Source organism: Spermophilus citellus, assembly GCF_964194105.1.
Source record: "Spermophilus citellus genome assembly, chromosome: 3".
Lineage (NCBI taxonomy): Eukaryota > Metazoa > Chordata > Mammalia > Rodentia > Sciuridae > Spermophilus > Spermophilus citellus.
In genome coordinates, this window is record NC_138184.1 from 72,759,740 (window position 1) to 72,830,705 (window position 70,966).

Below are 70,966 nucleotides of genomic sequence, written 5' to 3' on the forward strand. Positions count from 1 at the left end.
TATACTGCCCTCAACCTCTGTCTTTTCCTACAGGCTATGCCTACTTTGCAAAATAACCTGGGCCTTGGACCCCACATCCCTGGGGCAAACCCCAGCTGGGCAATACAGAGAGGTATTTCAGCAGGGCTTTTATGGGGTTTGGCTCAAGATGTTGCCACATACAACCTCTAGATGGCACCATGAGTCCATTTCTACCTTATCAGCAGACTGCTCAGTGTTCAATGAGGTCCTACTGACCCTTCTAAAATCACAAGGGAGTCCTATCACACAGGGGGCTGTAGTTTAAATGGAATGTCTATTGTTGAGTCTCTAGAATGAATGTCTATGCACATACCTCAGTTCTCAAAATATACATCAGACCATTAATTTTTTTAAATGCTGGTCTATTTCCTGTGGGGATGTATGAAACAGGACCCTTTAAGATCATTGCCTCCCTCATGCAATACCAAAACAGCGGTTTCTTCCATTATCCTCTGAACCCTCATGATCACTATCCAACTACAGTTAAAGGTTTCTGTGACTTCCTGACCACCGGATATCTCAAGGTTTGTTGTTCAATCTAATATCATTACAAACTCAGGGAGATCTAGGACCTCAACCTGATCATGTTGTATTTTGTTGGTTTATTTGAGACGCTGGAGATAGAACCCAGGATTCTTGACTAACTTCTTGGCAAACAACCACATGAGTGATCTGGACTCATCCTGAGGATGACCTCTTTCAAAGATGATCCTTGTCTATCATCCATGCAGCAACTAGGCTCATCCCAGGTGGAATCACACATGATTCTATATCCCACATACCTTTGTCAAAGATTTCCCCATACCTCTGCTCTCCCCACTTGTCCATCTCCTCCTCATGCTCCATGTTGGATTAATCTCTGTGTATTCATTTACTTGTTTTGGATTTCTCTCTTTCTCTTGCCCTTTCCCCACCAATCTTTCTCCCGGCTCCCCAGATCTCTACTCTCCTAATCCCAGCCTTGGCACACCACTGCCTCCTCAGGAGACTTCACCAATCATTTGCATGTAAACCTTTTTGAAGGAACAGATTGTATTTTACAACAAACTAATTGTTGCATGTTCCTTGCCTGTATATAAAATAGCCAATCCAACAAATTCAAATGAAACCTCAAGATAGCTCAACTTGATCCATCTATTTTGTTGGCCACATCTCCAAACCACCTTCCTAGTGGCTTCAAACCCTTAGTTGATTTAAACTCAAAATAGGCAAACAGAAAAAAATCATAAACCACACATTCTCCCATCTCTCACACAACAGAGACAAGAGCTTTATAAACCAACAGTCCATTTAAAGAGATCACCAAGTGGTTAGGACAGGAAACCAAAAGAACCCAGCCCCAGAAATCAAACAAGTACTCAAAAAGAATACAAAACAAATTCTCACTGTGCTACCCATGAACAAGAATCAAGAGCACAAGGCCAGGAGTGGCACCCACTTAGGGTCCCTGAGTTTCCAGGCCAAAGTGGCACCCAGAGGTCTCCCAGAGTCGTCAAGTCCTGGATGAAGTAAATGGGGGATTGGAAAGTAAGTCCAATCCAGATCACATCAGGGCCCTGAAACTGCAGGGAAATGTACAAGACACATAAGGAGATGACTTTATTCAGGGTGAATCTTGGAAGAGATGTGGGGCACAGTGGTCCTTCAGGGTTCACCCTTTCTCATAATGTCAAAGAATGGGGGTTTCTCAACCATAGATATTATCAGTCTGCCTCAGTGCTTCAGTGTTTGGAGGATTGTTTGTAAGTTTCCACTGTGTGTGTGTCTGTCTCCATGTATCTGTGTCTTTTGTAGTGTGTGTATATATTAGGTATATTATGTATGTGTGTCTGTCCATCTGTCTGTCTTGATGTTTCTGTAGATATGACACAGTGTGATATGCTGCACAGTGGGTATCTATCTCCTATCTATCTACTTATTTCGTTGGGTCCATGGTTTCAGTGCATCGTGTTGCATGTGTTACTCTTTGGTACTGTGTGTGTGTGTGTGTCTCTCTCTCTCTTTGTATTTCTGTGGGACAGGTAGTGTCTATATGTGTTACAAGATGCATATGCTTCAATGTATTGGTGGTGATGGTGGTAGTGGTGGTGGTAGTGGTGGTGATGGTGGTGTGTGTGTGAGTCCAGTGAAGGCTGTTTATTGTTGTAAAGTGGGAGCCTCTTGGTGTCTCTGTGTCAGATGTGGTGGTGGTGTGGTATGTGTGTGTGTACGTGTTTTACAGATGTTCTTCTGTGAGTGTGGTGGAGTACAGTATGTGTGTGGATGCTTTGTCTGGTAATGTGCCCATACGTTGCAGAGAGTGTGTTTGGTGACTGTGTTGTGATGTGCTTTTTCATATTTCTATGTCTGGTGGAGGATGTGTGTTTGCAAGTTGAGTATTTGCCTCTTTTTTCTGTGTGTCATGGATTGTGTGTATGTCTGTGTGCATTTTTCAGAGAATGTCTCTGTGTCCCAGTGTATCAGATTATGAATGTATCTGTCATACATATCTGCTTCTGATTTTCTTTGTGTCTGGTGAAAGTGTGTGTGTATGTGAGTGTGTGTGTGTGTGTGTGTGTGTGTGTGTGTGTGTGACAGTATCTGTCTCTGTGTTCCTATGTCTGATGGATGTTTTTGTACCACAGTGTGTGTATTTTTTCTATTTCAGTGAGTTGTATATGTGTTTTGCAGGCTGACAGTTCTCTGTATTACTGTAGGTGGACTGGACATGTTGCATTGTGTCTCTCTGGATGCGTGTGTACAGTGTTGAAATGCTTCTATGAGTTGTGAATTGTGCATCTCTGTTAGAGAGTGGGTGTCCATTTCTGTCTAGTGGAGAATTGTGTGTCTAGGTACTTCTGTGTGTCAGGGAGTGTTGTGCACTGGCAAGTGCTTGTCTCTATTTTGGGGGGGTCCAATTGTGTGGGGGGTACTTGTTGCCTAGTGTATCTGTCCCTGTTTCTGGGTTCTGGTGCCTTGTGTAGCATGTGTGTGACTTTCAGGTTGAGTGCTTGAGTTGATATTTCTGTGTGTCCAGTTGTAAATGTGCATTTTTCAGGACAAGCAGCTGCTGGTTTGGCTGTGTGCATGTGCACAGCCTGGACCCTTTGTGTAACATGTGCCGTGTCCCTGCTGGAAACCAGACTGGGCCTAGGCCCTTTTCCAGTCCCCACATTCCTTTGTGCTCTGTGCTACAAAAAAATATTTGCATTTTCCACGACTCATAATTTTTCTTCCTCAATCGCTACCAGATGTGGGTCCTGTGGTCCCCATCCCCATGGCAACAGAGGTTCCAGCAGCCACGGTTCTCTTTTGTGGCGCCTGCCCTGGGAGCTGGCACTCCTGCAAGCCCCAAGGGGGTGGGGAGGAGCCTATTGCAGTGAGGGCTGAAGACAGTTGAGGGGAACTTCCTGGGGGGCAAGGAGCAGGGGCTGCCCACTGGAAGGGGAGAGGTCCCTGCTCTGTGAGGTGCCTACAGAAGGGCTCCTGTATATTGGTCCTCAGATGCTTGGAGGCTCCTAGGGCAAGCAGAAGAGAGAGACCCCAGAGAAGTCTAATCACTGAGACACCCTGGTTTCCCCAGATCATGCTAGTTCAGGCTAGAGGGGAGGGAGAGCTTGAGATAGGGGTTGGGAGGTCAGGGAGCAGCAGGGTGCTCAGCATTATGGTGTTGGTTGAGGGCACAGCATAGGCAAGAGTGTGACCTAAACTACTGCCCTGCCCTCCTCTCACCGTCACTGTCCTGTCCTTGCTGGGCCCCACTGGGCATTTGTCCTCTCTGGTCAACTTTGAGCCTGTGTTTTCAACCCCAGCAGCCAGCATGACCTGGTGCCTGAATGGGTCAGAGGCCAGCTAGCTTCAGGCCACAGCTGGGCTGGTGTCCTGCTGGACTAAAGGAAGCATTGTGGCCCAGAGACAGGGAGCCTGCATTCCACATGCGGCCTGACCAGGTCAGACACAAGAACGGTGTGCCCATCAGCTGCTCTGGATACATGCTGGTGGCAGGAGGCCATCTCTGTTCAGGTGGCTGAGCCCCTATATGGGTGACCAGAGTTGACTTCAATGTGGTATCTGGCCAAAGGGCAAGAGTACTGCCAGAGAAAGATCCCTGCCAGCGTTGGATGAAGCCTCCTGTGGGCTGCAGGGTGGGTTCAGGGAGTTGGTTGGAGGACCTTGGCAGAATAAGAAGCCTCTGAGCTGGGCATCAAAAAATGGGGGAGAACAGGAAGAGGCCTGCTAGACAGAGGCAGGGAGATGAGAGGAATCTAGAGAGACATAACTTTTGAAACTTAGGGAACACAGTAGGAATTATGGAAAAGTCAGGGTCTATGGCTCAGGAAGGCCACCTAGAAGGCTTGCGTGGAGCAGTGAAGGTGTTGGGGGGACAAATTGTTCCAGATGGAAGGCCAGGCCAGCAGGCAGAGTTCAGGAGCTCTGGGCCAGACAGCCGCCCCTCCAGCTCCCCACCACCTCTACGGGTGGGTGGGGCAAGCGGGTGAGTTGTTTCCGGCTGAGGACAAGGAGCCCATTGAGGCGGACAGCAGGGCTCTATACAGCAGCAGACTGTCGTTTGTGCCAGAGGAGGCCCTACTGGAGGCTGCATTAGCAGCCCACTAGCCCCTTGGCCCCAGCCTCTGGAGCACCCCAAACATCTCTGACCTTCAAGTTTAATAGTGTAGGCCCGTAGAAAAGGCACAGATCAGAGGCAAGCCCTGTGATCTGACCAGTCAAGACACATACCCCATCTGTCTCTGAAGACGCACACCTTGGCTCCAAGGCTTAGCTTAGGTGGAGGGGATCCTGCCAGTGTGAGTGCAGGCTAAAAGGGGTCACATTCAATTTCTTTAGGGAAATATCTCTTTTGCTCTCGGGGATTGAACCCAGAGGCGCTTTACCACTTAGCTACATCCCTTTCTTTTTATTTTTTAAGACAGGGCCTCACTAAGCCTCGAACTTGCAATCCTCCTGCCTCAGCCTCCAGAGCCGCTAGGATTAAAGGCCTGGGCCACCGTGTCAACCAGAGAGAGAACTTTGTCAAAGATCCGCAGACAGGAAGTAAAGCACAGGAGATGGTGGGGAAAGGCACTTTATTAAGAAAGCTTTGGCCAAGCCCCTGCCAGAAGGAACCCATCCTGGGGTTCCCAGGGCAGGGTGGGAGTAGCCCTGCCGGGGGCCTATAAATACATCTCCTCGGGCCATTGGAATCACCCCTGGGGTTCCCACAGCATGTAGGGTAGTGGGAGGCCATCGAAACCAGCTCGACAGCTCAGGGGCCAGGGTTGGGAGGCAGGAGCTGGGGGTGAACAGGGGAGCCCAACACCCTGAGGAGCAGACTAGCCCTCCCTGAAAAGCTTGGGTCAACCAGATACCCAGCAGGGGGTCGTGGAAGTGCCCTCAAGCTACCCACAAGGAAGGGAACCTTCAGCCAAAGGCTCCAGGCCCTGGCCAATGAGAAGCAGCGGAGGCAGAAGTTAATTCTGTCTTCAGCCATTTAGAAGGTATCCCCAGTTAAGTGCACTCTTGGCCAGTAAGAGGAAGTCTCCAGGCGGAATCCTCCTGGCTTTGGCCAATGAGACGCAGGTAGGTCGGAGAGCTCAATAACCGGCCAATGACGAAGGAATTGTCTTCTATGGGCTTGTCGGGTCTCCACCAATAGAATGGGGAACTTCGTGCCTGAGCTCTCTTCGATGGATGGGCAGCTTCTGGAGCCTGAACCAATCAGGCATAGCCTCCTGCTGTGAGGCTAGGGGGCGTGGCCAATGGGAGGCCTCCGTGCACAAGCTGGGCCGAAGAAACGGAGGGTTGGGCGGGGGACGCGGAAGGCTGGGTGGCAAGCTATGCGGCTAAACCCGGGAAGCTGCGGGTGTTGTGGGGCCGCTCCTACTACAGGGTGGGAGCTCCCACCCTGCTCAGCTCGCCCGCCGCCTCCCGGCTCTTCTTGCGTGGCGGTTTTTGGATAGGGGTCTTCTTCCGAGGGGTCTCGGGCGCCAGCGCTCCGGCCACCGCCTTTTCTGGCCCAGTTACCTCTGGCACAAGGGATCCTCGGGCCGGCGAGGCGGGCAGCACAGAGCGCTTGGCCTTCTGCGGCGGCGCCGGCTTCTCCCGAGGACTCTGTGCGCCTAGGGCCCCCTCGACGCGGCCCAAGCTGCGAGTCTTGCCACGCAGCTCTGCCGCCAGCATAGATGCGGCCTCGGGCGCGCTGCGTGGGGGACCAACGGTGTCCGTAGGCTCCAAGAGGCCGGGGCCGCGGCCCCGCGCTCGGGCCTGGGGCGGCGAGGGAGTGACTAGGGCTGAAGCCTCCTCGGCCAGCCCCGGGGGCCTGGGCGTCTGGTCGCGGGCCCGTGGGCTGCCGGGCTCTTCAGGCCGCGCCGACGTGTCGCTGGGTGTCCGTTTTCTTTTGCTGGGGCTGGGCGCAGTCTCGGGGCTCTGAGGTGGCGGCGAGGGCGCTCGGGCCGCGGCAGCTGCGCCATGCTTGCGGTGGATCCAGGACACCTTAGGCTTGGTGGCGGGGTCAGGTGGCGGCGGCTTTCTGCGCTCGGGCGATGGCGACAGGGACAAGCCCCCAGCCTCGGCCTGGGCCCGGGCCGGCCGGGCCTCGCGCCGGGCTACGCGAGCGTATAGCGCCCCGCCCGGCCCTTCCACGCTGGAAGCTGACCGCTCGCTGTCGGAAGATGCAGGGAGGGGAGTTGCTTCCTCTGCTGATGCGGGAGTGCTCAAGGGTGCAGGAGAAGGTGCCAGAGCCTCGGCAGGAGCAATGGGGGCCTCTGAGTCTCGGCTGTCAGCTGCAACCTCTGACAAGAGAAGAGCAGGCCTGTCACACCTCCAGAAGTAGCTCCAGCTGGTCAATATCCAGGGCATAAATCTTTCCCTTCACTTTGCCTGGGACCCTGCCTACACCCGGCTGTAGTGGTGTTGCCCTGGCATCCAGGTGTGCCCTGCACATTCATAGCACCAACCACAAACAGTTCAGAACCCCAGGATGTGTGGCTGACTACTGGAGAGTGAAGGGCATGTTTGGGGGGATTTACTCCAACTCTGGTTGGTTGTTGCCCCCCTTCCTCACCATACCCCCCACACTGGGAGCCACCATCATCAAATCTGACCCCCCAATATCTCTAAGGGATTCCATTATCCTTCTTGAAGAAGTAAGGCTTCTGAGGCTCAGAGGTTAGTCACCCACCCAAAGTCACCCAGGGGAATGGTCAAGGCAGAAGGGAGGCCAGCATCCCAACCATTCAGGCTCCTTCCTGCTGTCTGGGAGCCCTAGGCCCATATCCTATGAATCCTCTCTTCGGTCTCCTCTGCCTCTCCCAACCCAGGTCCAGAAATTTCCTCTGCCTGGTCCATCCTCCTCCAACCCTGGGAGGTGAACTTGCCCCACAACTTATAATAGGAGAGCCCACTGTCTCCACACCCCTTCAGCCAGCACTGAATGGCAGAGTCCACCTTTTCAGTTTCAGCTTTGTCACCAACTCCCAGTTAAATAGTGTCACTATGCATTTGCTCCCTATACTGCATGCCCCACACCCCCATTTCACTGGGCTGGAGGGACGCCCAGGCAAGACCATACTTACCCTCATGGGGTACACAATACACAGGGCCTTCATCTGTGGTATCAAAGGAGGAGAAGGAGGCCCTGGAAGACCATGATGGTGAGGGCTGCTCCAGTCCTGAGGGAGGTTCCAGGAAGCTGCAGTTGAGGGTGTTGTCCAGGTCGTGATGGGCCACTGGGGAAGGAGTGAGGCAGAGCTGCCAGGGGCTCTCCTTTCGCCCAGCCTCATTAGCCAAATGTGAAAGGAGTGATCAAAACCAGCCCTACCCTAAGACTGTGGGTGGGACAAGATTCAACAGGTAGAATGAAACTGGACCAGCATAGCAGCGAACCCAGCAAAGACAGACAAGAAGGAACACTATGTAAGAGATGCAAAGCAAGTGTGTATAGCCAGGGAGCTGAAAAGTTTGCCATGAAGTGTTGGGCAAGGTCAGAAAGAGATAGCTAGAGAGACCACTTTGCTGGACAGGCCACCAGGACTTCCAAGCCATGCTTTGAACCCTACCTCATGGGACCCAGGTAGCCTTGGAGTGCTTTTGAGACCAGTGGCAAGACCACCTTTTGGCTCAGCCCATCTCAGCAACCTGTACCCCACCAGGCCTGGCCTCCAGGGATACAAGACCCTACAATGGGGAATCCCAGAGACTGGCTGGCTGGTATCCATTCCACACCTGAGTCCCCTGATACTATGCTGCTGCATGGACCAAAGGGTTTTCTCATATGTCTCCTTTTATCTATCAAGAATCTGATCCTCTCCCACCAATTTTTAGAAAAGAGAGTTGTGTCAGCACAGGCAGATGAGCAGCAGCATGACGCGAAACCTCCAGAGCCCTTGGGGCATTGAGGAGAGGGACCAGCCTTCTCTTTCCAGGAAGAGTGAAGGGCATTGCTGAGGATCCAAGCAGGAAGGTGGATCTTCTCCTTGGGGCAGAACATTCCCACGCCCACAGGCCCATATGTCCCCCTGCAGTTCCAAGTAGGGACATAGTAATAGTCCAACAGACTGAGGGGCCCGATGGGCTGAGATGTCATCCATATAACCCTGATGCAATTACTCACAGATCCCAAGCCTTCCACACGCGCCCCCACATCTACTCCTGCCTTCCTCACCCAAAGCAATATCCTCTTTCCTTCCCTCTGGTCGCACCTCCCTCCTCACCTCCACGCACATCAAAACTCAAAAAAAGTTTTGCACTGAGCCCTGAATGCCTTCGACCAATTTCCCCGTAGTTTCCTTTGCGAGAAAGTGTTTCTCCCAGCGACCTTGCGCCTTTATTCTTACCTACGACTTTGGGCAGTTTCTGCCTGCGGAGTGGGATCCGGGGCAGCTTCATGCTAATACGGCTGAAGCGCCCACACAGGCGTTGAGGCGCCTTCTTCCTTCCAAGCGAGAGCTCCCTGCGGGAGAGGGGCCTGAGCGAAGGGATCTGGAGGGGAGGGTAGATCTCCGCAGAAGCCGAAAGGCTGACTGGGCGTGGTGGCGTGGTGACGATCCCGGGGCGGGACTGGGCTGGGGAAGAGCTCGGGTCTAGGCCCAGGTGATCGCAACAGCGCTACAGAGGGTACGCCGGAAACACCGGGAGAGCGGGAGGGAACTCTGACCTTACCTGCGGGAGGGTTCCTTGCCGCGGCATGCGCAGCAGCAGCCTAGCAGAGAGAGCAGCAGGCCGAGGAGAAGGGCGAGCAGCGCTCCTGCGCCCATTACACCCTTGCGCTGGTTGGTCTCTATGGGGGACACTGGGTCAACGCGAATGCCCTCAGCTCCCCACGTTCTCTAACCAGACGTTCATCACCTACTCACCCAGGCGGCAGGCACCGGTAACCGGGTCACACGAGTCCTCGTGGCAGCTGCAGGCTTGGGCGCAGTCCACTCCGTGGAGCCCAGGCGGGCACGTCACATTACAGCTGCGGGGTCGTGGGATCAGGGCAGGCCACAGCAACCCTCCCTGATGCCTCTCCCTCCCTCTTCCAGGCCACCAAGATCAGAATCCAGTCCCACAGCCAGGATGTCTAGCTCAATTCTCTACAGTTTGAAGCCTACCTCACCTGTGGATAGGCACACATTGGGTGATCAATATTTTGGAACTGAACGTGGGCACCATCTGCTGAGGGGGTCTGGAGGATTCTTGCTCACTGGACCTTTTCCTGGGGCTGACTTTTGTGTGTGGGTAGGAGGAGGAGCTCCCTCCAGTAACAGACCCGTGACTGTAAATGGAGGTCCCTACACTGGCTAGGGTCACCTTGGGAACCCACTGACCACAGATTTAATTGGTTGCCAGATCCTGGTCCGAGCGCAAGCTCCACACCTGGGTACAATTCTCCTCAAAGAAGCTGTTACCACTCCCTAGCTGGAGTGAGGGGCCAAGACTGAGGTGATAGCCCAGTCTAGAGCTGAAAGACCAGCCCGGATCTCAAGTCTTCCACCCCTGTTAGGTCTGGCTGGAGGGCCCCATGTTGGCTACATAACCCTTTAACCCTCTCCAGGGCCCAGGGCACTCACTGGGGCCCGTGGACACCAGGACTGCAAAGGCAGCGCCCCGACTGAAAGTCACAGTGACCGCTTCCGCAATCGGCACACACGAAAGCACAATCCTCGCCATAAGTGCCATTGCTGCACTTGGTCTCACACCTTGGAAAGAGGGCAGGAGGCAACAGTGGAAATGGAGTCAAATCTACACATAGCTTACAGAACACTCTGCAGAGATCCTTGAAGTGGGGGGAGTTAGGACGGAGCGCTACGTGTCTGGGCCCACGCAGGCACTGGCTGCTCACCGGTCGCCTATCCAGCCCGCGTTGCAGCGCGTACACTTGCCGGTGACATGGTTGCAGGCATGGCCGTCGCGGCAGGGAGGGCAGCGATGGCCGCAGCCCTCGCCATAGAAGCCCGTGGCACACGGCTGGTCGCATTTGGTTCCATTCCAGCCGGGCTCGCACGTCAGGCAGCGGCCCTCGGCGACGGTGCATGGCTGCTGGCCCTTGCATTGGCCGCACCTAGGGAAGGGTCAGGAAACCAGGCGGGGCCAGGACCCGCCTAACCCCCACCTCCATTAAGTGGCCCTCTCCCTTCCCCTGCTGTGGCCCCGCGCTTACCGGCGGCGACAGCCCAGGCCATAGAAGCCGGCGGGGCACGGCTCGCGACAGTACTTGCCGCGGTAGCCCGGGTCGCAGGCGCACGTGCCGTCCACAGGGTGGCAGCGGCCGCGGAAGCACTGGCAATAACGATCGCAACGCGCGCCGAACGTGCGTTCGCGGCACTGGCAGCGGCCGCTCTGCTGCTCACAGGGCGACGAGTTACAGGCGCACTGATTGTTGCAGCTGCGGCCCCACCAGCCTGCATGGCACAGGCAGGCTCCTGTCTGTGGGTCGCAGCGCGATGTGGCACTGCAGTAGCACGCACTAGCGCACTGAGAGCCCCACCAGCCGGGTTCACACCGGCACGCGCCGCTCCGCGGGTGGCACGTGCCATGCTGGCACTGACACGCATGCTCGCAGCGCGCACCCCAGCGCCGCGCGTGACACGTACACTGGCCGGTCACGTCTTCACACTGCCCATGCGGGTGGCAGCTACATCGCTCCTTGCAGTCTGGGCCCCAGAACTGGCGCGGGCACTCTGCAGGAACGAGGGGGTAGGAGGCTCGAGTGTCTGGGTGCCCACCCCCAATCCCTGCCTTAGGCGACCCATCCCGTAGACTGATTCAATCTAGGATCAGACCTGGCTCCACCCCCAACTCTATTCCTGGCTTATCCCCGCCGCCCCCCCCCCAGCTCTCCAGCTTCATCTCCTGTACCCAACCCTGCCCGCGCTCACTAGTGTCACAGTTGGCACCGAAGTAGCCATGGCGGCAGCGGCACTCGCCCGGTCGCACGCACACCTCGTTTTCTGAGCACGTGGAATTGCCTTCACAAACAGCTGCGGACAAGAGGGGCTGAGCTGCCACGACTGTTCTCTCCACTTCCGTCCCCCCACCCCCCTACCCAGACCACTGGGATGTCCCACTCACCTATCCCACATTCATCCCCCTGCTGCCTCCAGCCAGCGCAGCACGTGGGCACCTGAGAGCTGAGAGTAGAAGGAAGACTACTGAACCTGAGGCTCCTTCCTCTGCATCCCTTCCCTAATCTCCACCCCTACAAGGATTCCCCAGCAGCCTCCCCTGCTTCCCTGGGTCCTGCCCTAGGGAAGTGGTTATTTGTTGGAAGTATGGGAGATGGCAGTGGATAAGACACAAATTCCAGCCTTTGGTAGGAAGCAAAGGGTACACCACCAAACAGCTAACCTCTAAGAACTTCCCAGCCCTCCCACCCACAAGGACTCCCCAATCCCTCCCATCCCACCCTCCAATGCCCTCCTCACCAGCCACTAAGTCTGAGAAAAAAGGCCCTATGAGGTGGGGGCTAGAGCAAACCTTGGGCTTCCAGGACCCCTGCCAAGACAGGGGTCTAGGACATCTCAGGATGGAGGGCCTGGCTGGATCAGTGACAGGATCCAGATGTGATATGACTGGGCCAGCACCAAGATCAGCTGGACCAGTTGGTCACACCTGAATGCCCAGTTAGGGATAAGCACCAAGGTTGGATGCGCAGTCTCTGGGTGAAGTGGGTTGTGGACACAGGAGTCCACTTGGCAGGACTCCTAGAGGAAGGCAGGGTGGGGCCTGCCTCTCTACTAGGAGTGGAGCAGAGCACAAAGGGGGTTCTCCATGTTCATAAGAAAAGTAAAACTTCAGAGCTCTCGGATGCTGGCAAGACATGGAATGGAGGAAGAAAACATCAGTGCATCTACTTATACTTACTGTTTTGCTCATGTTTAATTTTATTTGGATTTACAAAAGTGATTTTTTAAAACTTGGACAGTACCAGAGTTCAAATACAGGGCCTTGCACAGCTAGTGCTCCAGAACTGAGCTACACCCCAAATCCCTAGAAGGTGATTTCTAACTGTAGCATTTCAGGGTGGTACCTAAACCTTGGAGTGGATGGGGTGTGTGAGGACAAAGGTGTGGAGGCCCTGCCCAGGTAAAGCCATGATGACTGGAAAGGATGCTCATGACAGCTGGAGAAAATGCCTAGGGGTGCCCACAGCTGGGGGTCAGAGGAGGCCTAAAAGGAACACCCACTGAGGCTGCTGTTTCCTAGAGTCTCAGCAAACCCAGAATTTTTTTCTCAATTCTATAGCAGAAGATGCCCCCAACCATCCCCAGTTTAAGATAACTGCAACACCATGGATAGGGCTCCAAAGTCCCAAGGGAGTCCCCTTTCACTGAAAGACTGGTTGGGACCTGAGGAACAAGACTCATAAAATCCTGAATGAGGGGAACAGGCCCAGCATATTTTACACACACACACACACACACACACACACACACACACACACAAATGGAAACTACAAACAGGAATGCAAAACAGGCCTGGATTTTCCTGTCCCCATTTTCTGCCCTTGGATTTTCCTCCATCATCCAGTTCTGACCCAAGGGCTCCAAGGAACCCATCTACAGGGAGACCCAAGTACACCAGCCATCCTCCTCCAATTTCTGCTTAGTTCTAAACCCTGGTCTCTAGATGGAGATTCTCTCCTGCAAGTAGCCTTATTAGAAAGCCTGCTGGGATGTCTCCAGAAACACTGACCACACCTCTGTCTAGGACAGTCTGGCATTCTGGTGGCTCTGTGGCTAGGAGCCTGGTTTTAGAGCCACACTCAACAGGAATTGATGCTGGGTCTGCCACTTGCTGTGTGACCTCAGGCAAGGAGCTTCACATCTCTGAGCAGCAGGCTTCTTAGCTATAGTATGAAGCCCTTGGGTTTGGCAGGAGGATTAAGTGGGCCAAGATGTGTGCAATACTTAGCAAATACTAAGAGCTTTGCCTTAGGCTGTGGTTTATGATCCTGCTCTCTGGGAGTAGGTTCCAGAAAGCCTCTGAGTCTAGTTGGTCATCTCCAGCACAGTAGGCACCAGGGACACATTGCAGCAAAGCCAATACCCACTGGCAGAACAAAGTCCATTTGGATTCATGGAGAACAAGAGTCCTTCCTTCTTGGAAGGGCTAGCAGAGAGGGGCAGGCTGGTGTGGCAAGGCCACATGCTTAAGATTTTAGAAAGATGAGGTGGAGAGAGACAGTTGGTACAAGGAACAGTTCCTATGATCGCTCTACAGGTGGGCAAGACCTTGGGGAGCCAGGCCCCAGCAGCAAGCATGACAAGCTGCAGGCTGCCCCAATTAGACATCATTATTTCTGCTGTGGTACCAACTCACTGTGATTTTGCCCATCTTAAAGCCCACGCATGTACCTGTGCCTGACCCTGTTCTTCCCCAAATCCAGCCAGAGAAGATTTTCTACCTGCCATGGCACTACCTAGGATCTCCTTCCCTCAAGACACCTCTCCTCTGTTTTCTGTCCCTATCCTCAGGTCTTTCCTCTCCTCTGTTCTGTCACACTAGCTCCTTCAGGTTACTAACAATGCCTTGGCCTCCTCCCTCTTAATGCCAGACTTGTAAATCCAACTGCTCACTGGAAAATATCACCACAGGGAGAACTCTTATCCAAAACTGAACTCCTGATGTCCTCGGGTCACCCTGTCCTTCCAGGTGGAGAGACTTGAGACCTGATAGGCATCCCTGACTCCTCTCTAGTGGAAAATTAGGCCTGCTTTCTCTTCCAAACTACATCTAAATTGGGATCAATTTCCATTGCGCTGTCCCAGCCTCTAGAAAGCCATCTTGATTTCTGTAGTGTCTCCTGACTTCCTAGATGATCCCAGCTTTGGCCTTGCTACCTCCCAATATATCTGCCACCTGGCAGCCAAATCATCAGATTCCAATCCTTCCCTGTGCAAAGTTCCCTGGGTTCCCACTGCCCTCAGGGAAGTCCAAGTCCTCAGAACAGTAGCAAACCCCTTGTGGCCTGCCCAGTTCCATTCTCGGTATCTCCTTCACCGTCACCATCCTGGGCTCTGCACAACCCAAAGTCTCCTTACTGTGTTTCCAACTTAACCTCTGGGTTCTGGGTCTTACCCCAGATAGCTGCCTCACTACTACCTTCTCAGAAGGTCTCCACAGATCTGTCTAAAGGAAACTACCCCTAATTCAACCCCTCCTCCCCAGCACCTGCTAGATGTCTAGACCCACTTGCTTTCTAACTATGTCTCCACTATGGGCACAGAGGTGGCACAAGAATACTGGCGTCAGCTGTGTCCCTGGACCATCATCAGATAGGTGAGATCTTATTGGCTGAACACATACTCCCTCTCCTGGTCCTCTTTGGAGTGTAACAAAAGAGATGGCCCCAGACCCCAGGAGGGCAGTGTTTAGAGTGACTGCCTTCCTATGAATCCTCCACACACATGATCACAGCAAGTCCCCCAAAAAACAAAACAAAACAAAACATGAGGTGGGTCCCATCATCAACCCCATTTTACAGAGGTAGAGACAGGCCTAGAAAGGTTACAGATTTGCTGTCTGCACAACTGGGGATGGCTGTCACCAGGATCTACACTCAAACCTAGGCTTTTAGTTACAGAACCAGTCAGCCTCCTGGGAAGGTCTCTGGACAAGGAGAGTGGGAGCCAAGCGCCTTCCTGAAGCAGCTCCACAAGACCATCCTGCCACCGGATCCCTATCCCTGGACCGGGCCCCGTGAAGGGAAGAGGACTGGGGCAGTTAGACAGAGCCAGGCGGCGACCGTGCCCTCCCCCTTTCCACGCACCGTCCCGCCTGCCGCCGCCGCCTCTGCATTCCTGGGGTCGGGGAGGCCCGGGAGGCGGCAGCGGCAGCGTCGATGCGAAGCAGATGGCGGGCCAGGCCGGTCCCCGCCCCCAAGGCGGGCCTCGCAGCTGGGAGGGGTCTGCGCGCCTTCTGATTGTAGTTCGGAAACCCCGCGCAGCCCCCTACAGCCCCTTGTCTTTAGCGACCCCTGAGCCCCAGGACTCGGCCTTCACCGGACCTGAGGCTCAGGGTGTCCCCAGGAGAACCCAACCCGGAACCCCATGGCTGCTTCCCCAGCTGCCCACCAGTGCGGCAGCCCCCAATGCCAGCCCAAGCGCCCCCACACGCCCGTTCCTCGCCCCTTTGCAGAGATGCCCTGGACCTCGCGTGGCCTTACACAAGCCATCCAGGTACCTGGACTCCTGCGCCGTTCCTAGTGTCCTGTCCTCCTCTCTTCACCTTCCGCGAAAATTTTCAGGACCACCGGCGGGGCCTGTCCCTTACCTGTCCCACAGGGGCCAGCTCCTGTTGATGCCCCAACTCTGCGCTGCCCCTCCGCGCACCACTATCGCTACCTGGGAGTCTCCAAGAGTTCCCACATCCTTTAGTCCCCCGCGCCCGTTATTGTCCTTTGTACTGCCTTATCTAGCCACTCTGAAGTCAGCTTTTCGGTGCTCACCTCCATCACCGTCCTTCCACAGCGCCCGCTCTAAGACAAATCTGTCCTTTAAAGTTTTGCCTGCCTCAAGACACCCCTGGCTGGAGCATAGCTACTTTTTCTTTCTGCGACCCTCCTCCCCACCCCAGGTTCAAACCACTTGTGCTCGGGGCCTTTGCACATGCAGTTCCTTCTGCCTGGAATGCCATTCCTCGGCTTCTCCCTTAGGAGAAGGGTCTCTTCTTCGGAACTTTTCTTAAATCTCAGACACCGTGTGTCACTCCTCTGGGCACCCAAAACACTCTGTTATACCCTCAGATGACTCCTGGTATGGGGTATCCTGGGATGCCCAATCGTGGCCCGGGAGGCAAGATCGGCCTGGAACGAAGCTGGCTTCAGCGAAAGCTGCCAAAGGGGCCCGCTCATTTGGCGTAGGGAGGTTCGGGGAGGGGGGGGCTCCTCTAATGCTGGGCGCCCCAGCTCCAAGCCCCCATCGGCCCCCTAGATCCCCTCCCCCAGCCAGGCCGGGCTCCTACCCCGGCGCGCGGCACACGTTGCGACCGCGCGGGTTCAGCTCCTGGGGCGTCGCGGTACCGGGCAGCAGCCAGAGCAGCAGTAGCAGCAGCGGAGGCAGAGGCAACAGATTCCCGGATTCCCGGCGCCGCACCGGCCAGGCCCCCCGGGACCCTGCGCCCTCCATGCGGCGCGGGGCAGGCGCGGGTGGGCGCGGGTGCGGCAGAAACGAGAGCGGCCGGAAGCGGAGTGCGAGACCGGGCGGGGGGCGGCAGGAGGGGCGCCGGGCCGGGCAGGAAATTCCACATCGGCTCCCTGATCCCGGGCCAGCCGCGGGCCGGCCAGGCGGCAGCGCCCGCCCAGTGCGCCAGACCCCACCCTCCCGCCGCGCCGCCGCCCCTCTGCGCGGCCCCCGCCCCCACCTGGCCACTCACAAACTTGGGGGACTAAGTTGAAGGAGGCCCGCCGAGCATTAGGGGAGGGAAGGGCCGCGGGGCCAGCCAGAGGAGTCCTCCGTTCCCCTGCCTTTCCCTCCCCTCGTCAGACATCCACGGGAGCAGCTGCCCCTGCGTGCTCACTGCACAGCCAGGCCCAGGGCGGGAAGTGGGGTGAGGGATGTACAGCGCACCGCTCCAAATCATCCCCTACTCTAGCTCCTTGGTACCGGCCAATGGAAGGGGATCGAGAGACAGCCCTGGGCCACAAGCCGGCATCACGGTTTGGGGAACTGGAAGCCCTTGTGCTAGTGTGCTGTCAGCACCTCCCTCACACTCCCAGCAATCCAAGAGCGCAAGAAACGGACTAAGCAGGATGCTCGAGGCCTGTGGGTAGCCTGCGTCTGGACGAGAGGCCTGGGTAAAGGGAGCTTTGCTGGGACAGACAGGAGAGAGGGTAAAATGGTCCAGACGTGGGCTGTAATAGAATGTGGAAGTAAAGACAGAGGGAGGCAGCATGGACATGGGAGCTGAAATCCTGCAGCCCTTATCAAGGGGTGGAAAGGAACTGGGGGAGCCTAGAAGATGGATTCTGCTTGAGAAGGCTGTTAGATCCCAGAGGAAAAAGTCTAGGAGTCGGGCCTGGAGAGTGGAAACCACATCAGGCCAGTGAAACCACTGACTCCCTCACTTCTCTCCTCTTCTAAATTAACTTCTCTCCTTTACTATGCTTCCTCTGTATCTGACTCCCTAAATAAATGACTACTAAAGTCAGCTTTATCAGGAAAAGGAGAACAAGAAAATATCAATTATAAGACCCCCTTAACCAGTAGTCTTTCTTTAGATTTATAGGAACCAAGAATGTCTGGTGACCTTAAGATAGCAAGATAACATCAAGATGCTCCTCCGAAGAGCTGGTTGATGCAAAATTAATGACCACCCCTGGTGCTCCCTTGACTATGGTTAAAAATATACTTCCTAAAAATCCCTATATAAGCTTAGGACCTGAGACTCCAAAGCAACATGGGACTTTAGGGTGAGAGCCCTCAATCCTCCAACTTGCTGATTTGCTGCCAATAAAGCTCTTTTCTCTCCCACCACTGTGTTATCCTGTCATTGGCCTCACTGGGCAGCAAAGAAACCAAACCTTTCAATGTTTTGAGAGCACACAGCAAAGGGACAGTGCAGGAGGGGAGCAGAATGGAGCCACAGGGAGCTATGGAAAAAGCAGGAAAACTGGGTCTGAGGAGTACAGGGACAGACCTTACTCCAGGCCCAAGGAGCAGGGAGTGTTGGCAGGAAGCACAGTTATTCCTGATGGTCAACTAGAAAGTGTTTATCTTTTGAGGACTTAAAGTGGGAGGGCCTGAGCAATGAGAGGGCACCTGCTTTCTCTTGGTGGCAGGCACAGCAGCAGGCCAGAAGCTCCCTGGGGAAGGAGGGAACACAGGCAGTGTGGTGGGTGGAGCTGGAGGACTGGACTCAGAAACAGTCACTGACAGGCCCAAGGCCAGAGGCATCAACAGGCTGGCAGGCAGGTGGTGGAGGTTAGGATGAGGAGGAGGAGAGTGGGGAATATGGGAAGTGGGGCCTCTCAGCCCTCAGCTTTGCTGGTGCAGGAGAGAAGTAGGATGGGTTCAAGGGGAAGTGCATTTAATGTGGTCACAAATGCAAACACTTCTGGGGACAAGCAAACATGCCAACCACTTCTGGGCGGATCAGCCTAGGCACTGCCCTGACCTCAGCAATGCCCTCCCAATGCTGAATGCCTGTCCCTTAGAGGTTCCCTATTGCTGCTGCCAATAGAGGATAGTAGAGTTCCCTGCCCTTCAGTGTTTGTCCCCAGCTAACTCCTGGCTTTATAAGCAGTGACCTCCTGGGATGGAGAGGATACTCACCTCAGCTGGGCCAAATTCATGAATAGGTTTCTCCAACTCCATCAACTTCTTTCCTCTTCCCCACATCTGTAAAGGGAAAATGCCTCCACCCCACACCCATTATCAGGACCTCCTAAATGTCTCAAATCTCTACCAGCCCTGTATATGTGCCACCCAGACAGATGAGTGTGATCTTACATTGGTTTGGGGATGACAGCTTTGGGATGACTGTTCCCCACTGCCCTCAGGACAAGGACTATCCTTAGCCTTGTCTCAGCTCCCTAGCTTCCTCCATTGCAGATACCATGCAGTGGGTAGTGACTTTGGTGTTGCAAGCAGGTCCTTCATCTGTCCCAGCCACCATGGCACCCATCCCCTCAGCAGGAGACAAAGAAATATGGTTGAAATATGATCATCTTATTGCCAGGTCTGGTGCCAGGTGAACCCCAGGATAAAGATGACATAGGTTCACAGGATCCCACAGATACGGGCCAACCAAGAAGCCCTGTTCTGGCCATCTAGCTCTGGCCAGGGTGACCTTCTGAAGGAGGTGGACCTTGAGGGAGGGTTTTTCATGAGAGCAAGTTCTAAAGAGTATGGCCACAGGAGGGCCCAGCTAGACTGCCCAAGCCCACAGGCAGGACTGCTTAGATTCACAGGCAGGAGAATGTGGTGCCCATGTATGCCAAGTGGACCTTTGAGGACTGACAACTGTAGACTGGGCTACCACCCAGTCCTGCCAGAGTACACTCTACCCTCTTTATACTACCCAGAACTCAGCAGGCTCTTCTTGTCCTTCTGCAGATCAGATACCTACTGCAAGCTTGTAGCCATGATTAGCTCGGGTGAGGACAGTGCTAGCAGGCTGGAGACGTTGCAGAGAGTGGCTAAGCATTTCTGGCACTCTTCCTTTTCAGAAACCTCTGGGGTCCTACAGGAACTGCTGCCCTGGCATGCTAAATGGTGGCAGAGATGTAGGAAGCAGGGTCCGAGATGGACAGAGTAAGTTCCTACACTGAGCCCATGTTCTTGCATCTCACCCTCAGGAGCAGGGGAGATGACACCAGAAATGGCCATCCTGCCCTATTGGAAGTGACCCACTTGAGGTCAACACTGGGTATGCCACACTGAGGTGTCTAGGGTAATGTCCTGTCCTCAGAGGTATCCAGGTCCCAAGATGAAGGTCACACAGGCAGCCATGAGAGTAAATGTCAACTCCAAGGGCCCACAGTCCTCAGGGGATCCCAAAAGGAGAATACAGAGCAACCCATCATCTGTACCTCTGCCGCAATCCTCCCATCAAGTAAAATGTATTGTTTCTCCATTCTTTCCTCTTCCATGACAGGGTACTAGTCAGATGACCTGGTCATTCCCATGCTCTGCCCAGTTGCCTGCCCAACCCATTTGCACAACAATTTCCTTCAGGGAGGCCTGCAGTATGAACTTGAAAGTGTAGAGTGAAACGTGTTCAAGTAGAAGAAAGCTTTGTGTATCCTGGAAGCTGGGCAGAGTGGCAAGGTTTGTGCCAGATCACCAGCTGATCTGTTGGGGGCACAGGATGTGTCTGATAACTCCTAGATGGGAGGAGAGGCACTAGTGAAAATAGCCCAGGGTAGGTCTCATCTGTTGTACCAGCATGGTCGTTGAAACAAGATATCTGAGGGCCATCTAGAGAATGCCTGAGAAATGCAGTCAGGAAGTGGGGAGGAGCTAGGCATAGGTGCCTCCAATCAGGACAGTGTCTCGTGGTTCTTCCCCTGATGCCACTTCCCTCCCCAAGTGCTGAGGCCAGAACTTTATCTGCCTGCCCCCCACTGTTTGTTTATTTTTGCAGTGCTAGGGATCAAACTCCCAGGACCTTACACATGCTAGGCAAGTGCTATACCACTGAACTGCATCCCCTATCCTAAGAGATTTCTAGTTGGAGCTGGACTAAAGTTCAACAGGCCTTGGATGGTAGACTTCACTAGAGAGGTTGTTCAAGCAGGTGAAACAGTCATCTGCCACAAGAGCAGGGCAGGCTCCCGGTTCCCTGATGACCACCCTGTCAGCTTGGAGAGTTTACTATGCCTCTCTGAGGGAGGACCATGATCTCCAGGTGTTGGATGGGGCCTCATCTCTTCCATGCCACAGCCTATCCTGCAAGGTAGCTCTGACCTTGCAAATCTATGCCTCCCTGGGATGCCACTGGGACACACTGGAAAGGAATTGAGTCTGGACACAGGAAAATAGTTAACACCTTTAGTATAATGCTTTATTTCATTTATCAACAACATGGGATCAGAAAAACAGCAGTAGGGGATCTTTTCATGGCTAGAACCAGTCCCAGGCAACTTTGTATCTGCTCCTTCTCTGTCCCCTGGGAGTTCCCAACTGCTCAAGGCCCTGGTTGCTACTAGGCAGCACTCAGGACTGCTCATCAAGCCCCAACCTGTTCATGGAAAGGGCACCATGTGCCTCAGCCCCTCTCACCTGGGTTGTTAATCCTCAGGTCCTTTTGGATAAGGGATCTTCTTAGCCCAACAGGGACCAGATCCAGGGAAAGTGGGGGAAGGCCAAGACAGCTGGTGATGCCAGTACTCACTGAGGAGGACTGGGCCTGGTCACTCCCTCAGAGGACCACAGCTTTTTGGGAGCATTTCCCATGATAACATAAACCATAGCCACAGAGTCTGCACCAGCCCCCCAAATGCTGTATAAGTCTGTCAAGGGGCTGGAGTGAAGAAGGGCATCAGAAGCCAGTGAGCCACAGGTGCCAGGAGGATGGTCCTCCACCCTGGAGCCAGGCCCTGGCTCAGGCCCTGTGAGTCTTACTACCCTTACAGTCCCTGCCACCCCACCCTCTGATGCTGGGAACTGGAGCCCTAGTCCTCACTAGAGTTGTCAAACTCCTCCCAATCTGACACACTCATCACCTCAGAGGCGAAGTCCGGGTCGGCCTGACTGCGGTCAGGGGTCCCACGGGGTGGCTCAAGGAGCAGGGAGCGGGGCAGAGTGAGCACGCAGGCCGCCAGGCCAGAGATGGAGTTGTCCAGCTGGGGCCCCTCCTCCCAGCAGTCCTTCTCCACATCGTAGATGTGCACATAGCCTGTGCGGCTGCCACGGTTGTGAGAGCGGCCACCCAGCACATAAATCCTGCTGTCCAGCACGGCAATGCCAGGCTCGCCATGTCCAGCTGGGAGTGGGCAGACAGAAGACCATTGCCCAGATGTGCAGCTGTAGCAGGCCACCTGCAAAGCCAAAGCAAGGGTCAAGCCTGGGTGCTTGCTGGGACAGGCTGCCAACCCATCTCTGGCCAGCTGATCAATGCAGCCTTACTTACCTGTCAGTCTCTGATAGACCTTGGAAGAATGATGCAGAGCCAAAGCTAAAACATCCTGCCCATGGGGCAACCTGATGCTGACCTGCCCAGAGATGGCCAGGTCTGCAGGAGGCCCACTCTTGGCCCCTTGTCTGGAATAGTATTGCTCCTCTGGCCTCACTTGGATATAGGCTTTCATCCAGGTTACCCAACCCATGGCCAGCTTTTGCCTACCATATGTGCAGTTGTCTCCCCTTCAGCAGGCTGTCATTTTGCACATTCTGAGGTACTGCTTCTCTTCTCTCCATAACACTGAAGCTGACTGATGACAAGGATCCCACTCCTACATCTTTACCTCTCCCTACAGTAAAAATCACTAGCAGGTAGTGCAAAGTGAAAGTAGTTGCTTACTAATCATGACCATCAACATTCTCGTCTTCAAAATTATCCAAAACAGTAAACAAAGACATAGGAAAATGTTCAACCTAATGCAAGACATGCAAAACTGAAATGTCCCCCCTTTCTAGGACAAGAAAAACAAAAATCCAATTGTGCTGAAGGTGTGGTAAAGCCATACAACTTATATGATAAGTCAGGAAAGGAATTTGTCAATATGTATTAAGAGCCATAAAAATCTTATCTTCTTGACTAACCACTGTGATTTACTAGCCTTAGTAGGCAGAGTAATAGTCCTCCAAATACATCCAGCCCTAATCTCTGGAACCTATGAATATGTTACCTTATGTGGCAAAAGTAACTTTGCAGATGGGGTTAAAGGTGTGAACTTCAATGTGGGATTTTTTTTTGGGAGGGGTAGAATTATTTACAATATCATACAGAATAGTTTCACTGAGTCCACCAACTTAAGACAGTTCAATTTATGATGCAAAAGTGATACATATTCTGTAGAAATCCTTTGAACTGTGACCTTTTCAGGGATGAGGCATATGTGGTATGATTCTCTTTTGCAATGCTAGGCAGAGGGAGCAAGCTTCCAGTCAGTCACTCAATAACGAGAGTAAACAACCTGGTTGTGTGTGGCTAAACTGTGATGTTTGGTAGGTTAGGTGAATTAAATACAGTTTTGACCTAGGATATTTTCAGTTTACTATGAGTTTATCAAAGACATAACACCACTATAAATGGAAGAGCATTTGCACAAGTCCTCAAAAGTGGAAAGGGAGGGCTGGGGATGTGGCTCAAGCGGTAGCGCGCTCTCCTGGCATGCATGTGGCCTGGGTTCGATCCTCAGCACCACATACAAACAAAGATGTTGTGTCTGCCGAAAACTAAAAAATAAATACTAAAAAAAAAAAAAAAAAATTCAAAGAAAAAAAAAGTGGAAAGGGAAAGCCAGACAGAAGAGAGAAATGAAAAGGTCTCAATCTGCCCTCACTGACTTTGAAGAGGAGTGGCTTCTAGAAGCCTTTAACCAACAGTCAGCTAGTCCTACCACCACCAATGACTGAATTCTGCCAAAAGCCCAAGTAAGCAGAAAGGGATCCTTCCCTAGGGCCTCCATGAAGGAAAGATGCCCAATAACACCTTGACTTCTGCCTGTTAAACTTATGACCTACAGAACCATAATAATAAACTTATGTTAAGTTGCTAAGTTTGTGGAGATTTGTTATGGCAGCAATCAAAAACTAATTGTACTGCCCCAGGTTCTTACCATGAGAGGGTGTGTTAAACCCAGACAGCCAAGTCCCATCCCTAGAGCTTCTGAATGAGGAATCTGGGGGGCTGAGCCTGAGAACCTGCCTTCTTAATGCAGCAATCCCAGGAGAGGTGGAGGTTACTAGTTTGGGGACCATGCTTTGAGAACCACTGCACGAAACTAAGGAAATAATCCAAAATGCCTGAAAAGCTGTTCAAATCAAATATTATTCATCATGTTATATAGAATGGTTAAATCTATATGAATCCAAATGACACATCAGTTTGATAGAATGCTACAAAGCTATGGGAGGGGCAGGACAGGCTACTGTTATGAAAACTGAGTGTTAAACTGAAGAATGCCCAGAACAAATGTCAGCAAGGAAAGAATATTGGGATGCCCTCTGATGGAATTAGGCAGAAACCATTCAAAGCATTCACAGTTAGAACAACTGAAAACCAATGATGCAGGGGCCAGTTAGGAAACTAGTTTTCCTCACCTTTATCTATTTTTTATAGCCATGTTCTGCAATGTGGTTATATTAACTTAATAATAAAAGTTTCTTACTTTAAACTAGTGTTGAACTCCTGGGCTCAAGCTATCTTCATCCCAAGTAGCTAGGATTATTCATGCCACAATACCCAGCAATATAAGTTTTAAGTTTTTACTAATAATAAAGGCACAAGTGAAACTATTCTGTACGATATTGTAATGGTGGACACAAGTCATTATATGTTTATTTAAACCCATAGAATGTGCAAGACCAAGAGTGAAACTTCAGGGCTGGGGTTGTAGCTCAGTGGTAAAGAGCTCGTCTAGCATGTATGAAGTTTGATCCTCAGCACCACATAAAAAAATAAATAAAATAAAGGTATTGTGTCCAACTACTACTACTAAAAAAAAAAAAAAAAAGAACCTTCATGTAAACTTGACTTGGGGTTTAAGATGTGCCAGTGCAGTTCTGTTTCCTTGTTGCCATGTCCTAAGCTGCTTTCTTATGCTAATTCTTTTACCATTATGTTCTGCCTCACCTTGGGCCCAGAAGTATGACACCAGCTGTCTATGAAATGAGATCTTTGAAACTGAGCTCCCAACAAAATTTTCCTCCTTTAAAATTTTTCTTGTCAGTTCTTTTGATGATACTGATTGATCATACTGATGAATAAGTGGACTAAAACAAGCAGTATCATATCAGGCTTGGTAGAAAGGAATCCAGAAGTCACTATGGAAGTACTTGGGGCCTGGCTGCCAAGCTTGCTCTCCTGGCCCAAACTCTGTACAATGCCACACTGATCACAGGGAATTGTTGGCCTGGGAGTGGTCACTTGAACTGATGGGGGCACATCAGCACATTACTTTTTTGTCTTAGTGGTATGTATTCAGTGGCTGGTCTATGATTTAAAAAAAAAAAAAAAGTGAAATCAGAAGCCTTGCTTTTTGTTCTAGTTGTTCAACTTTTTGAAAGATTCGGTGAGAGATCTAAGTATCCTTCCAATAAATTCTTTTTTGTTTAAAAAAAAAAAAGAGATATGATACTGCAGGTTTACCGACTTAACACATATGCTCCCCACCCCATAATTGGGCAGGCTGTGCAAGTGTAGGGGCAGAAAATACATGGGAGCTATCTACATCTTCTGTTCATGTGCTATGAACTTAAAACTGCTCTGATGACCTAAGTGGGCAGCCCTGGCCCTGGCTTACCTGATGCACGTCCCTCCTATAGCCGGCATCATTGTTGCTGCCCCCAATCACATACAGCTTGTCTAGGAGAGTGGCCATGCCATGCCAGGCTCGCCGCACAGGCCCATCTGCCAGTGTATGCCAGGTGTTGCTGCCTGGATCGTAGCAGTGTGTCTCTTTCAGGTAGTCTTCCCCTCTGCGGCCACAGGTAACATACATCTTCCCCTCCAGTGTTGCACCTGCGTGGGCATACACCTATGTGGGGCCACCAAGAGAACCAGGGAAGGGAAGGAAGAAAAGTGCAAGAGTGAAAAGAGCAGCCAAGCAGCTTCTGCCAAAAACCAATCACCACCTCACACCTGCCTGATGACGCTTCAAGGTTTCACCACTTCCTGAATTGTTCCTGACATGCTAGGGAGAATATTCCCTGGCTTCTTGCTGGACTTATACTCCTGTTCATCGACCCCTGACTTCTTCCCAATAGGTGACTCATGTACAGACCCAGAGATCAAATGAGACCTTTGTCTTTCCTCTGTCCCTAAAGGAAACATCTGTGGGGGGGACTCCAAGAAAATTAAGGTATTTTTTACAGCCAGTCAGGGAGAAGGCCACAGCACAGGGAAACGATCACCCATTCTCAGTGGCCTCCATTGTACCCACTCCCACTAGCCAAGTAACCTTCCAGGCCTGCTGATCCAGCTTTCCAAATCTGTCTGGAGATCGTACCTACCAACATGAAACTTGGCATGAGGAGGAAAAGGTCAAACAAACAAACAAATCAAATATAGTTGGCCCTCCATATCTATAGGTTCTATATATATGGATTTAACCAACCATGGATTGAAAATACTTCCACCCTTACATGCCTCACACTAGCCCTACTGCCTCCAGGACTCACTCACTTACACCCAGAAGGCCAACACATAGCAAGCACTGCTTGGTTTGGAGGGAGAGAAGCCCACAGTGGGTAGAGGCTCCAGGAGATTCAAGACCAATAGTCACTAACTTAGGCCATGTGACTGGAGCAAAGAGACAGAGAGGTGGATAGAATAGTGGGCAGAAAACATACCAAGGGTTTTGGTCTTCTATCGTCAATGTGGAAGTTTATTTTTTAACAAAACATTTAATTTTAAGGCAAGTGTAGATGCATATGTACATGTAATTGGAAGAAATAGAGACCCCTCCACATTTTCCTTCAATGGTGAGAGTTTGTGTATCTATATTGCAATTCCTTGATTGGGATACTGACAGTGATGCAGTCCCAGAACATTTCTATTACCACCAGGATTTCCCAGTTGCCCTTTTATGTGTAAAAGCTGTCCGTACCAAAATGGAGTCACTTATGTCAAAATGGAGCTGGAAGGGCCAGGAAAGCAGGTTCTCTCATGCACATATGACTATGTTAAGAACCATTAAAAAGGATCTCTATAACAAAAACAACTTCTAGGTAAATTACTTTTATAAGGATATCCTCTAGCAACAGCCCAACATTAGTGATTAGTAATTGCCAATTCTTGAAATGAGCTCCTACTATAGTCAACGAGGTTTATTTCAAAACAGTTTATGTTGAATTCTTTTTGTTTTTAAAGGCTTCTCCTTGCTCTACCTGTTGTAGATGGACTTATGGTCTGCCAATAGGTTGCATATTCTGGACTGCAATCCCTTACTATTCCCGAATAAATGCTTTGTTCTGGAGATGTGGTCTGTTTTGTTATTCAATTTAAGTTGACAACAATCACATGCACTTTTCTGACACCCTAAACTTCTACACTTCATCCCTGGCAACCACCAATCTCTTCTTCACTTCTATAGTCTTGCTAAGTAAACTAGGTGCAGTGGCAAATATCTATAATCCCAGAAACTTGGGAGGCTAAGGGAGGAGGATCACAAGTTTGAGGACAGCTTGGGCAAGGACAATTTAGCAAGACCCTATCTCAAAATAAAAAAAGGGAGGCAGGGCTGGGAATGTAGCTCAGTGGCTTACCTAGCAGATGTGAGGCACTGGGTTTGATCCTTAGCACCACATAAAACCAAAGAAAAAAAACAAAGGCATTCTGTCTATCTATAACTACCAAAAATAAATAAATAAATAAATATTTTTAAAAAGGGGCTGGAAATGTAGTGCAGTGGTAAAGCACCCTGGATTTGATATCGGTATAGTGTGTCACACACACAGTTAGAAAAATGAAACGAATATATAACCTTTTAGATTAGCTTTATCCTGTGTGTACTGTTATGTTTTTGGCCCAGTACTGGGAATTGAACCCAGGAGTGCTCTGCCACTAAGGTACATTCCAGTTCTTTTAATTTTGAGACAGGAGGGCTGGGGATGTGGCTCAAGCGGTAGCGCACTCGCCTGGCATGTGTGCGGCCTGGGTTCAATCCTCAGCACCACATACCAACAAAGATGTTGTGTCCTCCGAAAACTAAAAAAATAAATAAATAAATATTTTTTTAAAAAAATTTTTGAGACAGGGACTCTGCTAAGTTGCTGAAGCTGGCCCCAAACTTGTGGTCTCCTTGTCACACTCTTTGGAATCACTGGTATTACCAGAGTGCACTAAAGTACCCAGCTTCAGATTGGTTTTCTATGCCTATCCAGGTTCTCCCAGGTTGTTGTGTTTATCCATAGTTGGTTCCTTTTTTGCTACGTTGTCTACAACAGCTTATTTAACCATTCACCTGCTGAAGGACATTTATCTATTTACAATGAGATCCTACTATAGCCAATGAGGTTTATTTCAGAACAGTTATGTGAACTTCTCTTTGTTTTGTAGTTCCTAGCTATTACCAATAAAGCTGCTATTAATATTTATGTACAGAGAAGTTTTTATTTCTCTGGGAAAAATCTCCAGGATGGCAATGCTGAATTGCAATGATAGTTGGAAGAAGCTGCCACACTCTTTCCAGAGGGTATACGGTATACCATCTACATCTTTTTTTTTTTTTTTTTTTTTTTTTTTGCAGCACTGCAGATAAAATTCAGGGCTTCACACATGCTAGGTAAGAACTCTACCACTGAGCTATACTCCTAACCCTGTCACTTCTTTTTATTTCCATCATTATGATAAATCATTCTCTAACTGTGGCTTTAATTTATACACTTTCTCATGTGTTTATCTACTATCTTTATAGTTTCTTCCATGAAGTCTCTTCATGTCTTTTGTACCTTCTTAATAAGATTATGTGTGTGTGGGTGTGTGTGGGTATGTGTGGATTTTTGGAGTTCTTTATATATTCCATACTAGTCCTTTCTCAGATATGTGGTTTACACAGATTTTTCTCACTCTATAGTTTCTTTTCATTCACTTAAGAGAGTCTTTCTCAAGCAAAAGTTTTAAGGTCTAATATCAGTTTTTCTTTTTATGGTTCTTGCATTTGAGGTCAAGTCTAAAAACTCAAACCCTAGATCCTGAAGATTCCTTCTTCTTTTTTTTTTCTAAAAATTTTATAGTTTTACATTACTTAAGTCTCTGAACCATTGTGAGTTACCGCCAAATCACAACTTAGCCCACATATTTCCTTCCACCTCAACAGCCCCAGCCCAGCACAGGCCCTAGTAAAGGACTTGCACTATTTTCCTTGCTTGTTTGTATTCATCCAGGTCTTTTTGTCTTCACAAGTGCTTCCCAAGCTTCCTCCTTCTCAGGGCAGACTGTGAAGTCACTTCTGCCCTGGAAGGTTAGTCCTCCCATGAAAACAGATGCCTGTTTTCCTTTAGGCCTCAGATGGCCCCAAACAATCCATCTTCATTGTCCTGCAAGAGTCCTGCCCACATCAAGAAATGTTTCAGTTCAATTCTGTCTTCATTTCTTTCATCCCACTTACTAGTTTAACTACATTACTGGCTGGTAGTTAATAATGGTCTCTCTTGCAAGGCTATACATCCCTTAGGAGATAGTTTGTTATTTCTTACAACCATTGGATCCCCAGCATTTGGTATATGGTAGGTGGTTAGTAGCTGCAGAAGGGATGATGAGCACAGCATGAAGGTGAACTGGTCTCCAGGAAGTAGCTAGCTGAAGGCCAAGGTAGCCCCTCTGTGGCCAACTGGAGAACTGCAGCTCCCTCCCCCACCGAATCCCACTGCTCCAAAACTGCCCAAGCCCCTCCTCCACTGGCCTTCCAAGACTCTAGGAATGGAATCTGGAAGCCTTCCTCATCCATCAGGTTTCAAGGATACCTTCTTTTTTTTTTTTTTGGTACTGGAGATTGAACCAAGGGGTTCTTAACCATGGAGCCACATCCCCAGCCCTTGTTTATATTTTACTTAGAGACAGGGTCTAAGTTGTTTAGGGCCTTGGTAAATTGCTGAGGCTGGCTTTGAACTTGCGATCCTCCTACCTCAGGCTCCCAAGCAGCTGGGTTTATAGGCATCTGACACCAGGGTGGTACCTGGTGACTCCTTGAGCTTTTCCATGCAAAATCTGCTCCTTTCTCCAGGGTTAGTAAGGGAGGGTCCCTCCAAAAGACTTCCTTTCCCCAAAGAAGCTAAGGAGTAGGGAGAAGACCACAATGGGAAGAGCACAGCTGCCTGTGAGGAAGGATGATAGGAATCCACATGGGTTGTGCTAGTGACTCTGATACAGTCACAGAGGATCTGGACCCATCAATGAAACCCTACTCCCAATCCACTAAAGTCAAAGTCTCAGTCTCAGGGGGGCTTGGCAGTTGGAGAGAAAAATGTTGGGTGGTGGAAAGAGGCTTCCAAAGGTCATAACTCCTGCCAAGATCCCCAAGTCAGTGCTGACCAAACCTGGGGCAGAGACTATGTGAGCCTACTGTGGTGCTCCAGTGTCCCAAGAGGTGTACCCAGCCAGTGGCAGGTGCTGGGTAAACAACAATGCTGGCACTAGCAGGACATATACCTTGTTCTCCAAGGCTGCAACCTGGGAAGCAGGGAACAGCAAAGCCTCTTCCTTCCCCTGGAATCCTATAGCTGGTTTTGGGGCCAGGGGATAAAGCAGTAGGATAAAAGAGAGATAGGTACCTCTGCATAATGAACATAATTTTAAACATCCTCAAATTGAAATAAATCCAGGTATTATTGTATAGAATGCACATTATTATTATTTTAAATCAAAGAATGAAACCTCAAAGGCTTTTTTTCTGGGGCGAGGGTGGGGTGGTGGTGGCTTCTGGAAGGCCCTGTCCTCTCTTCCAGGGAACCTGTGGTGAAGAAGTCTGAACACAAGCCTGTGAACCAGGCTGTTAAGAGCCCTCCTCTCTCTCAGGGTTCTTCTTGTTTGACATTTTTAGAAATATTCCAGCTCATCTCAGGTGGGCTTGGTGACAGATAAGGGTGAGGTTTCTATCTATATTAAACTACAGAGTAAAAGCAGTTTACTGGGCCAGTAGTGTGGTAAGGTCTCAGCATCTGAAAATCAGGAGGGGGAACTGGTCTGATGAATAGTATCTGAACTCTCTCACTGTGCCCTCTCTCCGGGTGGCTTGGCTGAACCTCAGGGGTCCTCATCAATCAACTCAGTGAAGGATTTTGGGGTAACTGTGGGCTCTGCTCACTGGGTCTGGTTCCCTGACCTGGTACTAGCACTGACTGGCCTTGACACCTGGGCCTCTCACTCTGTACATCCTGGAGAAGAAAATTGGACAGAATGCCTTTCTTGGAGGGCTTCCTTACCTCCCTCTTGAGTGGGGCTACATATGTCCAAGAGTTGGTAGCAGGGTCATAGCGCTCCACAGCATTCAAGTCGTTGTGGTAGTCTCGGCCTGCCACAGCATAGATGTACCTTCCCACAACACACACACACAGGTCTGCATGCTCCTGCTGCAAGGACTGGATCTGGAACCAGCGGTTGTGTCGTGGGTCATACCTTTGAGGGGACGAGAAAAATATATCACTGATCAAGTGCTCTTAGGGCCTATACTTCCTATTCCCACCTCTTCCCCTTTGCCACAGGATGTCCTGATGGTCCCTCCACCCTGGCAGCCCCCAGTTGCTAAGAAATGCTGACCCACAGTCATGTAAACAGGTTGCTACACACCTGCACACATGTGCACCCACATACATGGCCTGGAAGGTATGACCAGGAGCCTCCGGCATTCCTGCCTATCATGGTGGTCCCTTCTAGCTGTAACCTCTGGGGTGATTTCTAGCCCACTCAACCATCCACCCCAGGCCATCCAACAGCTATTCCCACAGCCACCTCCATCTCACCTGTCCCCATTCAGTCAGGCTCCAGTTACAGCCTCTCAACTAGATGCTCAGGTATACCCTGCACACAGTCTCCATCACACCCTCAGCCTTGCAATATCTAGCATGTGCCAGGCTCCTGTCTGCCACTTTTCATGCATCTGAAATATCTACCTTGTTCCCTGAACTCATGGCTTTCCTGATGTCCCCAGCTGGAGGTTTCTAGTGGGGGCACTAACTTCTGCCATGAACTATGGTCAATGGGCAAGGTCCTGTGGGTTTCTGGGAACCCACCCAAGAAAACAGACACAGGGCTGGCTGCAAGAGGCCCATAAGGCTGGAGAAGTCTGGGCCTAGGAAGTTTTTTGTCCTGAGAATACCTGGGAGTGTGACCCGCAATGTTAAGCATCCCAAGTTCAAAGTGTATGGAGAAGGCAGGGGGTTCAGTATAAGGAGGAAGGGATGCTAATCTCCTGCTGAGCCTGACACCATTCCAGCATTGTCACTGTAGTTCCCTCTCCTGATATGGGGGCTAGCTCATGTCCCATTCACAGGTAGTATAGCTGTACCCAAGGCACAGCCCTTCCTTTCTCTTTCCCTACCAACTCTCATTAAAATGTCTAATTCCCAAACAGTAAGCATCGTTCTCCCCTACATGGGATCAATCACCTCCATATTGCCCACCCCCACTATCCTCTCAGGTTTCCTCTCCTCTCCTTTGCTGTGATTCCCCTTCTGCCTGTCTGGGGTTTCTGACTCTTCACTGGGGTAATTTCAGTCACCCAGGACTGCCAACTGTTATCCACTGCTTTCTCTTACACTTTGGACCCATTCTGCAAACACCTCTCAGTCATCTCCACCTGGCTGCTCCCCTGTCCATGCTCCTGTCCACACCACCAAAGTGCCTGCTCACACCTCCAAAGCCAAAAGCACAAGCTTAGCACCTGAGGCCACCACCCAAGGCCCTTCATTGTACACAGTCCACCTTTCCAGCACCCGCTGCTCTGGGGTTGCCCCAATTCCTGAAAGTCTTTACCCTTTCTCTCCACAACCAGGCCTGCCACTCTGCTGTGCCTATATGGAACACACAGATAGGTGTAGTGCTGGGTAAGAAAAAGATGAAACCTGAGCCACCAAGGGCCAGAACTTGTGAGCCTTAAGCCCCCAAACTCTATTCCTGACCCATGGCTGGCCCTTTCCCCAGAGGCAACCACAGCATCTATCAGCTGGCACTAGCATCTACCCAGCTCTGTTTCTGAAGCCTCCTTGCCCAAGTGCCCAGGGAGTTATGGCCTCTTTCAAATGAGTGTTTTATTTCTCCAGAGGAAGACCAATTCCAAGGAGAACAAGTCTTACTTCAACTGACTTTGAAAATAATAAATTAAGTTTTATTTGGCCTGTATCTTATGCTGGCTAGTGAAGAACTCAGTTTCATTCATTACCAAAACCAAAAGTTAGGGGCCAGGGATGTGGTACAGTGATAGTGCACTTTGCCTAGCACATGTAAGGCCTTAAATTCAAAAAACAAAAACCACAAGTTAGATGTACTCTATAGCTACTCTTCCAGGACCTGTCCCCTGGCCAGCTCTTCCCCTCTAAACAGGAATATAGGAAAGAGGTACCTCAGGAGGTGGGGCAACCAGGAGAGAAGAAATACATCTGGATCATACCAACCTGTCCCTGTCTAGCTGGGTATACCAATGCTTTTTTTTTTTTTTTTTTTGGTACTGAAGATTGAACCCAGAGGTGCTTTACCACTGAGCCACATTCCTATTCCCCCCTTGTTCTAATTTTTTTTTTTAGTTGTTGATGGACCTAAAAAGAAATTTATTTATATGTGGTGCTGAGAATCGGACCAAGTGCCTCACACATGCTAGGCAAGCGCTACCACTGAGCCACAGTCCCAGGCCACATTCCTATCCCTTTTTATTTTTCAGACAGGGTCTCATTAAGTTGCTTAGGGCCTCACTAAGTTGCTGAGGCTGTCCTCAAACTTGTGATTCTTCTGACTAAGCCTCCTAAGTCACACCTCCCAAGCACACCACTGTGTTTGGCCCAAGGCATCACTTTTAATCTCTTGGCATTCACTCAGTTTTCATACCTACCCAAAGGAGTGATATCACCTGCCTAGAAAGCTATCATAAGGGATCATAAAGTATAAGTCTTTGTTAACTTGTGAGGAGTGTATAAAGGACTGGACTTCGTTTTTTAACTCCTAGATCTCTGAACAGCATTTGGCTTGGGGTAAACATGCACTGTCTGTTGACTAGAAAATGAAAGAGTACTACCATCAAGGAAATCATTCATTCATTCTACAAATACTCACTTGCTACAGCGCCTGGCGTGGGGAATTCAGAGAGGCTAGAGCCTGCCTTCTACTGCAAAAGGGGAAATAGGTTAAACAGAGCAAACCAGTGCTCAATATAATGCCAGATCCCTTGGGGCGGGGGAGTAAGCTAGGTGGAGAGTGGGTTATCAATCAGGGAGGGTGAGGGAGGACACAGATCTCTTCTGGTGATTAGGAAAGGCTCCTTGAGAAGGCACTGTCTGAGATCTGAATGACTGAGGTACAAGCCAGGGAAAGGTCTGGCTGGGCCTGGCAGTTCAGGCTCATGGAAGACCTGTTAATTGACTGGATGGGGCTGTTCCTGTACATTGTGCTCCCTTAAGCACATGCCTCTCCTCCCCTTATTTTGGAACAGGTCACATCAGCATCTGCTTCTCCCACCAGAGACAAGACCCTCTGGATACCTCTATTTGCTTCCTTTTGCTCTCCTATCTTCTCAGTTTCTTAGACTAAGTTCATTTGGATTTTGTGACTTCAGATTTAAGAAAATGTGTATGTGTACACTCACACACACTCAATCACACTGACACAATAGGTCAAAAATTTAGACATAACCAAACTTTTGTGGATTTTTTTTTCTTTTTTGTGTCCGGTCTTTTAAGTGCTAAGGATCGAGCCCAGGGTCTCATCCATGTTAGGAAAGGGATGTATCACTGAGCTGTATAGCTCCTTTTTATTGGATTAATTTTTCATTTTGTCAGAACAGATCCTCAAATATTTTTCCTAATAAAAATAATCTTTACTACTGCATAAAAAGATGTAGTTTTAGTAACTGCTATGGACTATGTTTGGGTCCTCCCAAATTCTTATGTTTAAGCCCTAATACCTTATGTGATGGTACTTGGAGACAGGGAAGTAATAAGGTCACAACAATAGGGATTCCACGATGCTATTATTACCCTTATAAAAGGGAGAGGATAGTGCTAGCTCTCTCTACCATGTGAAGACATAGCAAGACAGAGCCCTCACCAGGACCAACCAGCATCATAATCTTGTATTTCCTAGGATCCAACTGTGAGAAATATATGTTTGTGTTTAAGATATTCAGTCTGTGGTATTGGTTACAGAACCTTTTATTGACTAAGTAACTCTAATCCAGATTTTTTGGAATGCAAAACTACTGCAAACTCAGAGGTGAAATCTAGAGCTGGTACAAAAATTTAACAAGGGAGGGTCCTTGTTAAATTTAGTAGGTTGTTTTTCTTCTGTATTTCTATGACTTAAGCATTTCCCTGACTATTAATGTTTTAAAATCTATCAAAAAAATTCTAAATTTAAATATATTTTAAAATATTAACAGCCATGGCAATGCAAAAGGAGAAAAAAACCCAAATTATTATTTTAGTTAAAGTCAGGGCACATGACAACATGGGAAATACTACTACTAAGTGTTAAGTAGTAGGGGTACTGGTACCCAGAAGGAAAAGTATAAGTACAACATGGGCAATTACTGTGGTTTGGATGACTGTCTGAGGTTCATATATGAAGAGTTGGTCCTCAAGGTGGCAGTACTGGGAGTGCTATAGACCTTTAAGATGCTAGGCCTAATGGGAGGTCCTCAGGTCACTAAGAAGACTGTGGGACAGTGGTCTCTTCCTCTCTTTCTGCTTCCTAGTTCGAGGTGTGACTACTTGGTCCAGCATACATGCTCCCACTATTACCATCTGCCCTAACAGAGGCCAAATCAATGGGTACCCACACACACACATGACTTGATCTTAGAACTTGAACCTCCAAAACTAAGAACTAAATAAATCTTTTCTCTTTATAAATTAGTTGCATCAGGTATTTCATTATAGTAAAGTGATGCAATCAAATAAATATAGATGCAATCAAAGAAAGAAGAGAAAATGTGGCATCATGGAGGCAAATACAATTTGCTTTAAGAAAGGTAACTTCTCACATGCAGTTTATATATCCATGCTGGGGAATGAACTCAGGGAACTCTACCATTGAGCTATATACCCAGCCCTTTTTATTATTTTTAAAATTTTGACACAGGGTAGAGTTGCCCAGGCTGGCCTCAAACTTGCCATCCTCCTGCCTGAACCACCATGCCCTTTTTGTTTTGGAGCTTAAGGATATAACCTGGCAAGTACTAACTCCTTAGAATGCAAACTCTAACCTACTGCAAAATATTTCTTTTTTACATTCTAAGGCTTGTGAACTATGAAGGGGGAAATGGAGAAAGAGCCAATCTCTTAGAACATTCAAATTAAGAAACTCAGGGTTGCTCTCTGCTTCCTGTTTGCCATGTCCTAAACCACTTTCCTCCTCCATGCCCTTCTGTCATGATGTTCTGCTTCATCTTGGACTCAAGGCAAAGGAGTCAACCATCTATGAACTGAGACTTCTGAAACTGGCCTTGGGTATGCTAGCAAGTGCTCTACCACTGAGCTATACCTCCAGCCCTGTTTTTAAAAATACCTTTATTTTATTTATTTACTTTTATGTGGTGCTGAGGATCAAACCCAGTGCCTCACATGTGCCAGGCAAGCACTCTACCACTGAGCTACAACCCCCGTCTGGTCTGGTCTTTTAAAGAATGCTGTGGGGTCTGTTGCTCTGTGCTGCCTACAAAGGTAGCAGCCATATCCTATTTAGCATCATGGCTTCCCTCAGACCTCTGGTGAAACCCAAAATTGTCAAAAAGAGGACCAAGAAGTTCATCTGGCACCTGGTAAGACTAATATGCCAAAATTAAGTACAACTGGTAGAAACCCAGAGATACTGACAAAAGGGTACAGAGAAGATTAAGGGCTAGATCCTTATGACAAACATTGGTATGAGAGCAGCAGGAAAACAAAGCATGTGTTGCCCAGAGGCCTCCAGAAGTTCCTGATCCCCATTATCAAGGAGCTGGAAGTGCTGCTAATGTGCAACAAACCTTCCTGTACTATGACTGCTCACCATGTTTCCTTCAAGAACCTTAAAGTCAGCATGGAACAGCCCAGCAGGCCATCAGATTCACCAATTCCAATACCAGACTGAAATGAACAGGTGGCTCATGGGCACATTTTTTTGTGTGTGCTTAAATAAACTATAAAAACTGCCAAAAAAGAAAAGAAAAACAACCTTGACTATTCTTGCATGTACACTTTTCCCAATTCATTTTGAAATTATATTATCTTGTCCTAGAAAAACATCTGTTTATATTTTGTGTTTCATTACATTTAGTATAATAATTTGCAGAGGACTTGGTATAACTCTGTTTATGTAGGTCCTATATGCTCTTAAGTAAAGTAGTATAGGTTATCCATATAAATCTTACACATTTTATAGTTATTCTTAGATATTTTATAATTTCCCTATTTTGTATGGGATCCTTTTTTGTTATTTTTTAAAATTGTTTCATCTCTATTATTAAAGCTATTGATGTTCTTATATTGATCTTCTAACTAGCTATTTTATTAATGTTTTCATAAATTTTTACTTGATATTCTAGGATTTTGCAGGGTAGTTTTCTCTTTCTAATCCACTTACCCCATATTTCTTTCTGTCTTATTGTTTAGAGCTTCAAATACCATGCTGACTATTAACAACATTATGATGGATATAATATCTTCCCTGTCTTATTTCTAATTTCTATTTTAGAGAAATTAATTGTTTCCAGAATAAGATGTTTCCCTATTTTTCTTACTAGATATTCTTTATTAAGTTAAGAAAATTTATTTTTCTGACCCGAGAGGAGGTTTTATCACATGTGCCTATTGAACTTAACAACTGACTGGCATTTGTCAGCTCTACAGTTTTTCTCCATATATATGCATAATATGTATGTGTCATGAATTACATTCAAATACTTTATAATGTTTAATGATCTTTACATTCCTGTAATTAAAACCATAAATCAGGAAAAATAAAATTAAAAAAGAAATTCAGGGCTAAAGTGGTAGAATGTTCAGCATATATGAGGCCCCAGGTTCAATGTCCAGGAATACACACATACACACAAAAGATGCATTTGGTAGTTTGGAGACCACTGGGAGATGAAGGAAGTTTCTCATTTTGTAGTAACGATAGAAAAACAAGTTAGGTGGTAGGCAGGTCAGCATGCCATGGCCCACCCCACCACCTCAACCTTGTGAGTGCCTACTCTTTTCAAGGCATGTCTCACCAACTCTACCTACCATTGTGATCCAGTTCCCAGTCTGGAGTTTGAGACTGTGGTTATTGATTACAGGGGTTAACATTAGCTTCAGCCAGAGTTGGGCTTTGGTTTTATAGCACATGTCCACCAGAAGTGAATCTGGACTATTGTCTTGAGCAAAACTGAGATCAACGGCCCATTACAGGAGGACAGGGTACAGGGGCAGGCAGCTGTCACCCCCAGGGAATGGACACAGAGTTGTCTACAACTTCTATCTACAGAGATTTGCTTTACAGATTTGTGGGTTGCTTTAGGCAAGGAGGCTTGGCCTTGGTCCCACAGCTGCAAAACTGAAGGAAGTTTTGAGGCTTGGCCAGAGGGAAGCCTGAACCTGGGGCAGTCACACCCATTAGGGACAGACAGCATTTGGTTAGAGAGAAAACGAAGGTAGTTATTTCCTTCTTTCTGAACTCTGTCATTCCTCATATTTAATCACAACATATTACTGGCAAGTTTTAGGTCACATTGGTATAACAAAGGTGACCGATTGCTTCCTGGGGCTTTGAAAGCAGAAGTGGATGAGGAATGGCTGTCTCTTCTTAGGATCACTATGCTTGTATCCAAGTGGCACAGCCAAGCCAGACCTTACCCCCACCCTTACCGCAGAAAACAGAACATGAACTTAAAACTGTGTCAGTGCCTAGCTCAGGGCTGTAAAAAGCACTTAGCACTCTCAGCCAGTAGGGTGGGTGACTCCACATGCACCAAGGTATGGTAGAAGGTCCCCTGGAAACCCACTGGTAGCTGTCATTATGGTAACCTGACCTATTGTCTGTTGCTTTGTGCAAAGAAATGGATCTCTGGGCTGGGGATGTAGCTCAAGCGGTAATGCGCTCGCCTTGCATGCGTGCGGCCCGGGTTCGATCCTCAGCACCACATACCAACAAAGATGTTGTGTCCGCCGAGAACTAAAAAATAAATATTAAAAATTCTCTCTCTCTCTCTCTCCTTTCACTCTCTCTAAAAAAAAAAAAAAAAAAAAAAAAAAGAAATGGATCTCTGAGATCACAGCCTTCTGACTGATAGAGCTAGAAGCATCCAATAGAACATAGCAACCCACAAAACCCTCTAAGAAAATTGCCTCCTCCCAGGAGGACCTTGTACCTAGCACTCAGATGTATACTGGGACAAGGAGAATTTTGCAGAAGGCTCAATATTGTTTGTTGGCCCTTCCTGATCCTCAGGCTGAGCATATTCTCAGGTGGGCATGGCAGCAGGAAGTCATCCTCTACCATGTGGGACAGTTAAAAGAGAAGTAAGAGCAGAGAAGACCAGCAAGGAAGCTGAAATAAAAAACAGCAAAGCTTAAGAGAGAGCAAGATGAAAGAAGCAGCTACCCTGTCCAGAATTCTTTAGCTTCTTCCTGCCATGGCTTCCCACTCCTTGGGTTGAGCCAGTCAGGCTCCTCCATGGCAAAGCTGAGATCCAAAGTAAGGAGATTTCTGAGAAGCAAGGGGGTGGGGAGAAAGCAATCCTGGTGCCCCTTTTCCTTGTATCGCTACAGAGTCCACATTCTCTGAATTCACCTGGACTTTATTCTACAAAACAAGTATATCTCTGACAAGCTGCAACCTTCATGTAAAAAGCAAACTGAAGAACTAAGTCTATGGTGACATGCCCTTCACATGTCTACTGACCAGGCTTCTTAATACATGACTCCTGCACTTCAGTATTACCCGAACATAAAGGTACCAACAAGAAGCCTTTCCTACCTCCAGCATCGGGACTCAGCTCGGAATCCTTGGACATTGTTGTCCCCTCCAATCAAATACACGAAGTTGTTGAGCACTGCAATGCCCTGGTTGGACATGCGGGGGGCCAGAGAGGCAGTGAAGTGTTTCCATTCTCCTAGCAGGGGGTTCAGGTACTTGGCCTGGTCACTGAGGACTGTGGATGGTGTGGAGTGAATGCCCCCAAACCCTACAACACACTGGAAGTCTGAACGAAGCTCCGTCTGGGGGCTCTGCAGGCTGGGCTGCAGGCTCTCATTCCGATGATACATAAGGGCACTGGCCACTGTGTCCCTCAGTGGGCTGGGGTCCAGCTTGTCATGTAGCCGCTGAAGGACCTCGGCTTCCATCAGAGGAAACCGCACTGTTTCAAGGAGCTTGGGAGGTTCATGCAGTGAGATCTGGTCAGCCTGCACCTGCTCCAAGGTGTAATGGTAGAGCAGGGCCCCCTCATACACCTCAGTCTCACAGGACACCTCCAGGCGATTGCTGCTGAGGAGGGAGTAGACCTTCTCCAAGGGAAGCTGGCGATACTTGTCAGTCCGTGAGAAGGCTACAAAGTTTTTGAGGATGTAGGTGTCCAGCTGCTCCGTCAGGCGGCTCAAGTCAAAAAGCTCTGCCAGCCGGTAGACATCAAGGATATTCTCCTCGTCCACCCAGGACATGAGGAAATCACAGCAGAAATGGATAATTTCTGGGATCTGCAAAGAGAAGGACACCCACTTAAGCCTGGGTTGGCCAACAACATTGAGGAGTGGGATAGAGTGATGGCAGAAATAAAGCTTACACAGCCCCTCTCAACTGTCCCTAACCTTTCTGGACACACTAGAGATATTTGGGGATTACAACAGACTGACTGGGAAACATACCAAGTAGGCCAATCTCTAAGCCTCAGTTTCCTTATTTATAAAACAGGAATAGTTAAAGTTGAGAGGAATATGTTGACAAATGCACAGGAACTAGCTGGCACAGAGGAGATCCTTCATATATGCCAACTCTTTTTACATCAAAAGTACAGGCTCTCCAGAGAAGAATGAAGCAACATAAACTGTCACTGTGTCAGGCATCCCTGATTGGGAAGGTGCCCTGGACTACTCCCTGACCCCACCTAGGGCTTTTTATAAGAGTCTGCCTCTCCAAAAGTAAAGGGACTGAAAACATATATCCAGTTCTTTTCTCCTGCTAGACTCTCACTATAGGCAGCTCAGTCAAAGCTGCAAGCCCAGAGATCCCACTAGAGCCCATGAGGCCTAGGCCCAGGCCCAATGTCACCTACACAATCAAAACTTCCAGCAGAGCATCTCCAGATACCTGCCCAGCATTCACCTCAAGACCATGACTTGGCTTTCTTGAAAATCTGGCAAGCCATCCTGAGACTCCTGCCTGAGTCAAGAGACCTATTTGACTCCAGTGAGAGCAGAGTCCTCAAGTGTCTGAATTACATATTCTCAACTGCATAGAAGCACTGATGGATGGGAAGAAAAACAACTGAGAGAATGGCAATTGGATGAGAAGGAGCCAAGAACTGATCTATAACCTGACCTGCTCTCTGCCAATGCTGTTCAAGGATACCCTTGGCTCTGATAGGCAAAGCATGGCAGAAGAAAAGACATAAGGATGTGTTCTAGTGAAAAATACCTGGGATGACAAACCAGGTGCTGATAAATTCTTTAGGAAACGGGATTTTAGAGTTTCTTTAAAAATGGAAATATAGTCAGAAATGGTGGTGCATGCCTATAGTCCCAGTGACACAGAAGGCTGAGGGAGGAGGATCATAAATATGAGGCCAGCCTTAGCAATTTAACAAGACCTTCAACAACTTAGCAAGACCCTGTCTCAAAATAAAAAAATAGGTCTGGGGTTGTAACTCAGTGGTAGAGTGCTTTCCTTGCATGTGTTAGACACTGGGTTCAATCCTCAGCACCACATAAAAAATATCTATACCAATAAAATAAAGGTATTGTGTCCACTACAAAGGAAAAAAATATTTTTTATAAATAAATAAATAAATAAAAAGTAAACTTACTGGTAAAGACTTCAGCTCTTGGGTTCAATCCCTAGTACCAATAAATAAATAAAAATAAAAATGGGAGTATAGCTGGACTTCTCTATTTGCAGGTTCTACTTGTGAAGAAACCAACTATAGGTAAAAAAAAAAAAAAATATTCAAGGCAGGTACAGTGTGCACACCTGTAAATCCAGTGGCTTGGGAAGCTGAGACAGGAAGAATGTGAGTTCAAAGCCAGCCTCAACAACGAGGGGCAAAAAAACTCAGTGAGACCCTGTCTCTAAATAAAATATAACATAGGACTGGGGGTGTGGCTCAGTGGTTGAGAGTGCCCCTGAGTTCAATGCCTGGTAGCCCGCTCCCAAAAAATGTGAAAAAACAAATTGCATCTGTACTGAACACATACAGACTTTTTCTTGTTATTATTCCCTAAAGAATACAGCATAACACCTATTACATAATACCATTTACATTGGATTAGATATTTCAGTAATCTAAAGATAATTTATGACTGAAGGATGTGCATAGGTTATATACAAATATCATATCATTTTATAAGGGACTTGAACATCCTTGGAATTTGGTATCTGCAGGGGGTCCTAGAACAAATTCCCCAAGGATACAGAGGGAGGACTGTACCTGATCAACAAATTAACTATTGCACATAGTGGAATTTTACTGGTATTTGAAGCTTATTAATAAATATTTAACTCTTTTTTAAAATTCAAAAGAAAGCTCAGGCTTGCTTACCAGGTGATATGCTAAGGGCTAAATGGACACCTGCAAACTGTTAGGGAGGTATGTGCTCCACATGAGATATCCTCATGGTGCTGTGTTAGGTTCTGAAAGTCTTCATTTGACCACTTGTTTTATACCTTAGCAGGCACTTCTGCTTTGCCTCTTTCTTCTAAACTACTACTTCTGTCATAGGCCTGGGTCTTGAAGACCAGGTTTTGAGGATAATGTGAGAGACAGCTCTAGATGAGCTTGAGAAGCAGTTCCCTGGAAAGAACCTGGTTTCCCACACCTGAACCTCTCTGCTTCCCATCCTATCCTTCCTATCCTGTTTTCAGAGCCCTGTGAATTTCATGGGGGATACAGCCGAGGCACACCCATGCAGAGGCCCACAAAAGGCATAGAGAAGGGAAGCATTTGCATGGGGTGACCCAGAAAGAACAGTTTTGTTGAGCCAGGCATGGTGGTGCATGCCTGTAATCCCAGTGGCTCAGGAGGCTGAGACAGGAGGATCAAAAGTTCAAAGCAAGTCTCATCAATACCAAGGTACCAAGCAATTCAGTGAGACCCTGTCTCTAAATAAAATACAAAATAGGGCTGGGATGTGGCTCAGTGGTCAAGTGCCCCTGAGTTCAATCCCTGGTACAAAAAAATAAATAAAATAAATAAATAAATAGAAGAGTTTTGTTGGAAATCAAACCCAGGTCTCTGGGGACACTATGAAGTCAGATCCTGGACTAGCACAGAGCACAGCATACAGGGGCAAGCTACCAGTAGTCACTTGCTATAGTAACAAATGGACTCCATGATGTTATGCCAGGTAAAATTACTTTACAGGCTGGGGCTGTAGCTCAGTGGCAGAGTGCTTGCATAGCATATATAAGACACTGGGTTCAATCCTTAGCACCACATAAAAATAAAAACAAATAAAATAAAGGCATTCTGTCCATCTACAACTACAAAAATTTTTTTTAAAAATTTGCTTTATACAACACTGATTTGTAAAAAATACACTAAAAACAAAGTCAGTTGCTGCCCCCAAGATGGCCTTGGGCTCTCAGAAGCAATGGTCAAACCAACAGAGACTGTGGTATCTGTGCTGAGAGGTGAGAAGGAAAGTAGTATTAGGGAGGATAATTTGGTATCCAAATGCATGAGCAATTCATGGAGGAAGAGAGGGCAGAAACCAGCTAGGAGGAGGATATAGAGAGACGGAAACCAGAACAAAATGTAAAAGAAATGGAAACAGAACAGAGACAGTTACAAGCATGATTAAAGAGGATGGACTTATCCAAACCTGAATAAAGTGAATGAAAAAGATGGAAAGGCTCAAGGAGTCTGAGGTTCTGGGCCCAGGGTGCTGGTACAGTGGTCAAAGGACTCAGATCAAGGAGACTAAGGGGAACTCCAGGAGGGTGCACAACATGGAAAAGGAGATGGACAGGAGGATCTCAGTCACACTGTGGGGAGATTTTCTGAGCCAGCTGAGGAGGAAAGGGCAGTGCTGGGAGGTTGGAGAACCAGATGAATGTTCCCATGCAACCATGACAGGGAGGTAGGAATAAGAGAGATCTCTGAATGAAAGAACACAAGGAAAATCTTCTGCTATAAAGGCCACACTAGGTCAACTCCACCCACCCCTCATGCAAGTATTGCAAGACAAATCATGCTTCGATCAGCCTAACAAGTATGTATGGAACACCTCATACCTAATCAGAGAGCAAGCAGGGTGTGGGAGGCTACCACAGCCTTGGTGTGCCAGGTAGGGCCTCCAGATACCCACAAGACAGGTTGAGTTTTTCCTAATTGGCCCAAACAAGCTCTCACCTGAGTAAAAAGTCAAGCGTGACAAACTCAGTGTAACATTTCACTTCACTTTCTAGAAAAGTGGGAAGAAGTGACTCAACCTAGACTGAGCTTCTGACTAACACCTGAAGGTCCAGCCCTATGTAATTGCTCCCACACTACTGAGTCAATGAAATCTTCTGAAACTTAAGACACACCACCAAACCTTCAGAAATTTCTATACTTCTATAGGAAACAAGTATCTGAAAACAATTTTAAAGAGATGGGAGTGGCTGAACATAGAAAGCAGGCAGAAAAGGCCTGCACGTGCTGGGCTGGGGATGCTGACATCATGGCACAAAGACCCTTACATACACAAGCCTCAGGGTCACCCCACTTGCCTTTCTGCAAGATCTTTTTCCTGGCAGGGAAACCAAGTCAGGGAGAAGGAGCAGCAAAAGAGTAAAGGGCAGAGGCAAAAAACAAGGTTGCCCGAGGGGTGCTGGAAGTCACTCTGCTTTAGCTTCTTCACTGTCTGGTGTCCTGACCCTTCTGACCCACATTATATCAATGCCACTACCCAGTGGCAACGATGGGTATCTGGAATTCCAAGGGGATACAGATCTGCTTTGCTTGATGAGGTGAGCCTTACCTGAAGCTGGCAGGCAGCGACCAGTGTCTCCTGCACGTTGCTCAGGCTGAGCTCTAGTTCAGAGGTGTATATGAAATGCAGGATTTGGCACATGGCATTGTAGGACACACCATGGATCAGGACCTCTTCCTGTTCCATCTCTTTCAATCCCCCAGCAAACATTCCTCTGCAAAGTTAAGAGAAAAGACCATAGTTATAATAGTCAGATACCAGCCCAAGCCACAAAGAACATTTAGAAAGGAGAATCAAGTACCCAATAGGGTGACAGAGAGTGGGCTGCCTGGCAGTGTGCATAGTAGAATGCTGACCACTCTATGCTCCGAGTAAGCAGCATGCACATGGAAGTCAACTTATGGAAGGAGCCTGAGAGTCTGGGCAGCCATTCTAGAAATCACTTGTCTCCCTTTCCATGGGCTTTCAGGTGCCCCATATACACTTCATGAAGGCAAGCCCATGCCTGCTTGTTTTTTGCTTCATTCATAGTGCAGTTCTCAGGTCAGAGCAGCAGCTACTCCAGAGTATGTTTGGAAAGAATATGCTAATTAGTGGGAAACAAGTAATAAAAATAAGAGTCATTGCATTCAACATATGTTTATTAAGCTCCGACCAAATGCTAATAACAATTTCCAGAGAAGAAGCGATAATCATGAAGTACATTTGGTAAGATTCCTATGTACAAGTTTAATGCTAGCAAAGGACAAACAAGAAAATTAAAAAAAAAAAAAAAAAGAAAGAAAAGAAAAAAGTAAAAGAAACATGGTATTTTGGATTTGGAAATGCTGGGAAGGAACTCAACAGGGCATCTGATCTGGGTGTAACTCACTGGAGTACTGAGATGAAGCAGGGATAGGCTCCTCCAAGGAACTGAGACCTAAGGGTAGGTTGGTAGCAGTACATGCCAGGCAGTGGAGGGCATCCCAGGTAAGGAGACAGGTGTACAGATTCTGGGGCAAGGAAAAGCTTAGGGCAGCCAAGACAGGGGGAAATAAGTAGGAGGTGAGTCAGGACCAGGCAGGGCGGCAGGCCTGGTTACCTCTAGGGAAGGGTAGACTGTGCACTAAAATCTGAGTTTAATGAGACTCTGCTGTATGGGAATTTTACAGAGTGTGAAATAAACGAACATTCTGGAAGCCTAAAGCAAAGGGCCTAAAGAAGGGCTGGAGGGGTAAGAAGATCAGTTAGACAGGTGGCTCCTACAGGTGACCTAGGCCCTGGACAGGTTGGTGTGGCTGCAGTCACAGCTGAGAGTTCTGAAGAGCTCTACTGGGGCACAGGAGAGAGAATCTACTGACAGACTGGTTTCAGGAAGTGCAGGGAGGACTCAGGGACTTTGCCGGGTGATGCTGCTGGGTAGATGGGGATACTCTTACCAATGGGTAAAAATTCAGGAGGAACTAGTTTAGGGAGAATAGTCATTGTCCTGTCATTGACATGGTCAACGTTGAGATGCCTGTGAGATAACCAAGTAAGGACATGTGATTAGGTACTGAGAAGTAAAAAGTTGGCAGCCAAGGCTGGAGTGTTTTTGTTATTGTTTGATTTATTTTGTTTTGCTATGCTGGGGATGGAACCCAGGGCCTTGCACATGTTAAGCAAGTGTTCTATTACTGAGTTACAGACCCAGTCAAGGGCTGAAGATTTAAATGTGACAGTAACAGCCACTTGAAGATAGTAGAGACCCTATTTCAAAACAAAAATAGATAGATTTTTGTGTTTCAACTGGGTAACATACATTGCTCAAAATTTAAAATCTATTGAAAATCTGCTAGTACCTCATGTCCCAGCTTCCAATTGGTTCCCCTCCCAAGGGAAGCACTCGCTATTCCTGAGGCAGTTCATATTCAGCACCTTAGTTTTTACTTAACTAAACATCTTGTAAACTGATCCTTATCTATGTGAATAAGGTTCTACATTTAGATTAGTTAGAATCTTCTTGCTATTTCGCATAATGGATAGTCTCCCCACCCCACAGCATTCTGCATCTATATATGCCAGGATTAATTACCACAAAAGCAGCTGCTGGGACATACAATCACACTTTGCTCTTCTTACATCATTCCCTACAGTGGAGCCAAGTGCCTCCTCTGCACCCACAACCTAGGAAGCTAACTTTGCTACAATGAGAGGGAGAAATCTTACAATGAATGAGACAGAAAACTCTCATCATGTGTCTAAGAACCTTTTTTATTTTTTTTTTCTGAATAGAAAAAATTTTTGCCGATTTTCTATTAGTTGAATTTTGTTCCTACCTTTTCATTTTTGTTTTTGTAGTGCTGGGGGTTGAATACAGAATCTCATGCATGCTAGGCAATCCCAGCCCCTATCTTTTGGTTTTATGATGCTTTCTGAATGCATAAATTTGTCTTTTGCGGGGAGGTAGTGTTGGGGATTTGACGTAGGGCCTCACACTTGCTAGGCAAGCCCTCTATCATAGCCTTTTAAAATTTTTGTTTTGAAATAGGGTCTCACTGAATTGCCCAGGCTGCATCTAACATGTGATCTTCTCACCTCTCAAGTAGCTGAGATAACAGGAACGTGCCCAGCAGTCTTTGTATTTTGTGGTACTGGGGACTAAACCCATTGGCACTTTGCTACTGAGCTATACCCCAGGCTTTTTTATTTTTGTGACAGGGTCTAAGTTGCCACGGTCAGCCTCAATCCTGCAATTCTCCTACTTCAGCATTCCAAATTGCTGGGATTATAGGTGTGTCCCATCACACCTGTTTTGTTTTTAATGCAGTCAAATTTATCATTTTCTTTCTTGTGTCTGAGTTTTACGTCAAACTTAGGACTTTTTCCCTCTGGGTTGATTATATTAGAAAACATTTCCCTATATTTTCCTCTAATTTTTTTAAAATTGTTTAATACTTCACACTTAAAACTGTTGATCTGGCTAAGATTTAACTCAATGGTAGAGTACTTTCCAAGCATGTACAAGGCTCCTGGATTTGAACTCAAGCACTGCAAAAACAAAAACAACTGTTGATCCATGTGGAATTAATTTTGGTATAAGGTGTAAAACAAAGGTCTGACTTAATGCTTTTCTACTTGGTAACCCTGATGTCTGTCTACCCCTTCCTGATTTATGATGCCTTTTTATCACCTACAAAGTTCCTGATGTGCTCGTGACATTTCCAAAATTCCTACACTTTTTCTATAATCTTTCCTCTCTTTACCCACCAGAAGCCATTTCAAATACTTCAGCTTCATAATATGTCCAGGTTAGGGCTGGTCTCCTTTCATTACCTTTGCTTTCAACAATTTCTTAACTGCTGCTTGCTTTTTTTCATTTGACCTTTATAATTAGCTTGTGCACCTCCTCCCAATAAACCCTCTTAGGAAGAAACATATTAAACGTCTAGGTAAACAAAGAAAGAGCTAGCATCTTTGCAATGAACACAGTGGACCTTCTTATGTGTCCAGTCACCCTTGTGGTCTCTTTTAAGGTCTTGCAAGTCATCTTCCTACAGACCTGGCACATGCCTGGTAAGTTGATTCCCAAACATTTTACTCCACGTGTAGCCAGCCTCTTGAAGCATTTCCCCATGCACTTTGTAGTGGTCTGCACTTTTCAGAACTGTGCCATTGCATGCACTTCCCTTGTCTGATTCCTCTGCCCAGCACCTCCAAGATCATGATGTCAACACTGATCACTACCCCCTGAGGAGGTACACTGGCACTTAGACTGACAGATTTCATCATCTTAAGAAAGGATCCACTGCATGAACCTTGACTGGACCCTGAATGGAGGGAGGGAGGAGGAAATATAAAACATTTTAAAGACAGTTAGGAAAATCTGAATATGGACTCAAATATCAGATGAAATTATGTAATGATTATAAATTTTCTTAGACTTTATAATAGGTATATCAGAATGCCCTTAAAGAGGCACACTGAAGTATTTAGGGATAAAATGTCACAATGTCTGCAATTCCTCTGAAGTGAATCTTACAAAATGTTAATAAGTGATGAATCTAGGCCAAAGGCACAGATGGTCACTGAACTTGTCTTTCTATCGTTCTGTAGGATAAACATCTTTCAAGATAAAAATCAGGTAGGAAAAAAAATCCCAAAAGAAAAATTACATACATATCCATTCCCTTTTATATATTTTTTAACCAAAAATTGATATTTAATTCTTTAGTATATACTTACTACATTTTAATAACTCAGAAATTGTGTCAAAATTGTTGGGTTGAGCATGGTGGTACATGCCTATGCTCAGGAGGCTAAGGCAGGAAGATCACAAGTTCAAAGCCAGCCTTAGCAAAAGCGAGGCACTAAGCAACTCATTGAGACCCTGTCTCTAAATAAAATACAAAACAGGGTTGGGGACGTAGCTCAGTGATTAAGTACCCCTGAGTTCAATCTCTGGTACAAAAAAAAAAAAAAAAAGATGGGAGTGCAGTGTGGTGGCACATACCTGTAATCCCAGTGACTCTAGAGGCTGAGGCAGGAGGATCACAAGTTCAAGGATAGCCTAGGCAACTTAGCAAGTCTTGTGTTATAGTTTGGATGTGAAGTGTCCCATAAAAGCTCTTATTAACACAGGAATATTCAGAGGTAAAATTATTATATTATGAGAGCTGTTCACTAATCAGTTCATTCTAGTTTGAAGGGTGGTAACTGTGGTCAGGTGGGGCAGGGCTAGAGGAGTTGGGTCACTGGGGACACTCCCTAGAAGAGTGCATCTTTCCTGTAGCTCTTCCCCTCCTTCTCTTTCTGCTTCCTGACCTTACTATGAGCTTTCATCCACTGGGCCCTTTCCCTATGATGTGTTGCCTCACCTTAGGCCCAGAGCAATGGAGTTGGCCATCTACTGACTGAGACCTCTGAAACCGTGGGCCCTAAGTAAACTTTTCCTTCCTGCCAGATATTTTCATCATGGTGACACAAAAGCTGACACCCTTCTTCAAAATTAAAAAGGGCTGGGGACGTAGCTCAGGGGTAGAACACTCCTGATTCAAGTACCAATATAAAAAAAAGTTAAAATAAAAATGTTCATACCTCATGCCCAATAGGATGGCTCCTATTTAAAAAACAAACAAAGAGAAAATAATGAATTGGTAATGATATGGAGAAATTGGAAACCTTGTGCACTGCTGGTGGCAATGTAAAATGGCACAACTGCTATAGTGATTCCTCAAAAACTTAAAATTAGAATTATAATTCAGCTATCTCACTTCTGGGGATACAGCCAAAAGAACTGAAAACAGAGTCTTAAAGAGATATTTATATACCCATGTTAATGATAATATTATTTACAATAGCCAAAAGGGGGAAGCAGCCCCAAAATCCATGAACAGATGAATGGATAAGCAAAATATAGCATTTCCATACCATGGGATTCATTCACTCTTAAAAAAAGGAAACTTTGTCTTATGCTACAACATGGATAGACCTTGAGGTCATTATGCTAAGCAAAATAAAACAGTCACAAAAGGATAAATACTAAATGATCCCATTTATGAGGTACCTAGAGTAGTTAAATTAGAAGAAAAAGGAAGTAGAATGGTGTTGTCAGGGTTGGTGGAGAGGAGATAAAGAAGAAATAGAGCTTGGTGGGTACAGAGTTTCAGATTTATAACATGAAATCTTCTGTTTTTTTTTTTTTTTAACAACAATATAAATATACTTAATACTATTGAGCTGCACAGTTAAAAAAATGGAGATGACAAATTTTATGTGATTGTTGGTGCATGTGTGTGTGTGTCTGTGTGTTTACTAGGGGTTGAACCCGGGGGCATTTTGCCATTGAACTAAATCTCTAGTCCTTTATATTTTTAATTTTAAGATAGGGTCTCACTAAATTGTTGAGGCTGACCTCAAATTACAATCCTCCTGCCTCCGCCTCCCAAGTCTCTGTGATTATAGGCATGCACCCACCATGTCTGGCATGTGTGTTTTTAAAATCATAATTTTAAAAAGGATGTTCAAGGGCTAGGGATGTAACTCAGTGGTAGAGTACTTGCCTAGCATGTGCAAGGCACTGAGTTTGATCCCCAGCAATGATGAAAAGATGTTCACCAAGTTCCCAGCAGTTAGTGACCAACCAAAAAAGTAGGGGGTATGAATACCACAGAACATTCTGCAGCAGAAAGAATGAAGCCACCTCTACTGTTGGTACCTGGAATTTCCAGGATATCCCAAAGTGCAGAACCCTAACCCAGTGTGCTGTCTCTGATATGATGTGGAGGAGAAAATTTCCTGCAATGGTTCCTTTTGGTCCTAATCCTCATCCAACACTGTGAAGACAGAATGTTCAGAATTCAGGTTTTAACTGAGAAATACTGTGCATGCTGGGCATGGTAGTATACGCCTATAATCCCAGCTACATGGGAGCTTAAGTAAGAAGATTACAAGTTCAAGGCCAGTCTCTTAAACTTAATGAGACCCTGTCTCAAAATAAAATAAAATAAAAAGAGTGGGGATGTTGGGGATATAACATAACTTAGCAGTAGAAAAAGAAACACTACATGGGGCTGGGGTTGTAGCTCAGTGGTTCAATCCTCAGTACCACATAAAAAAATAAATAAAGATATTTATATTTTTTAACAACAACAAAAAAAGAAATACTATACATATGCCATACAGGAGGTTACACCAAGTGGGATCTGGATTAATACCTCATATTCAAATACCTTAGTATTTCCAAAGTAAAATTCATAAAGACTCACACTAAGCAGGACAAAATTATATATATATATATAGTTTTGTGGTTTAATGAATTTGAATTTCAGAACTTTTGGGGTTTTAGAATCGTGTATTAGTGTTTGCAAAAAGAAAGTGTATGGACATTTAAAAAAAAAAGAGAGACAACGTGTGTAGATATATAGAAACATTTAAAAACAGGTTATAAATTAGGGGTACAACTCAGTGGTAGAGTGCTTGCCTAGCATGTGCAAGGCTCTGAATTAAATTCCAAGTACCTGCCAACACATATACACACATACACATAGTATTTTGCTCCATAATTCCTAAAACTAAAAATAGAGAGCAAAAGGGAAAACTACCATCAAACATGGAAGATAAAAATGATCAAACAGAATCAGAGGTGGAATGGAATGACCATGGAAAAACTGGGGTGTGAGTCCCACTCTCTCAGTTGGAAGCCCTTCCTCCTTCTGAGCTTCATTCCCATCAGCAGGAAAGGAGGGTAGTGGCACCCAACTTCTTAGGGTACAGAGCCATGCAGACAAGAGAGGAAATGAAATACAGAAATGTATTTGTTTAAGTCATAGGTACTGTTTGGCTCTCCATGTGACAAATGCTTGTGATGGTTAATTTTAGGTATCAATTTTGCTAGATTAAGGAATACCTAGAAACTGAAAAAGCATTATTATTAGTGCCTCCAGAAGAGAGTGATTTGGGTTGGTGGACTGAATAGAGAAGATCAGCTAGGGCCCACATAGAACAAATATGGTAGAGAAAGGGTGATCTCCCTTATCTGATGTTGGCACACTCTTGTCTCCTGTCCTTGGACATCAGAACTCCAGGCTCTCTGGCCTTTGGACTCCAAGACTCATCAATTATTCCCCAGGGTTCTCAAGCCTTTAGCCTCAGACTGAGACTTATATCATCGGTTTTAATTCTGAGGCTTTCAGACTTGTTTTGAGCCATGCTAGTGGCATCCCAAGGTCTCCAGCTTGCAGAAAGTCTTTCATGAGACTTCTTAGCCACCACAACCAAATGAATCAATTCTTCTAATAACTCTCCTTTCATGTATGTACATCATGTTGGTTCTGGTTCTGTCTGTAGAACCCTAATACATGTTAGGCACTCATAGGACTAAGAGGCAGATTCCAGCTCAAGAGTGTGAGACAGACAAGCTACTGGTTCTTCCCAATGTGCTTACGGCTGACGTGGGGTCATACAAGAAGTCATGAAAAATGCTGGAGGAGCCAGAGAGACTACTGGGAGGGCCAGAGGCTGATACTTGAGGAGGAGAGGTGTGAGCCAGAAGGTGAGTGCCATGGAAAGGGTACCTCTAAACATTATGTATCTGTGTAGACAATGTGTACACAGTAATAATCACCTAGCTTTGGGCTTTAGCACCTACAGGGTGCCAAAAGAGTGACCAGGGCTCATATGCACCTCTCAGCTAGCATTATGATAATGAGAGGAGTACTAAAGGACTTAAGGGTAAGGTGTTATAATGTCTTTTTTAAAAAAGTATGTGTACGCTGGATATGGTAGTGCTTGCCTATAATCCTAGCAACTTGAGAGGCTGAGGCAGGTAGACTGCAGGTTCAGATTCAGCCTTGGCAACTTAGCAAGGCCCTCAACAATTTAGAAGACGCTGTCTCAAAATTTAAAAAGTAAATAAATAAAAAGGGCTGGATATAGCCCATTGGTAGGCTCAATCTAAATACCAAAAAAAAAAAAAGTATATGTAGTTGGGTGCAGTGCATGCCTGTAATTCCAGCTACTCAGAAGACTGAGGCAGGAGGATTACAAGTTTGAAGCTAGCCTGGGAAACTTAGCAAGACCCTATCTCAAAATTAGAAGGGCTGGGAATATAGTTAAGTGGTAGAATGTTTGCTTAGCATGCAGAAGGCCTTAGATTCAATTGCAGGAGGCCCTAGGTTCAATTCCTACTACCTAAAAACAGTATGGCCAGCCAGTCGCAGTGGAACACGCCTGTAATCCCAGCGGCCAGGGAGGTTCAGACAGGAGGACCATGAGTTCAAAGCCAGCCTCAGCAATGGCAAAGTGCTAAGCAACTCAGTGAGAGCAAATAAAATACAAAATAAGGCTGGGACTATGGCTCAGTGGCCGAGTGCTCCTGATTTAAAAAAAAAGTATGCCTATATAAAGACAGGAAAGCAATGTGGCAAAAGTGTTAACTGACATGTATTCAGATGTCCATCATATTATTCTTTTAACTTTTCCTCAGTTTTTCAAATTTTTCCAAAAGAAGATGATGGGGATAGGGATGGAAACCAGAGTAAAATAAAAGGCAAATCTGTTTTACCCCAAGGTATTGTACTTGAAACAGAAGATTAATTTTATAAAAGGCAACATTATAAGTAAATCCAAGCACGACTATCTTAAATAAAGAGAACATGACCAAGAAATGGGATAGCTAAAAGAACAAACTTTAAGGCTCCTTCTGTGTCACACTTGTTGACTGAATCTTCACAGCAGGCAGTGGAATGGCTCTAAAGTAAACAAGAGACAGGAATGGAATGGCTCTGGGATGAATAGGAGACACTGTTAGTGCCAGGATGCCTGCATATTAGAGCCAGGATCACCTGTATTATTGTCTTTGTAAAAACAGGTGTAAGTAACTTACCTGAAGTAATCACAGGATGCAGCCAGCAGGATGCGATGGGCTTCAATGTGTCTCCCCTCCACCACCAGGACGACATCGAAGAGGATCCCACTGTCCCGGAGAGCCAGCAGGCCCCGGAGCAGGGCCTGAGAGTGCTGTGTGCTGCGGTAGGTGTTGTTGATGCAGTGTGAGTGTGAGGGCTGTGTGGGCAACTTGCACAGCTGGGTGAATTCCTGCTCCTCGGCCATTCTGACAGCCACACCAACCCTCACCACTGTGGCCTGTCTGCTGAAGACAGAGGGGACAGGGAGTGAGCAGGTAAGTGGAACCCTTGCCATGCATGAACTGGCCAGCTCTGTACCTGAGGCACCTGCTGTTCATTCTGCTCCTGTGCCTCCCTCACTTGGGTGTTCCCTAGGATTCCAAGCTCTCTGGTTCCCTGTTTCCTCCCACCTCTGGTTCAACTTTTCTTTTTTCCTGATGACCTGTGTTCCTTCATCCCCAAGGTTCTTCATCTCATTTTGTCTCCTTCAGTAATATAGTAATATAGAAGGTGTTTGGGAAACCTGGGTAAAAGTTTTCCCAAATCTGGTGAGCCCACCCCACCAAGGACTTGTGACATGGCCACCCTGAGCCTTAGGTTCCTCAACTATAAAAGGAGAGATAAAAGTCTCTCCACCCCCCCACCCCCCACCCCCCGGTCTGGATGTTAGCTCAATGGTAGAGCACTTGCCAGGCATGCATGTGTGAGATCTTGATCCCCAGAACTACCCCCCCCCAAAAGGCAAGGCCTGAGAAGTGGTCTGGAAACCCAAATGCAGAGTCCCAGAATTGGAAATCCTCTCCTGGAAGGTGAGGACCAAGATACCATTTCCAGGACCTGCCTTCTTTTACCAAGAGTCTAAAAGTCAAGCACAGTAACTTGGACTAGACATGGCGCATTAGAGATCATCTGCAACACATTTTAAATTTGAGGTTACTTTCTAATAATTGAATTGGTATACTCAAAACCTACACACTGATTTGAATGGGAGCCTCAGAATCCCAACCAGAAATACAAACCTATTGCAACACACTTTTGCCATACAGACTGTAAAAAACTAGAAATGATTGTAGACAGCCAGCTGCTCCAGACCAAGGAATAAGTGGTCTGCATGGTGAGCTGCATGGTTTCTAGGCTATACAGTGGCCAATCTGTCACAGGCCATGAACATTTGCTCTTTGTATCTCAAGTTACCCTACTTTCCCCTCCCCAAATACGTATCTTCTTAAATTCCCTGCTATATCCTTCCCCGCCCCCCCCAAGTGCTAGGGATTAAATCCAGGACTTCACACATGCTAGGCCAGGTTTCTACCAATCTAGCTACATCCCCAGTCCCCTTCCATTATCTTTAAAATCAAAAATGAAAGAGATTCTAATATAAAACTGTCCAAAAAGAGGTATCCTTACTCACTACTGAGGTCTAGGAGCACATACCTCCCTGCTGCCCAAGTCTCCCTCCTCCTGAACTTGTGTGCTCTAATGCCTCCCATCAGACACACTCAACTCTCCAGTCTGTGTCCTGAATTTAGGACTTCTGCCCACCCCTCTTCCCCAACTCACTCCTTCCTCCCACTGCGGATTGGCTCATCTTTCTCACCAAGGCCCCAGAGATGGCCAAAGCTAAGGCATATCCTCACTGATTACCCCGGGTTTAGGAGTATCTCCTGTTGGAAACTGCCCTATGGTTTCCTGATCTCTTCCTTTCATCTCACCCACCCTGCTCTAGCCCACACTTTTCCCCAGAACCTGCATTCCCAATCACATCTCCAGTTCAGTGCCTAATCCAGCCAGAAGTCCTCTCGACCCATCTATTTTTGTCACTGGTACTGCTTCTGTTTCCATATGGAAACCGCATGGTCTCAATAAGCTCTCAAAAGTCTTGTGCCCTATCAGACCCTCAGGTTGATTTTTTTTTTCCTTTCTCCTGTCTCAGAGAGTTACCCTTTTATTCCTCCACAGCCCTTACTCAGGATCAGATCAAGGGAATGATGCCCCGACTGATTTTCCTACCTCTTGCCTAGGCTCCTCTGCCCAGGCCACAAGAAGATACTAAAATGCCCTGAGTTTACCATATGACTTCTTAAATGATAATTCTTTACTGCTTCCCACCTGAGGCTCCCTGTGACCTGGTTCAAAATCCTCCTTCAGGTCTTCCTTACTTTTCCTGGCCTTACACCAAAAGAAAAAAACTGTCATCCTCTCAACACTTTCAGTCTCTCTCCTAGACCCCTCATAATCCTATATTGGTTGTGGTCTAGCTCAATCATTTGTACCTTTATTTCCTTATCATAGATATGATAAACATGTCCAACCACTGGAACCTGTCATATCTATTCACCATTAGGAGATGTAGTGTTCTGGAGGGATCTATCTCACAAGCATCTCAAAGTGCCTGTGGACATACTTGCTAACCACAGACTCTGGGCACTTGGCTCCTATTTCCAAACCTTAACTTCCTCATCACCACTGTGACCACCATACATTCAAGAGGCCTCCTTCTCAAGGGGTGACCATGATGACTGACTGTCTTAACAAACATCAACCTCTCAGACAGGGTTGCCATAGCTTTGAGCGCAGCAGCTCATCTTCCCTTTTAGTATACATGTAGCTGTTCCCTAAACATCCACCATAAAAACAAGCATAATAAAACAGGAAGATTTCCGTGTGCAGGCAAAGCATGTTTATCAAGCACAATTAAAGGAACTCAGTTAGGTGGTAAGTGGAGAGTGAAAACCAATTCCCTGCTATGAAGGAGCACAGCCTGAAATGCAACATTGAAGACCATGTATTTGCAGAAGCACTAGCCATTACCAAAACATCACCTTCAGGAGAACAGGTGTTGGGGCACAGGAATTCAACAGAACCACAGTCAATAGTTAAAATGAGCAAATTAGAACTTAAGATACAGTTACCAAAATTGTAAAATCTCAAGGTCATACAGAAAGAAAACAGCAAATTGCAGAATCACTATAGTACAACTTGGTTTACAAAAAGTTTGAAGACATACAAAATGATACTATCCAATATTGCTTATAGATAGACAGTATGGCATAAAACACTATAAACACATTTATAAGAACAAGAGCCAGGCATGGTGGCACACACCTGTAATCTCAGTGGCACGGGAGGCTAAGGCAGGAGGATTGCGAGTTCAAAGCCAGCCTCAGCAACTTAGCAAGACTCTAAGCAACCTAGCAAGAACTTGTCCCTAAATTAAAAAGGGCTGGGGATGTGGCTCAGTGGCTTAGTGGTTGAGTGCCCCTGAGTTTAATCCCCAGTACCAAAAACAAAACAAAACAAACCAAGAAACGTCAAATTCAGGATGAGCATTTTTTCTAGGAAGAAAAAAGGGAATGTTTTGCTTCTTAAAAAAAAAAAAAAAAGAAAAAAAAAACAAGAAAAAAAAACATGTAAGACAAAACATTAGAATTTGACAGTAATATTATTCCTGCTATGTACTTATCCTATTTGAGATGTTTAATAGTGAAATTCTCAAATATTCTTTCGAATATGTAATACATTAATGTTTCAAATTCAAAAGGCCTTTCCATGTATGCACCAACCAGATCTCCTCTCAGAGGAAACTTTTATTTCACTTTCCTGCATACCCTTCGAGAAGGAATCTGTGGGTTTTTTTCCACAGCACAGGGGATGAAACCCAGGGCCTCATGTACACTAGGCAAGTGCTCTACCACTGAGCTACATTCTCAACCCCTGCCCAGCTGACCCCCAATCCTGGTGAAACACATGGGCTTTCTCCCATTGTTTGCTATTGCAAACAGTTGTGCATTGAGTCATTTAGATGTGCCATACGTGCAGCAGATATCTGAGGAATATTTCCTAGATACAGAACTGCTGGGTCATTTTATTTTTAGAGTACACTTGTCATTTTAGTGAACATTGCCAAATTGTCCTCCATAGAGGTTGTACCAATTTATTCTCCCCACCAGCAAAGAATGAAAACCTGATTCAGGCCACTGTCTAGCTTACCAAGAGTGTTTCTTTTACACTTTTGCTGATTTAAATTAAAAAGAACAGCAATTCTGACTATAACCACATTTTTGTAATCGGTAGTACTTTTTAAAGTAAAGAATTAGGTGGAGCTGGGCGTGGTGGTACATGCCTGTAACCTCAGTGGCTCAGCAGGCTGAGGTAGAAGGACCACAAGCCAACCTCAGTAACAAAATAAAAAACAAAAAGGGCTGGGGATGTGGCTCAGAGGTTAAGCACTCCTGGGTTCAATCTCTGGTACAAAGAAAAATTAGATGAAAATGTGACTCATTCTTTGTTAATCATTTCTGATGCTTTTCTATAATAAATAAATGTTCCTGGAGATGGGTGTTGGTGGTGCACACTTACACCAGCTACTTGGAAGGCTGAGGTGGGAGGATGGCAAATTAGAAGCCAGCCTGAGCAACTTGGCCAGATCCTGTCTCAAAACCCAATGTATGTGTGTGTGTGTCTGTCCTGGGGATGGAGCTTTGTGGCAGAGCTCTTGCCTTACATGTCTGCGGCCCTGGGTTCAAACCCCAGTACCACAGTGGTGTTGGTGAGAGGACTCGTGGAAACTCAGACACTGGCATCCATCTCACCCTTTCCATTTGACAGAGGGTTACCCTACGCTGAAGCCCTCCACTAGCCCTCCCCATACCCCACTCCCATAACATCCCCAATTCTAGTCATCCCAAGCAAGGTTCCTCCATTTCATGCTATTCAAAGTTTTAGGGGGAAGCAGAGAGGAAACTAGAAAGTCCCAAACAGGTACAAACTGAAGGACATAAAACTAATTTTCATGAATTTATGGATGAGACAGCCAAAAGCATTTTAGAGGAATATTCAACCCAATTCCAAACACCATTTACTGAGTAGACATCCTCAGTCTTCTGTACGGCCCCAAAACAAGCAGTGTCTGCCCTCACCGAACCCCAATCCTTAGCGGTATGAAGCAAATCTGCAACAAAAGCAAAGCGGACAGCTTGCAGAGAACAGAGAAGGGAGTGGGTTCTAATTTCCAGAAGGGAAGCTTTCAAACGGTACCCATTTGTGCTCCAGAATGAGTTTTTCCCAGCTCAAGGCCCAGCCTCAAAGAGAAGGCCCAGAGCTAGGGGCCCCCTGGGGAGGAGCCCGGGGCTTAAGGTGGTGGCATCCCCGCTGCGCAGGCCCAGATCCTTTCTGTTTCCCCTGCCCACTATCTAAAATAGTGGGACCCGAGAATTTTGCACAGAGAGCGCGATCCTTGGCTTCTCAGGAAATCCCTTAACCTGACGAGGATGAGCACCCGCGGCTGCAGCCTCTGACACCCTCCCACCCCGCCCAGACCTGGACGCGCGACAGAGCAAACTAAGGCCTGGCAAACCTAGATCACACCAGGTGGCATCGGCCAGACCCGGACCTGCCCGCCTGTTGCAAGTCCAGCTCCGTGCAGCGCCGAGCGTCGCGGCTGAGAAAGGCCACACTTGGACTTGCCTGGGCGACAGGGCTGGCCAACAGATTAGGAATTCAGACGGCCTGCAGCTGCGCGGAGGCCCAGATCCTCTGCCAGCGAAGAGCCTGCTCTCAATCTCTCCGCGCCCGGGGGTCCCGCCCGCCGCGGCCCCGCCACGTCAGGCCGCGGGCTCGCCTCAGGCCGCCGCCCCCGCGCCTCCGGCCGCGCCCGCCCTCACGTTCCCGCGCAGATCGCTCGACCCTGCCCTGCGCAGGTACCTCACAGCCTGCGCTCCCCGCAGCCTGCCCGCCGGGCCCGCACGGCCCACGCCTCGCAGCTGACCTGGTGCCGCCGCAAGCTGAGGCCGCACTCGCAGGGGGCGGGGCGGGATCTTTGGTCGTCACGTGGGTCCTCCGCGCAAGCGTAGTGCGGTGAGGACGGAGGCCTCGGGGCATCGGCTGAGGCGGGGGAGTCACTCTGCGGCTCGCTGCCGGAAGCGGGTGCCCAAAAGGGCTACACTGCAGCCGAAGGGCCTCTGTTTTTCTTTGAAAAGGGCCGCAACTGCGGAGGTGGCCTCCGCCGCTGACACTGCTTTTGGCACCTGGTGGAGCGGAACGAGTGAATGAAGGAACAAACACCTATTGGCGAGGGTCACGCGGTGTAAAACCATTCCTTCTCTTTTCCCTCCCTCCCTCGCTCTGTCATTCACTATCCCTCCTTCACTCACTGTCTCCTTCACTCCCTCTGTCCCTCATATTCATTCATCCATCATTCCCTCCTTCATTCTCTCATCTTCCTCATTTATTTCTCCTTTCCTTTACTCATTCCATTCTTTACTGTCATTCCCTTCCTTATTTCTTCCCTCTCTTTCTTTCACTCCCTCATTCTCACCTTCCCTCATTCATACACACACATCTCTGTATCTCTCTCTCTCTCACACACACACACACACACACACACACACACACACACACGATGGTGTCTCGCTATGCTGCCCAGCTGCCTAGACTGGTCTAGTATTCCTGGGCAAAAGCGATGGTTCTACATCAGCCTCCAGAGTAGCTGGGACTATAGGGGTGTGCCTTTGATCGCCAGCACACTTCTCTTAAAGTAGATAAGGCCTCTGAAGGTCGCACGCCCCCTGCCGGGTGTGGGGAAAATACACAAAGCCAGTTTGAACAGGTGTTGGTTGATTTTGGTTTTTGTACATTCTGGAGTAAATGGCTGCTCTCAATCCTGAAGCCTGTCCCCAACCATCCTGAGGAACCTGTTGACATTGATTTTTCTTTCTTTATTTTTTAATGTAATATAATTTTTGTGTTGGATGAATAGATTTCAGCTACTTTTGCAACAAAAATGGACACAAAGGTATCTATCTGGGCCTAATGGTGCACACCTGTAATCCCAGTGACTTGGGAAGCTGAAATAGGAGGGTTCCAAGTTTGAGACCAGCCAAGACAACCCAGAAAAACAGTTTCAGAGGTTCAGTTCCTGTTTGACTGTTGACTGACTTCACTGTTCTGGGCCCAAGCTAAGGCAGAAGGGAATGGTGGAGGAGTGCTGTTTTGCTTATGGCTGGGAAGCAGAGAGGGGCATTTTTCTTTGCCTCCCTTTCAAGAGGATCCCAGTCTCCAAGGTTGTGGTGAGCCATTTTGTTGCGCTGCCTTGTGTGGGTGTTGGCTTAGTTCTTGGACAATAACTCAGTGCTTTGTGGTCGGCCAGTTCCGGAGCGAGCCGATATGATAATGTGCTGAGTGTTCTAAGAACCAGTAAAAACTGGTAAGAACCAGTTGACCTGTACTTCCTGGCTCTGGGCGCCAGTGCTGAATTCCTTGCCTTATTGGCTGCTGCTGTGTTGCTATGCGCTTTTGTCCAATCACATGAGACTTAGGCCGCGACTCTAGTATATTAGGGGTGGTCTTTTCGGGCTCAGGGTCCTTTCTCTCAACGAACCATAATGAAAGCTCCCAATAAAGCATGCTAGAGAAGAATCCTGTTTGTTGTCGTCATTCCTGCTGGCGGGTAGACGCGACACAAGGTTGTTTGGCAGTGTCCAAAGTTAGAGCTGCAGACCTTTGTCGTGGATGTAGTCAGGTTGGATGTCCTGCATTGTGTTTCTGAGAAGGAATGTGATGCAGAGGGGGAACGTCACAGGGAAAGATGTGGGTAGTGATGGCCCATGATTAAAAAGAAAGGTGAGGGCTGGGGATGTGGCTCAAGCGGTAGCGCTCGCCTGGCGTGCGTGCGGCCCGGGTTCGATCCTCAGCACCACATACAAACAACTATGTTGTGTCCGCCAATAACTAAAAAATAAATATCAAAAAAAAAATTCTCTCTCTCTCTCTATCACTCTCTCTTTAAAAAAAAAAAAAAAGAAAGAAAGGTGAGGGCTGAGGTTGTTACTCAGTGGTACAGCACTTGCCTAGGGTGTGTGAGGCCCTGGTTTCAATTCTCAGCACCACATATAAATAAATAAAATAAAGGCCTATTAACAACTAAAAAATAAACAAAAGAAAACATATTTAAAACAAAAAAGAAATGTAAAGGAGGAAGAAAATAAAGAAACACTGTGCTAGCTAAGCCCAAAGAACTTCCCAAGGGGTCAGACAAGGGTCCAGAGAGCAGAGGTGCCCAAGGTGAGCCACATTTCTTTCAGGAAGGCTTTCTTTATTTCTTTATTGTTGTTGTTGATGGACCTTTAATTATTTAATTAATTTATTTATTATATGCAGAGGTGAGAATTGAACCCAGTGACTCACACATGCTAGGCTCTACCACTGAGCCACAACCCCAGCCCTCAGAAAGCTTTTTGAAGGAGATGGCCCCCAGCCATGTCACAGGAGGGTTTGGGGGAAGCAGGAAAAGCATTCTAGGAAGGAGACAGTGTTAGCAAAGGCAGGGAGGTAAGATCCAGCAATGTTAATGTTTGGGAGGTTGGTAGGATTTTCTGACCCTGAATGGAAGGTTGGAGACCAGATTCTGCCTTATAGAGGCTGGTCATGACCCAAAGGGCAGACTTCATCCAGGGCAGGCAGATGCCAAGGTGGGTGGCAGAAACTGGAGAGCAAAAGGCCAGAGCTGAACAGAGAGGCAGTGGTGAGGCTGACTTCAGGAAGTCAGGGAGTGAGAATAGAGAGCAGAGCTGGCTGGACACCTCGTGCTATGGTTTAGGTATAATTTGAGTGTACCTCAATGTCTATTATGTAAAGGCTTGGATCCCTGGGAATGGTACTGGGTGGTGCTATGCATCTTTAAGATATGGAACCTAGTATGATGAGATCCTTAGGTCAGTGGGGACATGCCTTTAAAAACCCTTGTCTCAATCTCTCCCTGCTTCCTGGCTCAAGATATGACCCCTTGCTCTGACTTGTACTCCTCCATTGCCTTCTGGCATCCTTACCAAAAACCCAAATCAATGGATTCACACATCTTGGACTTGAACCCAAATAAGCCATTTTTCTTTATTAATTTGGTTGCCTCAAGTATTTAGTTGTAGTAACACAAAACTGAATAATCCACCTGGGAAGGAGGCAGTTTCCGCAGTATAGGTAAGATGAAGAAGAGCCCAAGAGATGGCCAGGAACATTGGATCCATCCTGGCCCCAGGAAAGCCAAAGTGGGTTCTGCTAAGGACCTTCTTGGATGGGGGTGGGGGGGCATCAGACTGAAGGGGAAATCATTGGCATATCACAAGTGGAGGTGGTGCATTCAGCCAGAAGTATTGGGAAAAGACTGGCTGTAAGAAGCTGTGGTACATGCATATAATCCCAGATACTCTGGAGGCAGGAGAATCACAAGTTTGAGGCCAGCCTGGACAACTTATCAAGAACCTGTCTCAAAAAAAGAGGAAGGGAGGCAGGAATATAGTTCAGTGGTAGAAAGCTTGCCTAGTATACATGAGGCCCTAGGTTCAATCCCCAGCACAAAAAAGGAGGGAAGGAGAAAAAGAACTACTGAGGCATAGCAGTGATCTGGGCATGGGGGCACCCCAAGAGCAGGAACACACAGAGGGAACAGAGGAAGAGTGATTTCAAAGACCCTGTGGAAGCTGGGGGTGTAATTCAGTGGTAGAGCACTTGCCTAACAAGTAGAAGTCCCAACCACAGGGCTGGAAAAAGAAAGACCAAGGGGACCAGCTGTTAAAAATAGACCCAGAAGAGATAGGAGAAGCCCTGGAGCTGCAATAGGGAGGCTGATGTGTGGTCGGAATGTTGGTGTATTCCCAAAATTTGTATTTTGGAACTTAATCCCCAATATGACAGTTTTAAGAAGTGGGACCTTGCTGGATACAGTGGCACATGCCTATAATCCCAGCAACTTGGGAGACTGAGGCATAAGTATCACAAGTTTGAGGTCAGCCCCAGCAACTTAGGGAGGTCATAAGCAACTTAGCAAGGCCCTGTCTCAAAAAGGGCTGGAGATACAACTCAGTGGTAAAGCACCCCTTGGCTCAAATCCCCACTACCAAAAAAAAAAAAAAAAAAAAAAAAAAAAAAGTGGAGGTCTTTATGAAGTGATAAGATCATGAATATAGAACCCTCACAATGAGATTAGTGACATAGTAAAAGAAGTATGAGGGAGTTCAGTCACCCCTTTCACCAAACAAGGACACTCAAATGGTGATATCTTTGAGGCAGAATGAGCCCTCACTAACCCTGAACCTGCTGGCACCTTGTCTTGGACTTTCCAGCCTTCAGAACTGTGAGAGATAAATTTCAGTCATTCAATAAATTACCTAATTTGTTATGTTTTATTATAGAAGCACAAATAGACTGAGACAGAAATTGGAACCAAGAAATGAGATGTTGTTCTAAAAGCACCTAAAATTGTAGAAGCAATTTTGGATATAGGTAAGGGCCAGAGGCTAAAAGAGTTTGGAAGTTAATGTTAGAAAAGGCCTATATTGCAGTAAACTGAGCATTAAAGGGCAATAATTCCTTATAAGATCAAGGTTCATATTTTTTTTAACTTTTATTTTATTTTGAGATGGGGTTTCATTTTGTTGCCTGGGCTGGCCTAAAACTCTCAGAATCAAGCAATTCTCCTGCCTCAGCCTCCCAAATAGCTGGGAGGCTCCACCAGCTACTGGGTATGGGTGCTCCACCTTACCCAGGGAGGGATGATTCTTGTGATAGTCCTGAAGGAAAAAAAATGTAGGGAAAACCTGAATTTTCTTAGAGAAAATAGTCTTACCTAAATAGTCTTCACTAGAACATTGGTGGAAAGACCAAGTAAAGCCATTCTGATGATACCTCAGATGAAACTGAGGAATGTATTATCAGAAACTGAAATACTCAGTGGTAAAGCACAAATGTAATTCAAATTCTTTGCCACTTTATAAGAAAGATATCCTTTATTATAAAGTGGCAAACAAGGGCTGGGGATGTGGCTCAAGCGGTAGCGCGCTCGCCTGGCATGCGTGCGGCCCGGGTTCGATCCTCAGCACCACATACCAACAAAGATGTTGTGTCCGCCGAGAACTAAAAAATAAATATTAAAAAATTCTCTCTCTCTCCCTCTCCCTCTCTCTTTAAAAAAAAAAATAAAGTGGCAAAGAATTTGAATTACATTTGTGCTTTGTGGAAGGAGCAATGAAATAGCATCTTTGGTAGAAGAAATTTTTCAGCAAGTGTTGAAGGTGTGGCATGGTTTCCCTTGACCACTTATACTAAAATGTGAGAAGACAGAAATGATTAAGGACAGAATTTATAATAAAAAAAAAAAAGCAAGACTGGAGTTGTGGCAGAGTGCTTGCCTAGCATGTGTGAGGCACTGGGTTCGATCCCCACACCACATAAAAATAAAATAAAGGTCCATCAACAACTAAAATTAAAAAAATGAGGAAAAAAAGACTTGGAAAACTGGGCTTGAGTGTAACTCAGTAGTGTGTCTCAGGCCCTTGCACCCATACTATATTAAGCCAAGAATTTTAAAAAGCTATTTAGATTCATAGAGAAACTAAGGCAAGAGTGTTCCAACCATCTGTGCACTCATGGTGGGTAGAGTTGACAGAACCAAAGTCATGCCCAGATCAGTGAAGGGCATGTCTCATGGCCTTCCCCACAGGAAAGGGCCCATTACTGGCTTTGATCCACAGTACCACAAAATAATTTTTTAAAAAGATTTATGAGCAAGGGCTGTAGTTCAGTGGTAGAGCACTGGCCTTACACATGTAAGGCACTGGGTTTGATCCACAGCGCTGCATAAAAATAAATAAGTAATTTTTTTTTAATAAAAATTTATTTCAGAAATTCTTAGTCTGGCCATGTTGTAAAGAATGAAATAAGCATGTCTGGAAAAGAACTCCAAGGTGTGGCCAAACAATCTTATGATAAGGAGATCAGTATGGAACCATAGAAACCAGGTGCTATTCATCAGGACAGTGGAAAAATGACCCCAGAGGCATTTTGGAAATTATCAATGCTGCCTTTAGCATCACAGGCCCAGAATGTCAAGGCCTCAGGAATAGAAAGATGTCAGAAGAGGAACCTCACCCACCTATTGGCTCCCCAATTTCTGCCATAGCACTCCTTGCCCCCCAGGTGTGGTGCAGGTTCAGTGACCACCACTTTGAAGAGCACCATATTATTCATGTGGTGCCATCTTCACCATAACCTAGAGTGCATAAATTGTGAGGTGCAGCTACCTCCATGTAGATTTCAAAGGATGCCTAGAAAAGCCTCGGATACCAGACAGAGAACTGCCACAATGACCACTGTAAAAAGCTACCAGAGAACTGCCGCAAGGGCCACTGTAAAAAGTCCCTATTATGTCCTTATCCAACGTTGCCATGGTGTAGGGGGTCACTATAGAAAGTCCTTACCTAGGGCAGTGCCTGGAACAGCCATGGGGCAGGACTGCTTCTGAAACTGCAGATCAGTGGAGCTTACCAGTATGTAATTCCAAATTATGACTCCAGCAAATGGGAGCTGCTGCCTGGGCTGTACCCAGTAAAGCCTTGAGGACAAGACCACAGATCTTGGGGACTCAAACCCTGCCCCAGTGTACCTAGAAAGTGGGATATGGAATCAAAGATGATTATTCTTTTTTAAATACCTTTATTCTATTTATTTTTATGTGGTGCTAAGGATTGAACCCAGGGCCTCACAAGTGCCAGGCAAGCACTCTACCACTGAGCCACAGCCTCAGTCCAAGAAAATTAATGTTATGGGCTGGGGTTGTGGCTCAGTGGTAGAGTGCTTGCCTGGCACACATGAGGCACTGGGTTTGATCCTCAGCACCTAATAAAAATAAAGGTATTGTGTTCGCCTACAACTAATTTTATATATATATATATATTTTTTTTTTTTAATGTTATTAGGCTGGAGACATAGATCAGTAGTAGAGTAACTACTTAGCATATATGAGGCCTTGGGTTCAGTCCTTAGCATCAAGAAAAAGGAAGGTGGGGAGATGGTTTCATGTTTTTTACTTTGTTATGTTTTAGATTTTCTTGGGACCTATTTCTTTTTTCTAATTTCTCCCTTTTGACTATCCTATCACTGTTCCACCATCATATTTTGGAAGTATATATTTTGATCAAATAGGTTTGCAGATTCAAAGTAGTTTGCCTCAGGAGGAATCATACTTGAGTCTCACCTTTATCTATTTGATTTAGATGAGATTCTGGACTTTTTAGAGTTGATGCAGAGAAAAGTGAAGAGTTTGGGGGCTATTGGGATGGAATAAATGTATTTTGCATGTTAAAGCAACATGAATTTGGGGGGCAAGGGGCAGAATGCTATAATGTTGGTGCCCCCCTACTACTATAGTTGGATCTTAAGTGTCCCACAGGCCCATATGTTAAAGACATAGTCCCCAATCTTTGGTAATCCTAGAAGGTAGTAGAACCTTTAAGAAGTTGAAGAAGTTAGATAATTGGGGGCATGCCCTTGAAGGGGATTGTGAAGCCCTGGCCCTTTCCTCTCTCTCTTTGCTTCTCATCAACCATTAAGTGAAGAGACCTCCTCTTCCATACCCTCCCTAAGTTGTGTATTGTGTTGCCACAGGCTCAGATCAATAGGGCTAAATGATCATTAACTAAAACCTCCGAAACCTTGAGGCTAAATAAACCTTTCCTCTGTGTAAGTTGGTTATCTCAGGCATTTTGTCACAGTAATATAAAGCTAATACATACCCTAAACTTATCTATTAGAATTGTAATTAAGAAGTAGAGCACTTAGAAGGTGATTAAATCATAAGGTTGGGGCCCTCACAAATGGGATTAGTGCCCTTATAAAAGAGACATTAGAGCACTCATCTAGCATGTGTGAGACGCTGGTTTCAATCCTCGGCACCACATAAAAATAAATAAATAAAATAAAGGTATGTGTCCAACTACAATTGAAAAAAAAAAAATTTAAGAGACATCAGGGAGGGGCTGGGGATGTGGCTCATGCAGTAACACGCTCTCCTGGCATGCCCGGGGCACTGGGTTCAATCCTCAGCACCACATAAAATAAAAATAAAGATGTTGTATCTGCCAAAAAACTGAAGGAAAAAAAAAGAGACATCAGGGAGCTAGTCACCCCATCTGCCATGTGAGAAAGCCATGAGAGGTGCCATTTTTGAGGCAGAGCCAGCCCTCATTAGGCACTGAGTCTGCTGGCACCTTGATCTTGGACTTCCCAGGCTCCAGAACTGAGAGAAACATATTTCTGTTGTTTATAAATTACCCAGTAGAAACAGGCTTAGATGGAAGCCTTTGGCGGGGTTCACAGAAGCCCTTCCCTCAGAGTGACAGGAGTTGGCATGCGTGACTGAGGTGAAGACAGTAGGAGTACATGGACAGCCCGGATTCTGAGATGAGTACAGATGGGACCCTAGCTTGAAGGGAGAGAGTAGAGGCAGTGTCTTCACCGTGGAGTAAGGAGCTAATAGATGGAGAGAAAGTTCTCTACCACCGAGCTATCTCTACTCACCTCTTAAAGCTTCCACCTCTCAAAACTTTTGCATTGGGGATTAAGTTTCCAACACAAGAACTTTGAGGAACATATTCAAACAACAGTAGCAGAGAGCCTCCATTCCTTGAGGATGAGACCCTCATCTGTTCCTTCATGGCTGTACCTTTAATGCCTAGAATATGGTCTGGAACTTGATGGGTATAGAAAGTGCTACCCCCAAAGATGAAGGAAATTGAGAAACCCATGAAAAGAAAGTTTCTCTGATCATCTTCTACCCTTCTCTGGAGGACACTTAAGGGACAGGTGTCCTGACCTACACCTGGAAGGAAGGAATGTTACACAGGAAGTGGAGAAGAATCTAACCAAAAAAGCCAATTTTATAAGGATGACAGGCATATGTTGGCATAGTGTTTGTTTGTGCAGGGGATGCAGGTCCAGGTCCTCATGTATGCTAGACAAGTGCTCTAACACTGAGCTACATCTCTAGCCCTTTTAATTTTATTTTTGAGACAGGGTCTAAGTTGACCAGGCTAGCCCCTCTAAACTTGCAGCCCTGCCTTCACATCCCATTGCTGAGATTACAGGTACTTGACTTTTTTAAAATTTTATATTGTTTGGGCTGGCCTTGAATTTATGATCCTCCTGCCTTAGCCTCCCATGTAGTCAGGATTACAGGTGTACGCTACCATAGCCAGCTAGAGGTAGCATAATTTTTGCTAATATGGGCACTTCATTGGCTTCTTTGGGAAACTTAAAATCTCCCAAACAGGCCCTTCTAAGACCTTTTTCTATTTGCTTCTGCCCCTCCTTCATCCTTTTGATCTACCATATGGTTCCCAGATTCTTTTGTTATGTTCCTGCATCAAGCCCCTACCTCCTCATCCCTCTGCCCTTGGCAGAACTTTTTCACCAGCAGTCTCTTAAACTTTAGGGTTCCTTACTCTCAAGGGACTCTAAAGTCCTCCAAAAGAATTCACCCAATGCTAAAAAAGGGAAAAAGAACTATTTGGATATTAGGCAAACGAAAAATCCTAAAAAAGTCTTTTTTACCAATGTTAGTAAAAAGCTTTAGGCATATAAACATGTAACCTTGTCTCATTTTTGTCGGAAACACTATAGGGATAATAATGTAAGTAGTTCTTTGGATAGTGCACCACATCAGTAGGCATTTCCTCTTGGCTGTGATGCATACTACTTTCTGCTAACTGGGACACTAGTCTTTTTTCTGTACTGAGTCAGTAAATAAGAGGAGTATATTCCTAGCCTTATATTTGTATACATGACCAGGATAACCCCACATCATGTATGACCACAAGAGTAGGACCTAATAAGTTATACTTTATGTGTATATATTATGCCAAAAATACATTGTACTATCATATATAAATAAAAATTTTAAAAAAGAGGGGAATACCTGGGCGTGGTGCCATGTGCCTATAGTCTCAGCTTATTGGGAGGCTAAGGCTAGAGGATAACTTGAACCCACGAATTCAAGGCCAGCCCAGGCAACACAGGGAGACCCCATTTTAATAATAATGTTATTATTATTGTTGTTGTTAGGTACTGGGGATTGAACCCAGAAGCACTCTACCACTGAACTACATCTTCAGTCCCTTTTATTTTTTATTTTGTGTCAGGGTCTTGCTAAGTTGCCCAGGCTGATCTGGAACTTGTGGTCCTCCTGCTTTAGCCTCCCAAGTTCCTGAGATTACAGGCACTATGCCTGGTGGGAGACCCCCATCTCAAGAATAAATAAATAAATAAAGACAAGGGAAAGTCTTAGATTGAGGCCACCACGACACTAAGCCCAGTGACTCCCCTGGGGACAAACTGAGAAGTGGCAGGCTACTCACCTCTGGGTTCTGGGCCCATCTTTGGTGATGGGATCATATCAGGCTCCACATCTCCAGATTCAGGGGTTTCTTCCCTCACCTTATGATTCTGCCTATCATAGATGGCTCTCATAGATGAAGCAAAAATTTTCCCAGAACTGTTATTATGAACATCTATCTTCCTCCCTTCCCTTCCTCTCCCTCCCTCCCTCCTTCCCTTCCTTCCTTGGTGGTGCTGGGGATTGAACCCACGGCCTCCCTACAGAAGTGCTCTACCTCTGAGCTACACCCATAGCCCATGTACTAGATTATTTTTACAGTACTGGGGATTGAATGCAAGGACTCTCTACCACTGAGCTATATCCCCAACGTTTTTTATTTTGAGATAGGGTCTTACTAAATTGCTGAGGCTGGCCTCAAAATTGCAATTCTCATGCCTCACACTCTCTCTTTTTCTGTATCCTCAAATTGCTATCTCAAGGTGACTCAATTTCACATTCCCAGGCAGCAGTTTGAGATGTGCATAAGTCCTACTTCCTTAATGACCACCAGTCTT

At 46.8% G+C, this 70,966-nt stretch overlaps 2 protein-coding genes across 7 annotated transcripts; both read right to left on the reverse strand.

Annotated features, from left to right (window-relative positions):
* Nucleotides 1-5,079: 5,079 nt before the first annotated feature.
* On the reverse strand, nucleotides 5,080-16,756 carry SCARF2 (scavenger receptor class F member 2). The gene is made up of 11 exons (XM_081285649.1): nucleotides 16,447-16,756; nucleotides 11,554-11,612; nucleotides 11,361-11,462; nucleotides 10,643-11,162; nucleotides 10,325-10,543; nucleotides 10,053-10,181; nucleotides 9,354-9,457; nucleotides 9,160-9,277; nucleotides 8,835-8,950; nucleotides 7,575-7,727; nucleotides 5,080-6,791 (listed from the first exon to the last, which is right to left on the reverse strand). Exons 1-11 carry the CDS (start codon nucleotides 16,608-16,610, stop codon nucleotides 5,884-5,886), a joined length of 2,592 nt encoding a protein of 863 aa, XP_081141775.1. The 5' UTR covers nucleotides 16,611-16,756; the 3' UTR covers nucleotides 5,080-5,883.
* A 4,205-nt stretch (nucleotides 16,757-20,961) lies between these two features.
* On the reverse strand, nucleotides 20,962-60,082 carry KLHL22 (kelch like family member 22). 6 transcript variants are annotated; one of them, XM_081287648.1, is made up of 7 exons: nucleotides 59,954-60,082; nucleotides 54,229-54,495; nucleotides 44,934-45,099; nucleotides 39,736-40,454; nucleotides 31,014-31,206; nucleotides 25,394-25,627; nucleotides 20,962-21,964 (listed from the first exon to the last, which is right to left on the reverse strand). In XM_081287648.1, exons 2-7 carry the CDS (start codon nucleotides 54,453-54,455, stop codon nucleotides 21,599-21,601), a joined length of 1,905 nt encoding a protein of 634 aa, XP_081143774.1. In that variant the 5' UTR covers nucleotides 54,456-54,495; nucleotides 59,954-60,082; the 3' UTR covers nucleotides 20,962-21,598. The 6 variants fall into 6 exon arrangements, with proteins under 6 accessions (XP_081143774.1, XP_081143776.1, XP_081143773.1 ...); XM_081287650.1 differs by having other exon boundaries at nucleotides 54,229-54,492; nucleotides 59,954-60,074; XM_081287647.1 differs by having other exon boundaries at nucleotides 60,018-60,061.
* Between the last annotated feature and the right edge of the window lie 10,884 nt (nucleotides 60,083-70,966).

Excerpts from the sequence above, each read along its gene's own strand:
- SCARF2 (XM_081285649.1), bottom strand. The coding sequence starts at position 16,610 with ATGGAGGGCGCAGGGTCCCGGGGGGCCTGGCCGGTGCGGCGCCGGGAA. Across the intron at positions 10,544-10,642 it reads GGCCTGGGCTGTCGCCGCCG|GTGCGGCCAATGCAAGGGCC; the intron begins GTAAGCGCGGGG and ends ACCCTTCCCTAG. Across the intron at positions 8,951-9,159 it reads GGCAAGGAACCCTCCCGCAG|GGAGCTCTCGCTTGGAAGGA; the intron begins GTAAGGTCAGAG and ends CCTCTCCCGCAG.
- KLHL22 (XM_081287648.1), bottom strand. The coding sequence starts at position 54,455 with ATGGCCGAGGAGCAGGAATTCACCCAGCTGTGCAAGTTGCCCACACAG. Across the intron at positions 40,455-44,933 it reads TCGCTGCCTGCCAGCTTCAG|ATCCCAGAAATTATCCATTT; the intron begins GTAAGGCTCACC and ends TTCTCTTTGCAG. Across the intron at positions 31,207-39,735 it reads GCTGAGTCCCGATGCTGGAG|GTATGACCCACGACACAACC; the intron begins GTAGGAAAGGCT and ends GTCCCCTCAAAG.